At 45.5% G+C, this 70124-nt stretch overlaps 3 protein-coding genes across 3 annotated transcripts in view; 1 reads left to right on the top strand and 2 right to left on the bottom strand.

The window, feature by feature from the left end:
* Nucleotides 1-2909: 2909 nt before the first annotated feature.
* FGF22 (fibroblast growth factor 22) lies at nt 2910-13362 on the bottom strand. Its single transcript, XM_003760865.2, has 3 exons — nt 12537-13362; nt 6525-6628; nt 2910-6233 (listed from the first exon to the last, which is right to left on the bottom strand). The coding sequence occupies exons 1-3, from the start codon at nt 12784-12786 to the stop codon at nt 6039-6041; spliced, it is 549 nt and encodes a 182-aa protein (XP_003760913.1). The 5' UTR covers nt 12787-13362; the 3' UTR covers nt 2910-6038.
* A 3573-nt stretch (nt 13363-16935) lies between these two features.
* POLRMT (RNA polymerase mitochondrial) lies at nt 16936-63667 on the top strand. The gene is made up of 21 exons (XM_031948272.1): nt 16936-17146; nt 18079-18168; nt 28105-28763; nt 28966-29096; nt 32066-32252; nt 32708-32851; nt 48353-48511; nt 52617-52787; nt 53460-53699; nt 54236-55024; nt 55184-55306; nt 57130-57252; nt 57346-57525; nt 59579-59665; nt 60568-60681; nt 60779-60831; nt 61169-61267; nt 61458-61530; nt 61996-62087; nt 62642-62709; nt 63150-63667. The coding sequence occupies exons 1-21, from the start codon at nt 17044-17046 to the stop codon at nt 63197-63199; spliced, it is 3735 nt and encodes a 1244-aa protein (XP_031804132.1). The 5' UTR covers nt 16936-17043; the 3' UTR covers nt 63200-63667.
* Nucleotides 63668-65742: 2075 nt separating this feature from the next.
* The window catches only part of HCN2 (hyperpolarization activated cyclic nucleotide gated potassium and sodium channel 2), a 23338-nt gene continuing 18956 nt past the window's right edge, over nt 65743-70124 (bottom strand). Inside the window, exons 7-8 of the mRNA XM_031948271.1 lie at nt 69986-70124; nt 65743-68430 (exon numbers count right to left, since the gene is read on the bottom strand). The exon at nt 69986-70124 is cut by the window's right edge and continues 26 nt beyond it. Coding sequence (XP_031804131.1) covers nt 67637-68430; nt 69986-70124 — 933 coding nt within the window. The 3' untranslated portion in view covers nt 65743-67636. The remainder of the gene's footprint in view (nt 68431-69985) is intronic.

Here is a 70124-nt window from a genome sequence, read left to right as displayed (position 1 = left end):
CATCTAGGCTAAATAATCTGAATACATTGCAGGCAGCTGGGTACCTTCCTGGGCTCTAAGAAGGATGAGGATGAATTAATTTATTTTGGGGCTGTTCTCGAAAGGTTATTTTTGCCAAAGGAAAAAAGAAGTGAGAGTGTCCATCACCCAATGGCATTATCCAATTCACCCTGAGGAGCTGTTCTTTGATTTAGGACCACTAAAAAGGCATTTTCCTCTTAGCATTTCTTATCTGCTTTAGCTAATTCCAAGCTTTTTCATTCCTGCTGCTATTCTTTTGAAAATTGTACCACAACCTGTCCTTGTTTCCACCTTTTACATAGGTCTTTAAACAATCTATTTTAGTCATTAGTGACCTATTTCCTCAATGGATTCTTCTGTTGGCATCTTCCTTAAGCAACCTTGTAGTTGCTCCTACACCTCCTCCCTCTCACCATATAAATGCCAAACTTATTTCGGATACTGCCGTTTAGAAGTTCCCAGTTCTAGGGATTTGCCAGCCCTTACCTTAGTGGTAGCTTGGATCATGCCTGATTTATTGGAATTTTATTCTCTTGAGAGCTTCTCATATCTCCTGGTCTCCACTAGAATTTCATACTTGGGATCCTTTCTTGACTTTCTCTGGGCCTTTTAAAATCTAAAAATTAGGGTACGTGTCAGCATACCTATCCTTGGTCATGAATTCTTACATGAGACAATCATTCCTTGCCCTTCTAAGATTCCCAGTCTCAACTTTTGCTAGCTCAAAGGATATGGATGGAGAATTTACTACTTTGGGGAGAGGATCCAGGTTCCCTTTTCTGAAGAACTTGGAAATCCAGGAGGTGATGACCAGGTCAAGATAAAGTACTGAACATAGAGTCAGCACAACTGTGTCTGACATTTAAAAAAAAAAAAAAAAAAAAAAAGCAAGTCAATTATTTCAGCTTCAGCTTCCTCATCTATAAAATGGGGATAATAATAGCACCTAAATGAGATGATATATGCAAACCTTTTAAAGGACTATGTATGTTGGATGCTATTATGCCAAACATTAATGGATTAAAGGAAGGCAGGGGATGTGCAGTCCTGGGAGGATTTTTTTCCTCTTCTCTTTCTCTGAAGAGATTAAATTTGTTAGATTTTAATTAAATTTGTTAAATTTTAAATTAAATTTCTTCTGTTTGATCTTAAAGGGCAGAGGGTGACAACTGCAAAGACAATTAGGAAAGGGACTCTAAAGTTGGCTTTAGGTGGATGCTATTCCCTTAACAAGATAGCTCTTCCTTAGGATAGATGACTAACATTTTTATGACCTGATTTAGCACTTTGATCTAGAAGGAGTTTCATGATCTATACTCTATCTATCATCTACCTATGTTACGTATCCAGGCTTGTGAAAGTTCCAGTCCAGGACAAAAAGAGCAAGAAACGAGAATCCAAAGTCTGGCTTTGTGGCCCTTTCTCTCTGACCCTCAGTTTCCCTCTATCTACAAGGAGGGAATTGTATTTAATAGTCTCTGAGATCCTTCCCAGCTCTGCCATTGTCCTTCTCATATCCAGTTCTATATCCTCTTGTTTAAAAAAGCAATTTATAGTGCATTTATATAGCATCTATTATGTGTCAGGCCTGGGCTAACCTTTTCATTAGCTCTAGATATATAATACAGTTGCTCCCAGCAAACCTTTAAGTTTTCCAAGGTAGGAACTTTTTCCCCTCAATTTTTCTGGGCTGATTGAATGACCTCATTTGTTTTTTTCATATCAGGACCTGTTTTTTCCCCCTCAGGATAATTTTGGTTAGTTCCCTACATTTTTTGATTTTTCACAGATCTTTCATTTTGTACTGTGAAAGATAAAGCCATCTATTTTAAAAGGCTAGGACAGATTGATATAGCAGAATACTAGGACTTTATATAGCACTTTATATAAGCCTTACATACCTTATCTCATTGAGTCTTATGACAACTCTGTTGACTGACAATGCTGTTATTATTCCCCATTATACAGATGAGGAAACTGAGGCTGAGAGGCCTAAAGTCCCTCAGCTAAGTAAGTGAAGCAGAATTAAATTTTATGTTTCCTTGTCTCTTAATTCCTGTGTTCTTGCCATGCTTTTGCCTCTAATTATGATAGATATTATCCCCATTTTGAGAAAAGGGGAGAACTAGGAAGTAAGCAAAGTGAGATTTGTACCCAGGACTTCTTAATACCCAAGTCCAGCACTCTATCTGCTATATGCACCTATCCCCTTTTTATAAAAGAGGAAACTGAGGCAGGGAGATGAGGAGGGACTTGTTCAAAGTGATGCAGCTCATTCATGGCAGCTCCAATTGGAACTCTGTACCACTGACAGTTCCCTTGACACTGTCACCCTCTTGCCTCCCATAATAATAGGCCAGGACTATATTTTTATTATTTGAAGTAGAAATAATAAAAACAGCAAAGGGATGTTCCAGGATGGGGATGAGCCCCATGAAAGATTAGCTTGAGGATGTCAGCCTTCTTCAGTGTCCAAGGGGTCCTTCCGCCTGAGATCAATTCCCTCCCCTCTGCCTCGACTTACAATGGAATCATTGGGCCTACAGAGTTGAGGTCCATCAGGTCAAATTGCCTCCATGCCTGGTATTTGTCGAATTAACTTAATTAATGAGACCTTTTATGTCTTCATTCTCTACAGCAAAGTGTAAGTGCCCCTAGGAGTTCAGCCTTTAAAGGACCTATGACTGAGGGAGGATGAGAACCTTCCAGTAGTCAGTATCAGAGGAAGTTTTCTGATTTTTGAGATCACTTATACATGATTCTGGGTACTCAGATTCATTCCATTTCCCAATCTGGTCTCCATAGCTAATACCCCATCTGCAGCTAGAATTGGAAATTAATCAATTAATCAATAAACATTTATTAAGCATCTTGCTGAGTGCTGAAGATGCTGGGGGAAAAAAAAGGCAAAAGACAGTTCCTGCTCTCAAGGAGCTTACAGTCTAATAGAAATGAGTTTTTGTGCGCTTGAGTAGCAAATGCCAGATCTGCTGCTTCAAGAATGGTTCTTCCTGGGCTCTTGCCACATTCTGCCATTCTCTCACTGGGAAGGGCCTTGGCTTCTTGGTGATTCAGGCCCCAGGTACCCAAGTATGTGCCCTAGTCTTAATATAGGGTGTTTCCTTTTGGACATAGGAGAGAAAAAATTCCCTTGGCCTCTCCCTTGAACAGAGGAGGACAGAGTTTGAATTCAGAATTGAGGTAATATGTGACTCAAGATCCTCCCTTCCTAGTAGGAGACTGATAAAATAGGATCGTGAGCCTGGGTAGAGGTAGCTGAAAGGTGGTAAGGAGGGAGAGATGGTGGAGTAGGGACTCCCCTCAAACCATGTTCATTATCATTCCTGTTTAAAAAAAAACGCTGAAAAATATAGGGATAAATGGACCTTTCCTTAATATAAGTTATCTATCTGAAACCAAGAGGCAGTATTTCATGTAATGGGGATAAACTGGAAGCCTTTCCAATAAGTTTAGGGATAAAGCAAGGATGTCCATTATCTTTTACATTTTGATATAGTGCCAGAAATGCTTACTATAATAAGAAATTAAGGGACTAAAAAAGAAATTAAAGAGGAAGGAAGGTAAAGAAGAAACAAAGTTATCTCTTCGGTCTTCTGCTCTCTAACTCTCTTCATTTTGGACAAGCAAGAATTTGCAAAGGATTCTAAGTTCTTTGAGAAAAGGTTGTATTTTGGCTTTTGCTTTGTATCCTCTGTACTGAATCTCTATTTCATAAATTTAATTGAATAAAACCCTTGTTCTGACATTCTTTTTCCTATCTGTCCCTCCCAAGTTTCAGTAGCAACATGGTGTAGAATATTAGGAAAAAACATGAATTTATAGTAACCACCTATGTTTCTTTCATGAACACTTTAGAAAGCTCACAATGTGAGGCTTATTGTGCTAGTATTTCACATACTTATTGCTTGGTGGAAGGAGAAATTTGGGCATGGAAAAGAGAAAATGACATGCTGAAGGTTATAAAAAGTGATGGGACCTAATTCTAACTCTTGAATTGTCTCTAAGAAATAAGACTCCTTAGTTACTAACTCTATCTTGTCATATAATTCCTTGGATAAGTCCCTTTCCTGCTCCGAGTCCTCAGCTTACTTATCTGTAAAACAACAGTAATAATTCATGTCTGGTCTTCTGCATTAGGGTGATGCAAGCATATGAGAATGGAAGGGAAGCCACTTTGTTAAGCTCACAAATAGAAGGTCATTCTTACTCATCTAAGGACCTAACAGTGGCAAACTCCCTTTGAGAAGATGCTTTTTAGGGAGGAATACTTCTCGTGTTTGAAAGGTACCAGCCTACAAGGTGAAGAAGGACCTTTCTTGCTCTGACATTCTTTTTCCTATCTGTCCCTTCCAAGTTTCAGTAACATCATGATAGAGAAATGGAGGAAATTCAGAGAAAAAAACCATAAACATTTACCCCAGGGATGGATATACACTCATTATGTTTCTAGCCTTAGGATCAACCTAGCTTCTCACCTGGGCCCAGCCTTCTCCTGCAGCCTTTCATGGTGGAGAGGATGCTAGGAGACACCCAGTTCTCAAAGGCACTTTGAGTCATGTCCAGCCAGAAACAGGTTAAAGCTAATTCTAATCAGCTCTCAAGACCTAATTGTTAAATTTTTATTGTATTTACACTGTAGAAATTGGCAACTGCTACAGATAGGCACTTGATTTATTGTTTTGTTGAGTGTCCAGACTTAAGGAAGTGATGGAAACCATGTTAATAATGAAGACTAAACTTAAAAGTATGTCCTGCATACCTTTTTTTCCCTCCAAAAATCTGGCTGTTAAACATTTATCAGTATACCATTGCCCTATTCCAGGTCTAACCTGGGCCATGGCCATCTAAGAAAGAGCTTGGGCTTATTTTTTGGCAGAACCCTAGTAAAGTAGAGAGAAAAATGAAATTCTGTAAATTAAGTAGTATTTTAAAGTCCCTAATGGACTTCCCTCTTCCAAAAATCTTTTTTATAAAGCTTTATATTCTGATTTTCTTATGAATCTGGATTTTCATGTAATGGGTTTGCCCTTATTGCCATATTTTCCTTAGAAGATATAAAACATCAGAGCTGGAGCAGACTTAGAACTTCGGTCAGAGATGGAGTTTACACATACCTGAGACATTCATAGAAGGCCCAAATCAGAAGGGGTCAGAGAATAAAAGATATAGAATATCTGAAGTAGAAGGCTAGTAGATATAAAAGGTCAGAATTGGAAGGTCTTTTAGAACAGAGAATATAGAGTTTTAAGCACTAGAATGGCCCATCAAACAAAGAATGTTAAAAACCACTGAGTCCAACATCTTTCGCCATATAGATGGGAAGATGGGCCCACAATGGGGAAGGTCACGGTTCCATTTGTGAGTTAAAGAGCTGGGCCCTCTGCCCAGGGATGCTATGACCACCCTGCCTACTTTGAAGTCCAGAGCCACTTCGAAGAATAGCAGATAAGATTCTGAACCTCATCCCCACTTCTCCTAAGGAAAATGAAGACCCAATGCCGCTGGGTTACAACATAGTGAAGTTTGAAGTCAAGAGATTGGGGTTTGCTTAAGTACTGATTCAGCCCATTTATTACCTGTGTGAACCTAGGCAATTCACTTCCTTTTTCTGGCCTCAGTTTTATCCTCTGTAAAATAGAAATAATTTTATTTGAGCTCTCTCTTTCATAGGTCTGTTGTGAGGAAAACATTTTGTAAGCCTTAAGGCACTCAGAAATGCCAGTTAATACAGCTGCACTGATCCTTGATTTTTGTGTTCCAAGTATTTGTATAATAAATACACAGTCTAGCAGTGGCTACCCCTTCTCTGGGGGGCCGAGAATCCCAGAATCTTCAGGGCCTCTACATTCTCCAGTTATTGGCTTGGGAACTCCCCAGGCTTTTTTTTTTTTACAAGGTCTTCAAAAAGAGATATCTTCCTTTCCCCTGTTTGTCTTTTTAAAAATAATAAATAGAGAAAAAATATATATCTATACACAAGGACCCTTTCTTCAGGCTTAGGAGACCAAGATAGGCAGGAAATGAGTGGAGAGGTGCTGCCGGCGGGTCCGGCCACCTTGGCGAGGGGCACCCCGTCCATCCAGGGCTAGAAACATCTGTCGGCCTTCGTGTCTCCAGCGAAGGGAAGCATAGGTATTATAGCCATTCTCCTCAATTCGTTCCATGAACTTGCAGTTGGGGCTGTATTCCCTCTGCAAAAGAGAAAGACAAGATGGGGGCAAAAAGCCAAAAAGGGCTCCTTGGAATTCCAGAGGGGAGGACCCCATGAGAATAAAGGGCTCGGAAAGGGCCATGATGGGGTCCCACAGGAACCGGGGATGGCACTAGGACTTGTGCCAAGTCTCCATCTCCCCAAAGGCCTCCAAGTGGGGGAGGTTCCACAGCCAGGAATGAGGAGAGTGCCCAGTCCAGCAAGATTTCTTCCAGATTTGTTCTGGACTGGGCAGCCCCCCACTCCCTGCCGCCCCCAGGGGAATACTCACCGTTCCATAAAGCTTCCCCCTGCGGTTCATGGCCAAGTAGAAGCCTGTGTAGACTGCTTTTATAGCCACTACGCCCACTCGGACCGAGCGGATCTCCACGATGCCTGAGGAGAAAAGACATTGGGGTGGACAAGGGCAGCCAAGTCAGCAACTGAGAGACAGGGGCTGAGCCTAGGATTCTGCTCTGCCAGTGGTACCTCTCTCTGGTATCCCGGGGAAAGCTTTCCCTCTCTCTGAAAGTGGGTATAATTAATACACGGCTTCCACTCTTCCCAGGGCTGTTGTATAAACTGCGAAGTACCCACCATACAAGTGGGAGCTGCTGGTCCTTGTAAACATTAAAATGTTCCATCAATGTAGCTTAAGAGCCTTGGAGCTGAAGCAAGGAAACTGAATCCCCAGCTCAGCCATCTCTGAAATGGAGATAATTCTCTGCCTCCCTTATGGAGCTATTAGGAGAAAAGCTCTTTGTAAATCTTTAAAAAGTGATTGAAATAGAAATGGCTTTTATTTAGTTATAGAAAAGGGGAATGAGCCTTTCCTGGATGGGATGCACGGGCCAGGGAGCTGTCTCCTCAGTCTAACGGGGGCCCTTCACAGTGGAGGAGAGGCGGAGAAGGATCGTGGGTACCACAAGCCCCCGGCCATCTTTTCCCAGTGACTTTTTCATCTTTCTTGTTCCATAGCCAGGTTCCTGAAGGGAGGAGGCCGGGGCTAGCAGCCCATTGGGCAGGTTCTGGGAGAGCCCAGCTCCCACAGGAATGTGGGCAGGCGAGCAGGGCCGGACAGCCGGACCCAGGGCGTGGGAGCAAGCTGGAATGTGGAGGGAGCAACACAGCAGCCAGCTTGGGGGTGGGGGAACTGGCAGAGTCTCTGACATGGGGAAGGGGCAGCTGGGAGGAAGGAGGGATGGAAGGGGCCAGGGGAGTGACCTCCTACCTGACCTCACTTCCTACTGCTCAGCTCCTCTACTTGGCAGCCTTCCAATCAGATGTGTAGGAACTTGATTGAACCGTCCTGAGGTTTTTTTATCCAGATAGGAAAGTCATTTAAATTGGGCAGGAACAGCCTGGGCCTGGGGCTTAAGAGACCTAATCTTGGCTCCAGTTCATTCTGTGATCTGGAGAAAGTTCCTCTCCCTCTATCAGGTAAAGGGTTCTGTTAAGTTCCACTGAAGCAGAATGTGGATTGAGTGCTCTGAGTTCAAATTCAGCCTCAGACACTTGTATCATCTTGGACAAATCACTCAAAGTCTCTTTGCCTTAGTTTCCCAAACCAAGATGGGGATCATCATAGCAGCCACCTCCAAGGGCTGTGGTGAGATCAAAGGAAACAGTTGTAAAGCACTTAGTGTAATGCCTGGTACTTGGTAAGTGATACAGAAATGACATTATGTGTATTACTTTTACTACTACTATTATAATTACAATCTCTAAAATCCCTTTTAGCTCTAATATTTCATATTTTAAGATCCTTCCCAGTTCTGCCATTTAGTATCTTAAGATCCCTCCCAGCTCTGACCTCCTGGGCTCTAAGGGCCCTCCCAGCCTTGACCTTTTAGGTTTTAAGGGCCCTGCCAGCCCTGACATCCTGGGTTCTAAGGGCCCTTTCAGCCCTGACATCCTGGTTCTAAGGGCCCTCCCAGCTTTGACCTCCTGGGTTCTAAGGGCCCTCCCAGCTCTATGTTCTAAGGGTTCTTCAAGTGATGACATTTTCTAGTCTATCTTTTAAAGTCCTTCTTAGATAACATTTACTGTTTTGTGATTCCCTAGCTCTTCTCCATTCAAACACTGGTTCCCCGTTCCCAACTTGTCTGACAGGCAGTCAAGGTCTCCCTACTTCTAACCTTATTTCCCACCTCCCTGGCATTCTCCAAGGCTCAGCAGTGTGGTCAGGCTGGTAGAGTGGGGTCAATCCTAAGTTTCCACAAACTGGTGTCTCCCCATCATCAGCTTTATGGCTGGCTTTTGACTTCCAAAGCCACCAGTGAAGGCCTCTCATTAAGCCAGGCAAAATCTAATAGCATCATCGATTTAGAGCTAAAAGGGATGTGTAAGTGCATGTGTATGTGTATGTGTGTAGGGGCCTTGAGTCCCACCCCCTCATTTTATGGATGAGGAAACTGATCTCCAAAGCTTAAATAACTTGCCAGTTCTCCCAGCTATAATAGGAGTCTTCCCAGGTCTTCCTGACTCCAAATCCTGTTCTCTATTGGCTAATCCCATTACCTCTTCAGCTGCCTATCTCAGGTCCAGAGAATCTGTCTTCCATCTCAGCAGAGAGAGATGGCCCTAAGGGACAAAGGGAAAATGGAGTAGATACCCTGGGTGGGTAGAGACAAGGGGAGTTTGGTAGCCCGTCCATTCTTCCTTGGGAAAGCAGCTGATCTGTAAGGAGTCTTAGAGACTATTATGTCCAACCTCTTCATGTTGGAGATGGGGTAACTGAGGCAGGTAGAACAAGAGCCAGGACTGAATCTTGCATCCTCCAGCTCTTTTAGCATGACCCAAATCTGTCCCTTTCCCCTCTGAACCAGAAAATAGTGGCCAAGATCAGCAGTAGGAATGGGCCACTTGGAGCCATCCACATTCAATTATCTGGTTGCCCACAAGGGTAATGGCAGACATTTAGACGAAGAGACAAATCTCTAATAGAAAAAAAATTTAAAATCCCTTGAATCCTATTTCAGACCCAAGTCCCTTTTGCCTGGATCTTTAGTTTCTCTAACTTCACTCTCTTATCATTGAATCTTTTTGGTACCATACACCAGAATTATCTCTAAAGCTCTTTTTAGATTTTTTTTTTTTTGGCAAAGCAGTTGGGGTTAAGTGACTTGCCAGGATCATACAGCTAATAAGAAGCTAGATTTGAACTCAGTCCTCCCAACTCCACGGTCACTTTCCTCTGAGCCACCTAGCTGTCCCCCTCTTGGGCATCTTTCAAGAGTCTCCACATCTCACTGGAAAAAGTCCAAACTTGGCGTGATGGATCCCTAATCCATCTCCCCCATCTCCTGCCCTGTTCTCCTCCCCTGCAGATTTTTATAGAGAGACCCTTTGCTTCAGGCACATGGATCTCACTTCATGGTCTCCTGATATACCCTGCATTTTTCTGTGAAGTTAATTTGCCCAAAGTCACCCAATAAATGGTGGAATCAGGATTCTGAGTCTGTGAGATGAGAGGCAAGGTCTGGGTTCTATGGAAGGACCCTTCCCACTCTGATGTTGGAAGGGAGGACCGTCATGGAAAAAGGCCCTGGTTTTCATGTTAGGAGACGTGGTTCATCCACTCACTGGCTAGATGAACTTGGGAAGGAAATCATTTCCCTTCTTTAGGCCTCGGTTTTCCCCATCTGTAAAATGAGATTAGACTAGATGATGTTGCTAAACTCCTTTCTAGCTTTAAAACCATGATTAGAACATTTCCATTACTTTAAAATCCTGCATTTAGTGGGGGAAGAGGGATTTCCTGTGAGGACCCTCCCTCCACTCCTGGCCTGTGACCTCTCTCCATCTCTGTCTCATAAGGGGAAGAAGGCTTTCTCTAAGGGCCCTCCCTCTACTCCTGACCAGTGTCTCTCCATCTCTGTCTCATAAGGGAGAAGACAGCTTTCCTGTGAGGACCCTCCCTCCACTCCTGGCCTGTGATCTCTCTCCATCTCTGCCTCATACACACCCAACCCCACCCTGCGGTATCTCTTCTGAAAGACACCTGTGACCTTGATTCTCCGTTCTGCTGGCACCAAAGCACCTCCTTGCCCTCTCTCCCTTCCCAAGATGAAGAGATAGAGCCTGCTATCAGGAGAAGTTTATAGAACTTCACAGATTATCAGAAATGACAAGGCCCATAGAGAATATTAGGACTAACTGCTCACCTTAAACAGGTAAAATGAAGGGACAAGAGGAAACAAACAGCACAGGTGTGCCGGGGGCAGGACTAGAACAAGATTTGCCAGCCTCTGGCTTGTCCTGCTACCCGGCGCTGGCTTTCCTTACTGGTCTCTTGTGGCCACAGTCCCAGGGCTATCTTGAGACTTGGAGGCAGGACAGAGCTTTGGTTCCTAGGGCCTCGATGGAGGGCCCCTGCTGAGGAAGCAGAAGGCACAGTCCAACACTGGCAGCCTGTGGCCTTCTTCTTCTGTTTCCCAAAAGGTCCAGAGTACTGTCAAGCCTGAACCCATCCCTTCCACCAGAACTTCTCACCTTTCTATACTCATGTATTTTATTGTGTCTTGGGAGAAAGGGGGTGGGGTAGTAGCTGAGGCTGGACAGAGCAGCCTCTGAGGCTTGAGCTGGGGCTGGAGCTTCCTGACTAGCTTCCACCCTCTCCCACAGCCCAGTCAGGAAGACTCATAGAACCTCAGGGCCAAGTGGAAGCTCAGAGAGCATCATGTCCATCTGACACCTGCATAGAAATTCCCTCTCTGACCAGTGGCCATTGAGCCTCCAGCCGAAGACCTCCTTTATTAGAGAATTCCCCTTTGGGACAACTCTGATTATTAGAGACTTAAACTGAAGTTGGCCCATCAGTGAGTCCCTCCCTAACATACAATGGCCTCTAGGGGCCAAGCAGGACAAGGTTTAACCGTTTCCTCATGACCTGTGATCCCCAGCTTGAAGAGAGCCACCAATGATGACTTCCCCTGTCCCCCCATCTTTTCTTTGGATAGAAATTCTCAGTTCCTTCTATCTTCCTACAGCCCCTTCTCTGGTTGCTTTCCTTTGGGTCTCAGAACTGGACAGAGTGCCCTATGAGCAATGTCCATCCTTATCTCTCACTGTGGACCTTTTGCTTCTGTTGATGCTATGTGGGCAGAGATGATTAAAGGGGCAAAGATCCTGAGGCAGAGGGGTAGACTTTGTGGTCCAGTGAGCTTCCCCTCCAGTCAGGACTGATCAGTAGTAACTGTGTCAGAGGCTAGTTATGGGGAAATCTAACTACCGTCCAAATAGAAGTGTCCTGGGGTCCATGGAGCCAGAGATGGGCCACCTTGGGTCAGGTTTGAGTCTAAAAGCTTCCCTGCCCAGATGTTCAAGGCACCGATGCTAGATATATCCTAGGGAAACCCAACAGTGCATGGAAGGGTTCAGGACTCCTGGGTCTCTTTGTAGCTCCTCTCAGAATACTGACTGTGAAAGGAACTTTTCTCTCTTCCATCCAAGGGAAGCCAGATGCTTGGGTGCTAGCTACTGAGCCCACCACTGAGTCATCTGCTGAGCAAATTGCCCCTGTCCTCTGTCCTCACCCAGGTAGGCATATGGGCTAATGAGTGCTTTGAGATCCCCAGATGAAAGGGGCCCCGGGAAGGGCAGAGGGTTATTATCCTCCTTAATTACGGTGCTTACTCACTGGGTTCTCATTAAACACAGCAGCAGGTGATTAGCCTGGAGTCCAGTGTTGGGGGTACTCAGATCCCCCAATCCAGGACTGCTGGCTCTGGGTGTTGCCCCAACCCTCCAGCCATCCCAAAGACAGTTGGGACCCTAAGGGCCTCCTTTCTCTCTCCAGTTCACACTTTAGGCACTAGTCCTTCTGCTGCCTGAGGTCTACATAGAAGTCCAATATGGCAGCAAAGTTACCATCCCTGGGAGAACAAGGACCCTTGCCCCCTTGGCCCCTCGGGAGCAGGGAAAGCCTGAGATCCGGGAAAGCAGAGTTCTAGCCCACCATTGTCACTTTAACCTTGGACAAAGTCTTTCTCCTCCCAGTTTCAGTTTCTTCCTCCATAAAAAGGTCTTTTTCTAGATTGGGCAGTCTAAAAATATATGATGGTGGAAGGGTACCTACTCACTCATGACAGAAAAAAAGTGTCTTCCTCCTTGAACTTGGGCTGCCTTCTGTGGTCCATTTCTGCTCCTGGGGACCCCCACCCTCCCCTCAGGCCAAACACTTATATTTCCTTGGGCTCCCTCTGGGTTCCTATTATTCATCCTGTTCTGTCCCTCTGCTCCCCCCTGTAATTTGGGGCTTCCCCATCCGGGTCTGGCCTCCTCCTCAGGCCGCCCTACTCACTGTTGGGGCAGTGGGGCTGCCGCGTGCCTTCGACCCTGCCACTGGGCCCAATGTGCAAGAAGAAGTGGGTGGAGGAGTAGAGCCTTCTCCAGCGGATGTCACCTTCCAGGTGATGGTAGCTGCGAGCGTGGCGCGCACTGCCCGGGTCGCTGGGCCTCCGGGGCTGGGCCCTGCTGGGCCGGGGGTTCCAGGAGCTCTGGGCCCGGGCTGCGAGGAGCAAGGCCAAGCAAAGCCAGGGCCCCGGGGGCATGGTAGAGGGCTGGCTGGCTCACTCCTGCTCGCTGACCAGGCCAGGGGACCTGGCTGGCCTTCGCCGATGCTCCATGTCCCAGGCGGCGGGGAGGGCAGGTTGGAGGGACGGTTCTGGGGACCCTGGTTCAGCCTCTCAGCCTCCTCCCAGATCCCTGAGCTTGTGTTCTACCCACGACTCCCTCCGTAACTAGCTCTGGGTCTCAGTTTTCTCCTCTGTAAAATGGGCGGGTTGGACACTCTGGGAGGGACCTGCTGGCTTAGAAGTCTAGCTTGATGTTTCCTGGAAGGTCCCACCAGAGTCCCCTATCCCGGCAGCCGCAAGGAAAGGAAAGCGAGAAGGGTGTGTTTGGTTCCCCGGCTTTTGCTGTCAGCTCGGACGCATGGCTCTTGCTTCGGGTTCCCCGGGCTTCTACCCGAACCTCGTAATCTCAGAGTCTTGATTCAAACCAGTCCCTCCCTCTAGGGCGGGGCTTCCCTCACTGAACCAATGGAGGGCAAGTGGGCGGGCCGTGCCCGGCGGGAGTGGGGGGGGGGGAAGCTCATTCACAAAATTCTTTGGGCTTTACTGGCCCGTGTTTCTGCCCTGAGGGTCCTAGTGAAGGTGTGTGTGTGGGGTTGGTGTAGAGGAAGGAAAAGGGGAGCGTGGATGGGGGTGCGTGAGAGTGAGAGAGCCAAAGACAGAATGAGAGAAAGAGAGAGAAAAGAAATAGAGGAGAGACGGAGAATGAGAGAAAGAGAGGAGAGGAGACAGAATGAGAGAAAGAGAGAGAGAATGAGAGAAAGAAAGAGAAAAGAAATAGAGAGGAGAGACAGAGAAAGAGAGAGAGAATGAGAGAAAGAAAGAGGGGAGAGAGAGAGAGAGAGAGAGAGAGAGAGAGAGAGAGAGAGAGAGAGAAGAGAAAGAATGAGAAGGAGACAGAGAAAGAGAGGGGGAAAAGACAGAAACAGAGAGGGGAGAAAAAGGGGGTGAGAAAGACAGAGATAGAGGAGAAAAAGAGTGAGAAAGAGAAAGACAGACAGAAAGAAGAGACAGAGACAGAGACAGAGACAGAGACAGAAAGGAGACAGAAAAAGAGATGGGCAGAGAGAGCCATGCATGGGGGTGGGGAGTCAGGAAGCGGGAGGGATGCAGGAGAGTTGGCTTCTATTAGCGTGGGTGTCTCTGACTGTGCTGTTTGTGTGTTTTTGTGTGGGGGTGTGTGTTTGTGTGCGTGTGCCCAGCAGCAGATGTGGCAGCTCAGCGGTTATGGAGGTGTGATGTGATCCTGTGTCGGGGGTGGGGGTGTGTTTGTCTGTCTGTGTCTGCTGGCCGTGTGCATCAGGACCAAAAGTCAGGAAGTTAAGTCATACTGTATCAGGGGAGTGTGTGTGGTACACCGGTGAGGAGGAGGGATTCCCATCTACTTGTCCACTTGGGCTGGAGTCAGGAAGGTCCTCACACAACCTGAGTGCTGAGACTTCTTTCCTCAGTTTGCAGAGGAGGGAAACTGAGGCCTGAAAGAGGAGGGGTCTTGGCCAGGGTCACCTAAGTGAGGCAGTGGCAAAGGGAGAGCCAGAGCCAGAGCCCAACTCTCCAGGGCTTTTCCACTAGGACCCACCGACCTTGTTATCTCACTGATGAGGCAATGGACTCCTAGCTCAGTGGCTTTCTCTTCTCAGGGCCTCCGTTTCCTCATCTATAAAGTTGACTGGGTGCTATTTGGAATGTGGTCTTAAGTCTAGATCCTCTGAAGTCTGGGAGAGAATGGCAATAGGAATCACTCAAGATCACCCAAAAGGGGGCTACTTGGGAGTCTATCAGCTGGGGCTATGGTACTTTGGCCCAATTCCTTCTCTCTTTGTCTCATTTTAAAAAATTCTTTAACAAGAATTTTTAGATTCTTTAGGTTAAAAGATAAAATTATGGAAAGAGCCCCAGATTTGGAGCAGACATCAGGTTTGAATCCCAGTTCTGCATCTTCTTTTATGGCCAGGGACTCAGTCTATTTCCTCCTTGTAAAATCTAAGCCACAGTACTACTACACACCTCTCAGATTGATTAAGATGACAGGAAATGATAATGACAAATGTTTGAGAGGATGTGGGAAAAGTGGGACACTGATACATTGTTGGTGGAGTTGGGAACTGTTCCAACCATTCTGGAGAGTAGTTAGGAACTATGCCCCAAATTCTATCACACTGTGCAAACCCTTTGATCCAGCAGTGTTTCTACTGGGTCTGTATCCCAAAGAGATCCTAAATGGGGAAAAGGGACCCACGTGTGCAAGAATGTTTGTGGCAGGTCTCTTTGTACTGGCCAGAAATTGGAAGCTGAGTGAATGCCCATCAATTGGAGAATGGCTGAATAAACTATGGAATATGAATGTTATGGATTATTATTATTCAATAAGAAATGACCAACAGGAAGATTTCAGTGAGGCCTGGAGAGCTTATATGAACTGATGCTGAGTGAAATAAGTAGAACCAGGAGAATATTGTACATAACAACCACAAAATTATGTGATGATCAATTGCTCTTTTCAACAATAAGATGATTGATGCCAGTTCCAATGATCTTGTGATGAAGAGAGCCATCTACACGCAGAGAGAGGTCTCTGGGAACTGAGTGTGGACCACAACAAAGCATTTTCACTTTTTTGGTTGTTTGCTTGCATTTTGTTTTCTTTCTAATTTCCCCCCTTTTTGATCTTTCTCTTGTGCAGCATGACAATTGTATAAATATGTGTGCATATATTGGATTTAACATATATATTTTTTAACATGTTTAACATTTATTGGATTACTTGCCATAGGGGAGGAAGGGAGAGAAAAATTTGGAACAATCCAAAGGATCATTGTTGAAAAAAAACACATGCATATGTTTTGAAACTAAAAAGCTCTTATTTAAAAATAAATAAATCTGAGCCTCAGACTGGACGGTCTCTAACTTCCCCGATTGCAGACATCAATTACCTATAAGTAGGTGATTCAAGAGGAGACGTGGGGTGGGGCGAGTGACCAGGGAAGGGTGAAAGGTCTTGAGCCGCCCCTCCCCCCTCCGTGGGGGAGGCTCTTTAAATAGCAAAGCGGTGAAGGCATGGGTGGCACCCTGGCGGGAGCTTTGGCGACACCCAGAGTGCCCCAACCGGCAGAGTGGGGCGGCGGGGGCGCGTCTCCCCGCACCCGGGCAGAGCGGGACGGCGGGGGCGCGTGCCTCGGCGGCTCCCCGCACCCGGGCAGAGCGGGACGGCGGGGGCGCGTGTCTCGGCGGCTCCCCGCACTCAGGAAGGGTCCTCTGCTTGCGTGCCCCCGGCTCGGACGCGCAGACGGACTCGGGAGGGGCCTGGCTGGGGCGAGAGGCGAAGCCCAAGACTAAAAGCCCGGGGGCTTGGGGGCGGGCTCTCGCGCCTCTCTGGGTCCGTTTCCCCCGGTAAACCGGGGCGGAAGCCGCCCGACTGTCCACGTTCTCCGGGACAGGAAAGAAGGGGGGAGGGGCGTTGACATAAGTCTACCTGGGACAGACCTCGGGCTCCCGCTGGATTTCGGAGTCCGGAGTGGGAGCCAATCATTCCCTCAGGGCGTTGCCCGTCCCCCTTCCTGCCAGGGGCTAGCATGAGGAGTCCCTCTCTCTCTACTCACCAAAAGCACCTGGCTTACGCAGCCCGCTCACTCCCTAAACCTGCACTTAGTAAGCCCCTACTGTGTACCAGGAAGGGCATTTCAGTCTAATAAACGCGAACGTCAGCTCGGTGAAAGACAGGGTTCGCGCGGCGTGGGGTTAGGGCCCAGAGAACCCTCCTCGCTCGCATTTATGTAAACTTCAAGCACTTTATTCATCCGGTCTTCAGAACAACTTCGGGAGACCTAAGGGGGGGGGGGGGTATATCTGACCACGGGGAGACCGGGATATCCCGGAAGCAGGAAGAACTAGCACAAAAGCCACAGCGCGGCAAGCCGGCCTTCCCTAAATAGACTTTTTCCTCCTTCAGCCGTTCTCCTAGAGCGCGACGGGTAAGTAGCGCAGCCAATCAGAAGTCGTATTATCGCTAAACCCCGCCTCGTCCCGCCCTCCGCATGGCTCCACGGGATTTGAAGTACGAGCGATCCACCCTGGCGCGCCCAGGGTAGCGCTTCTCCGGGGGAGCCGAGACTACGACTCCCAGCGGTCAGCGCGGAGGGCGGCGCCTGCGCGTTAGAGGACACTCCGGTCCGGGGCTCGAAGGGAGGGCGGTCTGGGTGAGCCTCGTGTGGCCCCGGGGCCCCCAGGGCCGCCGGCATGTCGGTGCTTCGGCTGAGGGCTTCGCTGCTGAGCCGGGGGGCGTCGGGGCTCGGCCGAGCCCTGCGGCCCGAGGGCTGCTCCTGCCCTGGTCCGGAGAAAGGTAAATGGGAGCCCCTCGAATTCCTGTCCGCACTTTAGATTGGTGACATTTGACCCTGAGGCAGTCTCTCTGTTCTCTCCCAACTCCCGTTTGATTCCTCACTTATCCCCGGCCGTGCGAGTCAGCAGTCTCGTAATCCCACTTTCTTCTCCCTAAAGTTCAAGAACTAACCTTTCATGCCAGCCGCAAGCTCAAGGAACCCCGATGTTTGACTCGGCTAAAGTGACCCGACCTATGAACCCGCACTCACTGACTTTCTTACCCTTTGACCTCTGACTTTTCTTTTTCTTCATATTCGAATGCCCCCCCCCCCCTCCGGTTTCTTCACTATCTGCACCGTCCATGACCTTTGACCCCCTGGGCCATAAGGATGGAGTTAACAGCAAGACCCCAGTTCAAATCCTGCGTCATAGATTAGTTCATTAATAGTTATTCTCCTGCCTCAGTTTCCCCAGCTGCAAAATGGAGATGATGGTAACAGTAGCCCCTACCTCTCAGAGTGGCGGCAGGGATCAGATGAGATCCCGTTTGCAAAGCCCTCAGCTTTGGGCACATCCCAGTCCTGGAGGAGCTGGCCCATAGGAGGGGCTTCATAAGGAAAGGAGACCAGCATCCAAAAAGCTTCCCCTGCAAGCAGCATCTCATTCCGTCCCCGTGAGCACCCTGGGAGGGAGCCTCCGAGAACGTCCCAGCTGAGGGAAGGGTCTCCTGAGCTCCCACCTTGGGAACTGGGCATGATTCACAAGCAGGCAGAGACGGGGTGTGGATGCAGCTTTGCCCTTGCCCATCGATACCCCTGGCCCTGGCATCCTGACCCCGGAGGGGAGGGGAGGGAGCAAGCACTCATGCAGTGCCTGTTATATGCCAGGCAAGGAATAAACGCGAAGGGGCCTGGGGCCTGGCTCCAGAGCTAATCGTCTCTTTTCCTACAGGGGTCCCGTGGACACGGGGCAGAAGATACTCCGTCAATGCTCCAGAACAGGACAGGAGGAGGGACGCGGGGCAGGTGGAACTGCTGGAAGGTAAGTGTGGCCCCATGGCAGGTTTGTGGTGGGGAGAGGCTTGTGAAGAAACACGTCCCCGTTCGTTGATGGCTGGTCCCAGAGTGCAGGTGTGGGAGCCTTAAAGCCTCCCATCAGTCTTAGGACAAGGTACAGTCTGGCCTCTGCCAGTTTCCAAGCTGACTCCCCGTGATTCCCCTCACACATGCTAGATGTCGGCCAGAGTGGTCTGCTTGCTGTCCGAGGCAGCGTTTCCTTTCCTGATCTGTGAGTTTTTCCATGTTTGAAGACTGTCCCTCCTGACTCCTACCTCAGAGAACGTTTGCTTCCTTCATGGCAAGAAGGAGCTCCACTTCCTCCAGAAATCTTTTTTCCATTCCCCTGCTTGGGCCGGCACCACCCAAACTCCTTCCCTGAGAAGGAGTAATAATGATAGCTGGCATTTATAGTGCTCTTTTATAGACATCTTATTTGATCCCCACAGCCCTGAGAGGCAGGTGCTGTTATCCCCTTTCTTACAAATGAGGAGACTGAGGCAAACGCATTAACCCAGGCTCACCCAGCTAGTGTCTGGGGCTGAGTTTGAACTGTCTTGAAGAGTCTTCCTGACTCTCTCCTTGCTATGTTAATTAATGGTCGGATCTCCCAAAGGAAAGGGAAGCTTTTTGAGAGTAATGTCTCAGTTCTCTGTTTGTATTCTAGCAAATAATAGACACTTAATAACCATCAGTTTCATTTGTTCTTTCACTTCAGATATTTAAGTGCTTCTGAGTATAGAAAGGTGATATACAAAGCTTCTCCAGCAGGTTTTGGCTTCATTAAGGGAATTAACCCCACCTTCCCCAGCCCCCTGCAAAGAACTACAGAAAAAAGTGAAACAGGAAGGAGGGGAGAGTTCAAGAAGCTTGAATATAGGGAGGTCATTGCAGAGGCTCGTGGGGAAGCTGCCTCCTAGCCCAGGCAAAGATTATAGGTTCGTGGCCTCAGAACTGGGAACTGCATCCTGAGCAGATGCTATCTTGTAGCTCCAGGCCTCCTTCTTCTTGGACAAAGCTGGGAGAGAGTAGGGTTAGTGCTGGGTGGTCTTTTTGCCTCTAGGAGATAAGCACAAAACAGATTTCTTTCATAGTGATGGGTCTGGAGAGTGTTCCCATCACTTAGGAAGGGTGTCAATTGACTTTGCCATCCATCTTTTGAAGTCATGATTGTTCATTAGTTGGAGTTTCAAGTTTTTAAGTTGCCTTGGTCATTGCGTATATATTTTTCCTGGTTCAGTTTGCTTTACTCTGCATCTGTTCATGTAAGCATTTCCAAGTTTTTCTGAATCTTTGTTTATTTCTTTCAGCACAATAATATTCAAATACTCCAACTTGTCAATCATTTCTCAGTCTCTGGTTCAGTTTCCTTCTGGTTTCTTACTTCCAAAAACTGCTACTATGAATATTTTTATGCATATAGGTCATTTACTTCTCTTTGATCTACTTAGGATCTATGCCTTTTACTAATATGACTAGTTCAAAGGATATATTTGGGCTAATGATTTTTTTAGTACCAAAAGTGTTTTCTAGAATAGTCATATCAATTTAAAACCAATTCATGATTCTACTAGTGATATATATTATTGACCTAGATGGCTCTGGAAGAGAAAGTAAAGTTGATGACTTTGCACAGCTCTCCCTCACCTGATCCAATTCACTTGCATGTTATAGCTTCTCATCTATCATATCATGATCTTCTTTGAGAATGAACAATAGTTACTGAGTCTCTCTTTTCCCCTCAACATTTACTGTTTTAGGTTTTTGTTAATTTGACAAATACGAAGTGAAACATTCAATATTCAGTAAACATTTATTAAGCAACTATGTGCTTAATATATGCATATATTTCATAAAAACATCACAATTTCATTTTGCATTTTATTATTAATAACTTGGAGCATTTTTCCATATGATTATTGACAACTTTTAATATTCCTCTTGAAAACTGCCTATTTGTGCCCCTTGACCTTCCTCCTCAGAACAAGATCATGATATCAGGTAAGTGATTTTATTACATGCAAGTGAATTGGATTGAAATGAGGGAGGCCTGGACAAAGTCACTAGCTTCACTTTCTCCTCCAGAGCCGTCAGGGTCCAGATTCAAGGTATAGATCAGGACGACAAGCAATGCTCTGGATGCCGTGGGAAACCTTGACTTTTTTAAGCTAAGGTCTTTAAAAGGTTTAAAGAAAAATCCCTCTGAGAGGGGAAGACCTTTAGGGTTTCTAACCAGAAGAAACAATTACTATTTATGTTCACTCTGAAGCAATTAGGATCCAAACGTAGATCAAGCAGGGCTTGTCCTGACTTTTGTTGGCCAATCTGTGAGAGTCTTGAATGATTTGGGTTTAAGGCATGATGCTCAGGAAAGAAATAATAGGCTAAGAATCCCAAGATTATCAATTGTTTCTGTTCTGACCAGAAAGTGGGAGGGTCTTACCCTCCTAGATTGATTTTTTTTTTTAACTAAGTAAAATAGTCCATTTTTTGTCTCATTTCTTTCTTACCCATTCTTAATCACTGAATAGGTAGTCTCCTCAGTCAAGTTGAGACCTGTTAGAAAGGCTTAAAAAAGGCCCAGGTCTCCCACTGTATCTAGAGCCATCCTCAATCCTTATGTAGCCACTGGCTCTGCAGGAGAAAGTGTGACTGGTGACTTTGCACAGCCCACCTTCACTAAAATCCAATTCACTTGCATTACTTCTTTAATGTCATGGTCCGCTGGAAGGCCCAAAAGAACTGGGAATGGCTTTTGTTCTTATATATTTGTATCGGTTTCAAGGGCATTTTGAATGTCGGATCTTTAACACATAGTCAGTCCTCAATTTTTGTGGGAGTAATGTTCCTAGAAAACAGCATAAAAGTAAAAAATGTGGATGTTGATACTTCACACTGTGGAAAATAGGAAGTTAGCTTCTCATAACTATCAAAAACTGTAGTCTTTCACTAGAGATTGCTAAAAATACACTTTTCTGCCTACAGTTCTTTATAATGAAACACTGATTCTGATTACATGCATTTTTCCTAAGACAGTAACCATGAAATAAAATACAGAGGAGAGGCAACACCAAATAGATTAGAAAGGGAGCAGCAAAATACCAGAACCTTGAGGTGTATTTAAAAAAAAAAAAAAAAAAAAGACAAGGGACAAGTTACAACCTGCCATTTCTGTTCTCCCTTTTGGCCCTGTGGTTGACCTGTTCCAGAATGAAAAACATATGCTAAGGCAAGAAGCTGGCACTTTTGGTGAGAGGCTGCTTTAGGCTTCTCATTTTTTTGTCTGCTGCACATAGCCATGAATGTGCAGACTTGCTAATGTAAAAGTGAAAATGAGGTTACTAATAAAATTATATGGCTGCTTGAAGTCAAGAAAGTTAAACGTGTGAATGTTGAGGTTCAACTGCAATATGTTTACTGCAAAGATTTTTATTCCCCATTGAATTACTTCTCTTCTAATTCTAGCTTCATTGATTTTATTTTTTTTTAAACTTGTCAGTTTTGTTGAAAGCAATCAAAACTGTCTTGTATCTTCTAGGAACGCCTCTATCCTTTGTTAGGAATTCTCTGGGGTATAGTTAAATAAAGGTACCTTTTTCTATTTTCTGTGCAGGTGTCTGTATTTTAAACATATATATATATATATATATATATATAGAGAGAGAGAGAGAGAGAGAGAGAGAGAGAGAGAGAGCGCGCACGCGCGCTTATTGGGGTATGTGGCATAAAATAATTATTCTAGGGGGCAGCTAGGTGGCGCAGTGGATAGAGCACCAGCCCTGAAGTCAGGAGGACCTGAGTTCAAATGTGACCTCAGACACTTAATACTTCCTAGCTGTGTGACCCTGGGCAAGTCACTTAATTCCAATTACCTCAGCAAAAAAAAGGAAAGAAAGAAAAAGAAAATTATATTCTAAATATAAATTTTTGCCTTTTTTCCAGTTTCTAGAATTTTTTGTTAAAATGTCTTTACCCTAGTAGTTGGGATCCTTGGGTTAATCAAACATTACTCTTCACTGTAAATGCTGTACATGGCATTGAAAGGGATTAGAAAATTGTGGAATTCTTTCAGGAGATTTCATTTTGGAGAGATTTCACACACATAACATACATTAAGATTACTAAAGAAAAAAAAAAATATCCCACTGGCCATGCATAATTAATGGCAAATGAAGGTGACCTTTCTGCTCCTGGGCTCTTTCCATTTCATGCATCTTCTGTAATGCTGCCAAATTGATATTCCTAATGCTTAGGTCTGACCCTGCCATTCCAGTGGCTCCTAGTCCCTGCCTCTAGGTTAGTCTTTGGGCTGGCACTGGCCGGGCCTTCCTTCACACAGCCTGGTATTCTGAACTGATCCAGGTCATTCCCCTCTTGGTGTCTCAGGAGCTGTGTCCCATGCTCTCGGGGCACTCGCCCTTAATCAGATTTTATGTTCCCTGGCTCCTTCAAGGCTCAGCTTCTTGATCCCCTCTCAGTTGCTAGTGTTTCTCTTGTTCCTATTTTCTTGAAAATTATTTTGAGTTTACTTTATAAATGACATGTGTTTCTAATTTTTTCCCACATGAGAATGTTAATTCCTGATGAGCAGGGATGATTTCCTTTTTTCTTTGAATCACAGAGCCTTACACATAAGCACTTATTTAACACCTGCTGAATACATGAAAGAAGAAAGGAAGGAATAAGCTGGAGGTGGTCAGGGATGCCTCCTGTCTTCTTTCCAGAGCTTTTTCTTACTGCTCAGAGCAATCTTTCCCTTCTTCTGATCTCTGTAGCCCCTGTCATCCTTACCACACAATCTCATGCTTGCTTCTTGCTCTCTGCTCAGAGACAGAATGTGGGGCCTTACTCTGACCCCCAGGAACAGGGAATCCCTCAGTTTCTTTGAGTTCTTTATCTGTAAAGTGGAGATCATTCCCTGTACTCTCTCCATCTCAATGCTATGAGACAAGTACTTTACAAAATTTTAACTACTATGTAAAGAGGATAAAAATGTTTCTTGCCCATTTTAACTTTAATAAAGAGCTTGACTGATTGGTCTTTAGGGTGCAAAGCCTCCCCTCCTTCTCCCAGGTAGGCCAGAAGAGCCTTGCAAGTTGAAAAGGTTTCCCTCAGGGATCAGGATCCAAAGTGATGAACTCTGTCTGTTGTTCAAGGACCTGCCCAGCTAAGTTTGGAGAGGTGTCGGCCAGAGCCAAAGGATATTTCTCAGAGACCTTATCCAAGTGGCCTTAGGAATCAGTGGAGGGAAGAGGACTTGTAACAAGAAAATGATGGCTCCTTAGAGTATTATTGAACTATCTTCTCTCCACTGTGCAGTAGTTAAACAAGCTTATATTGATTGATTGCTTTCTGTGTGCCAGGCCTTGACCTAAGCCCTGTCTTCAAGGAGTTGGTATTTTCTTGGGACATATAGCATCAAGAGAAGAGGAAACACAGTTAATTTGAGAGGGAGAGAGGAAACTCTGGAGCTGAGCCTTAAAGGAAGCTAGGAATTCTAAGAGGTGGGACTGAAGAGATGGGATATGCAAAGAGATGAAAGGGCGAGAGGAGACGTTGAATTGAAGGAACAATAAGTGGGACGGTTTGGCCTCTGCATGGAGTATGTGAAGGGGAAAATGTGAACTATCTGGTAAGAAAGGCAGGATTGCTCCAGATTGTCAGGGGTCCTTGATGCCAAAGCAAGAATCCACATACTTTTCTCAGTGGCAGTAGGAGTTGATGGAGAGTTTGTAAGAGGGGAGTGACGTGGTCAGTCAGCGATTTTGGAAACCTGTTGTGACCCAGGATAGAAGACAGGTTGGAAACAGGAGGCCCAGTTAGGAAGCTGTTGTCAGAGAAGAGGTGATGAGGGCCTAGGGTAGTGAGTGATGCTGTGAGTGAAAAGCATGGGGTTGACAGTCAAGGCTGGATCCCATGGACATCGATCTAACACGATCCTGATTGGAGGGGGAGGATGGAGGATGACTCCTTACAAACCTGAGTCACTGAAAGGAGGGTGAAAAAGAACCAGGGGAAGAGTATGAGTTCTGTTTTGGACACGTTGAAAGATGTAGAGGTTTAGGTTCTCAGTGGCCGTTAGCAATATAAGATTGTAGGTCAGGAAGGAGGCTTAGACTGGATAAATAGGTCTGGCGATCATCTGTATAAATAGATTACTGGATTCATGGCAGCAGCTGGAATCCCAGAGAGAGAACAAGGCCCAGGACAGAGCTCTGGGTGATATTTGTGGTTATGGGGCAGGAAATGGGTGACAGTTCAGCAAAGAAAACGGAGAAGAAATGATCAGACTGGCAGGAGGAGAACCAGAAGGGAGTAGTGTCATTGCAGAAGTTAAGGGAGGAGGGAGAATATGAGCAGGATCCCAAGCTGCAGAGGCCAGGGAGGTGAAGGATAGACTATAATTAGATCAGATGTGCCATCAAGCATGGGGACTGTGCCTTTTCCTCTTTTGTATTCCCCTTGAAGTGTCTTCTACAGTGCTAGGCAAGGGGGCAGTCACTAGCTGGTTCGTGAAGGGAATCGGATGACTAAAATGCAAGGAGGTCAAAGACTTTGAACCTCTTTCATGTTGCCTCCAGGACTAGATTGGGTTTAGTTCAGTTTGGGGCAGGAACAGAGGGCTGGGCTGGAGCCCTGGCAGATTCAGCCCAGTTGAGGTGCCTCAGGCTGTCAGATCAGGGCCATCTAGAATAGAATTGAACCTGGACAAAGGTTTCAGCCTGAGTCCTACCAAACTCCTTTTATGACACAGACATGGATACCTAAAGCAGACTGATACCTAAAGCAGGTAGGCTGAAAACAGAGAAAGAAAATTGTAGACCAATCTCCCTAATGAATATTGATGCTAAAATCTTAAATAAAATATTAGCAAAAAGATTACAGAAAATCACCAGGATAATAAACTATGACCAAGTAGGATTTATACCAGGAATGCAGGGCTGGTTCAATATTAGGAAAACTATTAGCATAATCGACTTATATCAATAAGCAAACTAACAAAAACCATATGATCATCTCAATAGATGCAGAAAAAGCATTTGATAAAATCCAACATCCATTCCTAATAAAAACACTTGAGAGTATAGGAATAAATGGACTTTCTCTTTAAATAGTCAGGGAGATATATTTAAAACCATCAGTAAGACATATGCAATGGGAAAACTGGAACCTTCCCAGTAAGATCTAGAATGAAGGGTTGCCCACTATCAATTATTATTTCAAATTGTTATTAGAAACACGTAGCAATAAGAGTTGAGAAAGAGATTAAAGGAATTAGAGTAGGGAAGAGGAAACAAACTATCACTTTTTGCAGATGATAGATGGTATACTTAGAGAACCCAGAGATTTTTTTTTTTTTTTTTTTTTTTTTTTATTTAATAGCCTTTATTTAAGGATATATACGGGTAACTTTACAGGATTAAAATTGCCAAACCTCTTGTTCCAATTTTTCACCTCTTACCCCCTCCCCTTGGGATGGGGATGACTGGATGTTAAATATATTAAATATAACTTAGATACAATAAGTATACATGACAAAAATTATTTTGTGTACAAAAAGAATCAATCTGAATTATTGTACAATTAGCTTGTGAAGGAAATCAAAAATGCATGTGGATAAATATAGGGATTGGGAATTTGTAATGGTTTTTAGTCATCTCCCCGATTCTTTTTCTGGGCATAGCTGTTCAGTTCATTACTGCTCCATTAGAAATGATTTGGTTGATCTCGTGTTGAGGATCCTGATCCATCAGAACTGGTCATCATCTAGTATTGTTTTTGAAGATATAATGATCTCCTGGTCCGTATTTCACCCAGCATCAGTTCGTAAGTCTTCCAGGCCTTTCTGAAATCATCCTTTGGTCATTTCACAGAACAAAACCATAATTTTCATATACACAATTTATTCAGCCATTCTCCAACTATACATCCATTCAGTTTCCAGTTTCTAGCCACTACAAAAGGGTGCCCAAACATTCGGGCACATACAGGTCCCTTTCCCTTTTTGTAATTCTTTGGGATATAATCCCAGTAGTAAACTGTGGATCAAAGGGAGACAGTTTGAAACTTTTGAGATAGTTCCAAATCTTTCCAAAATGGTTGGACTGCTCACAAACCCACCAACAATGCATCAATGTCCCGTTTTCCCCACATCCCTCCAACAATCATATTATTTTTTTCCTGTCATCTTAGCCAATCTGACAGGTGTGTAGTGGTATTTTGAGTTGTCTTTAATTTCTTTTTGATTAATAATGACTTGGAGCATTTTTCATAGACTAGAAATAGTTTCAATTTTCATCTGAGAATTGTCTGTTCATATCCTTTGACCATTTTTCAATTGAGAATGGTTGATTTTTATAAATTAGAGTTAATTTTTATATATTTTGAAATGAGGCCTTTATCAGAACCTTTGACTGTAAAAATATTTTCCCAGTTTATTGCTTCCTTCTAATCTTGTCGATTAGTTTTGTTTGGCAAAAACTTTTCAGTTTGGTATAATCGAAATTTTCATTTTGTGATCAGTAAAGACTGTTCTGCTTTTCATAAAATTTTCCAAGGTCTGAGAGGTAATTCCTATGTTCCTCTTTTTAAAAATTTTCATTCTTATGCCTAGGCAGAATCCATTTTGATTTATCTTGGGTAGGAGTTTATGGATCAATGCCAGTTTCTTATTGTTTCCAAATTTTTCCCAGCAATTTTATCAAACAGTGTTCTTATCCCAAAAGTGGGATCTTTGGGTTTTCAAAGACTGGTTGCTAATTTGTTGACTGTTTTATCCCTTGAATTTTTTCCCATGATCAACTAATCTATTCCTGCCAATACCAAATAGTTTTGGTAACTGCTGTCTATAATTTAATTTTAGATCAAAGTAAGCCAATCATTTGATTTTTTTTTTTATTAATTCCCTTGAAATTTTGACCTTTTTTTCCATATGAACTTTGTTGTTATTTTTTCTAGGGACCCCAGAGATTTACTAAAAGTATTGAAAAATTCATAACTATAGCAAAGTTGCAGGATATAAAAATAAACCCATAAATCCTGATTTTTATACATCACCAACAAAATCCAACAGCAAGAGATACAAAGAGAAATTCCATTCAGAATAACTGTAATATAAAATATTTAGAATTCATTTTCCAAAGGAAACAGAATTATAGAGCTAAATTAAAAAAAAACTTTCCACAAAATAAAGTCAGATTTAAATAATTGAAAATATTAAGTGTTTGGATAGGCCAATCTAATATAATAAAGATGACAATATTCCTAAATAATCTATTTATTTAGTGCTATACCAATCAGACCCAAGAAAATATTTTTAAGATCTAGAAAAAATAACAACAAAATTCATATGGAATAATAAAATCAGAATTTAAGGGAATTAATGAAAAAAATAAATGAAGGTGGTTTACTGTACCGATCAACCATTTGGTATTGGCTAAAAACAGATTAATTGATCAGTGGAACAGGTTAGGTTACAAGACAGAATAGTCAATTTATAGCAATCTAGTGTTTGAAAACCCAAAGATCCTAACTTTGGATAAGAATTCATCATTTGACAAAACTGTTGGGATAACTGGAAATTAGAAGGCAGAAATTAGGATGGACCCCACTTAAAACGATACCAAGATAAGATCAAAATGGGTCCTTGATTTAGACATAAAGAACGAGATTATAAATAAGTTAGAGGAACATAGGATAGTTTATCTCTCAGACCTGTGGAGGAGGAAGAAATTTGTGACCAAAGATGAACTAGAGACCATTATTGATCACAAAATAGAAAATTTTGATTACATCAGGTTTCAGCCTGAGATCTGGGGAACAGCTTAAAAGACATTTCCTGTGGGTGAAGGATTAGCTGTGGGCAAGGCAAAGCTTCAGATGCACCGTTGTGACTGCTCCTTCTCTTCTCTCCCTGACTCAGTGCTAGAGGCCCGAGTAAGACAACTCCAGACTGAGTATGTATCCGAAGTCACAGTTAATCGAGTGGAAGTGGCCCCAGTGAGAATGGGCAACCAGAAGGACTTGCAGGCCCTTGGACTGGTGGAGGACAGAGCCAAGGGAGATTCTGGCAGTGCAGCCCAGCCGGTGGGTAAGGCCCCAAGCCGGTGGGTGGAAAAGCTCTCTCAAGAAAAGAGTGATTTGCACAAGAGACAGCAGGACCTGGAAGTCAGGCTCAAGAACCAGACCTTTTACGAATCCATGATAAAGAAAAGAGAGAAAGCGATTCTTTCCAGAAAATCAAAAGTAAAATTTATCAAACAGATACCCAGTACTGAGAAAGAGAAAGCCACAAAAAGGAGGCCACAAAACAATTTGAGCCAGGAGTCTTTTATAAATAAGGAGGAACTTCTGACACAAAGTAAAACTGATTTTGATGACTTGAACCCCTTCATGCCTGAGATGTCTAAACATTCCAGAAAGCAAGTTTTCCTTCTGGCTTGTCTGGAGTGCTTGCTCTCCATGAATCGTCTGACGGAGGCAAATCAACTGTTTTTTTCCTACTCTAATCACAAAAAAGGACGAGGAAAGCTGCTGACTCTGCCCATGTACAATTGCCTCTTGAAAGCTTGGGCTAAGCAGGTAAGACTGTATCTGCTAGGGCTGTTTTTTTGAGAGGCTGGCATTAGGGAAGGGAATTCTTGGTTAGGGAGGGAGGAGGAAGACAGTACAGGGTTCACTTGGTTGAGGCCCACGGAGGCCTCCAAGGGAGGAGCTGTGGGAAAGGGCCTGGGCAAAGCTCCTGGGAGCAGGAGCTCAGCACTTTTCTCTATTTCCCTTTCAGGGTTTCTTGGATCAAATAAGCACCTTGTTTTACATGATGAACGAGTCAGGGCTGACTCCTGACCTGGTTTCCTATGCTTCAGCCCTGGAGTGTATGGGTCGAGTAAATGCAGACCTGGTGATCATCAAAAGGTAAAGTTGCTCCTGGACCTAGTTAAGCATCGTGAAGGGGGCACCTGGGCCAAGCCAAAGGCCAGGCCACACGTTAGATGAAAATAAGCATCAGCAAAGGGGAGTGACTTAGCACAGCTCATATAAGGAGAAAGTCAACATTTGGGCCCCAGTGCTCTGATTCCAAATCCAGTGGTATTTCACAATGTCTTTGGAATTGGACTGAGGGCCTGCTCCTCCAGAGCCTCTCTGCTCATGCTGGTGGTATAGGAAATAGAGCACTAGCCCTAGTGGCAGGAGGATCTAGTTTAAATCTAGCTTCAGATACATGACACTTAAAAGCTGAGTGACCCTTGGCAAGTCACTTAACCCTTATTTCCTTGCCCAAAAAAAGCTCTTGCTATTCAAGAGCACATCCAAGATAGAGCAGGTAGTAGGAAGTCTTCTGGTTGACTTGACTTAGGTGCTTTCTCACCTGCTTGTCCTCCTTTCTGCCAATGGAAGTCTTTGCCAGATTCCTTCTCTATCCTGTCCTACCCTGCCCCTTCTCAGAAGCAATAGGTCTTCCTCACTTCCCTATCCCAGCATTTGACATTTTTGCAAAGTGCTTATGAGGTAGGTACTGCAAATATTACCCCCATTTTTCAGGGAAGGATGCTGAGATCGAGAAAGGTAAAATAACTTGTTTATGATCATTTAGCTAATTGTCACTAGAAGGGAGTTGAAACTAGGGTTCTTAATTTATTGTCTAGTATTCTGTCTACTAGGCTACCCTGGAAAGTGCCTTTTTAAAAAAATATCTTTCTTTTCTTTTAAAAAAATTAAATTTGGGAGTTAAAATTCTTTTCTTCCCCCATCTATTGAGAAAATAAAACTCATTATAAATATGCATAGTTGTACAAAATCTGGTTCTGTATTAGTCATGTTCCCCTACCCTTCGCTCTCCTCCCCCCCAAAAAAAAGCAAAAAAAAAAAATGCTGTTTGCTTTATGAATCCATCAGCTCTTTTTCTGAAGGTGTTTAGCATGAATCATCATGAATTCTTTGAAATTATGATGTATTGTTGTGTTGATCAGTTACTAAGTTGCCCAAAGTTTATTTTTATATTTTTATTACTTACAACAGTAACATTTTACAAGATTACTATTATGCTATAAATAGTTCCCCTGGTTTTGTTCACTTCACTTTGCATCAATTTCTACAAGTCTTCTCAGGTATTTCTTGGGAATAAAGAGTGGGGGCGGTCAGTTGGTGGGTGGGGAGGGGAGGTAGCTAGTAGGTAGTCTTAACAAATTCTTTTTGTGATGAATATAGTTTTCATCCCTAAACCAGGGAGAATAAAAAAAGAGAAAGAAAACAATAAACTAATGAATTCCTTATGAATATTGTTGCAAAAATGTTAAATACAACATTTTAAGAAGACTACAGAACAAATCACAAATATCATGTACTATGTAGATTGCAAGGCTGGTTTACATATTAGGAAAACTACAAACAAAATCGACCATGTCAATAACAAGATAACAAGAACAACAAAGTCCAGACAGTTAAGTAAATAAAAACAAAAAAACTCTTGACAAGCTACATTTCTCTTAAAGACATTAGAAAGTACAGAAATAAGGGAATCTTTCCTTTCCATTAATATGTTAAATGCTATCCATCTTAAATCAAGAGTCAACATTATCTGTAATCTGAATAAACAGGAGATTTTCTAGTGAAATCTTGGGTAAAGCAAGGATGTCTTCTATAGCCATTACTATTCATTAGAGTGTTAAGAATACTAGCTATAGCAGTAAGACAAGAAAAAGAAATTGAGGAAAGAAGTATGGACAAAAAAGGAAAGAAATTATTGTTTTTTGCAAACAATGTGATGGTTTACTTAGAAAACCCTAGTGAGAAACTAATCAAAACAAATTAATCTTTTCAGCAAAGTTTCCCAGTATAAAAGATAGAAGCTAGCAACTGTTCTGGGTATTATCAACAAAATCTAGCAGGAAAGACAAATTCCATTTAAAATAATTATTTTATAAAAGAAAGTATAAAATTCTTGGGAGTCTATCTGCCAAGACACATAGGAACTATATGAATACAATTATGAAACACTTTATACAAATAAAGACATATTTCAATAATTGGGAAAATATTTCTTGCTTATGGATAGGCCAATGAGGCAATATAATAAAAATGTCATTATCACCTTAATTTACTTACCTAGGACCATATTAATCAAAATTACTAGTGCCACATTAATCAAATCACTATCAAAGTACCAGTAACCAAAATTTAAAAGCTAGAAAAGAATAATACAATTCATTTGGATGAATATAAAGTAAAGAAATTCATGGAAGGTAATGAAAAGAAGTAGGAAAAGAAGTGGTTTAGCAGTACCAGATCTCAAAATGGTAATCATATCCAGTTTGGTACTAGTGAGGAAATAGGTTGATGCAGGGAATAGATTAGAGAAATGGGAAACAAACAAGCACAATAGCCTAGTGTTTGATAAACCCCCAAATCTAGCTGTTGGGACAAGAGCTCACTTTTTGACAAAAACTATTAGAAAAACTGGAAAACTAGTGTAGACTAGCAGCTCACACTATAGCAAGAAAAATTCCAGATGTGCCCATCACTGGCATGAAAAGTGATGTCATAAGTGTCCTGTCAGATCTGTGATCAGAGGAGCTCATTCTAAATGAGGGCTCACATGGGGCAAAGTCCAAAATCTTCACAACTGGCTCTGCCTCTCCCTCTCCACCTTGCCCCTGCCAGCCTCCCTGGGGGCTCAGCCACTTGACGCCTTGCCTCATCTCTGGCCGTGGTGCTCATTCTCCTTGGTGCAGGGGGTGCCCAAGACTTTTCCAGGTCTCTGTGGACCCATGAGGGTGATTTCGGGTTGGGCTCCTCTTTTGCAGCAGGCCTTTCCTCACTGTCTGCTGAGTTGAATTCTCCGAAGGAGCCCTGCCCAGCTCACATGTGTCTGCCTTTCCTCCCAGCTGTCTGAATCAGATGGCGCAGCAGGGCCTGAGCCCAGAGAGCCTTTTCCAAGGGCTGGTGCTCCCCAGACAGGAGCGGATGATGGTGTTGAAAGCCGTCCAGAAAGTGGAGCCCAGCTTCTCGCCCTCCCTGGCCTGCTCCTCCAGGAACACCATTTCTCCCCTGCTTAAAGACTTCTACTCCAAGGTGAGCTTGTATCTGCTCGTGATTCCCTTCACTTGGCTCATTTGACAGTGAATTCCTTCAGGGAAGCTGCAGGGCTCTGGCCCCAGGCTGGGAGTTAGAGAGTAGGCCTTGAGTCCTGCCTCTGCCAGTCGAGCAGGACATTGTGAACCAGGCCATTCCTCTGAGCTCCAGTTTCCTCCCCTTTAAGACCAAGGGGCTGGACCTTATCTCTGCTTGTGGATAAAGAGTGGAAGCTCTTGGGAGGTCATTTTAGTACCACAGGGATCAGAGAGGGTTAGGATAAAGAGTATAGGGCTAGAATTGCAAACGGTCAGCAGAAGAGAAGTCTGGCCTGTTGGAGGGGCACCCCCGAAGCCCTCAAGTACCTCAGCCGTTGTGCCCCTGGATGCTTATTGTCAGGGGGGGCTCCTTCCTGGGGGAGAGGAATAACTGGCATTCCTGTCTTGGGTTTTTAGAAGCCTGTGTCCTACCCGAAGCTGCCGCTGTCGCTGTCGGAGCTACAGAACTGCTTCCAGCAGCAACTCCAGCTGGAGTCTGCCATGACAATCTCCATTGACTCGGTGGATAATAAACCACTGACGAGCCAGAATCACCTCGCGGTGAGTGCTTGGTCCTGCCCTCACCTCTGAGCGCAGAGCCCGGGGCTCCTCTGGGGTCCTTGTCCACACTCTGGTTCCTTGAACTCTCAGGGAAGGGGAATGGCCTGGGTATAATTGAGCCACAGGCTTGGTGAGTGACCAGGAGGGGAAGGAGCCCAGAGGCAAGAGCAGAAGATGCAGGCATCTTTGACTCCAGAGAAAAGAAAGGGAAGAGAAGATAGGGTTCTTATGAATTGGATAGGAACTCTTCTGCTCAGGACTCCTTGGAAGTCTGTCTTGTGGCTAACAAATGGCTGTCCAGTCTCTGCTTGAACGGGGAACCTACTGCCTCCCAGGGCAATCTGTTCTCTTTGGAGGACTTTCAGTGATAGGAAATTTTTCCTACATTAAATTGAAATCTGCTTCTCTGGACCTTCTATCCTTTGCTCCCACTTCTTCCCTTTGCAAACAAGCAGAAAATATTAGTTTACCAAGATGACCCCTAAAATATTCTAAGGATGCTATCTAGTCTTCCATCAAGTTTTCCCTTTATCTAGCTACACAACTTAATTTTCTTCAGTCAGTCATCACAGCATAGTTTCCATGCTACTCACCATCCTAGTCTCCCTTCTTTGGATTTACTTCTATTAATCAGGATTCTTTCTAAAATGAGCTACCCAGAATTGAGCTCAGTTAACCACACTGTGGCACAGTGTATTGGAACTTAACATCTAATTCTAGATGCTAAGCCTTAATCTTGCAGTACCTTGGTGGGGGGAGCTGCCATATCCCATTGGTGACTCATAGTGCTTGCTGCTGTTAGTCAATTTTTTCACATCCAACTCTTTGTGACCCTTTTGGGATTTTCTTGGCAAAGATACTGGAGTGATTTGCCATTTCCTTCCCCCCTCATTTTATTTTGTTTTTAAAGTTTTGGTTCTTTTTCTTTTTTTTTAATTATATAATAAATACTACACTTAGTTTTCAAAGCCACTTAGCTTTTCTCTTTTTCCTTCTAAGTTTTCTTTTGTTCTCTGCTCTGCACTTTTTTTTTTCCTTCCTCCCTCCCTACTTCACCCTAGAGAAAACTACAATTAAATGTGTCTCTACATATATATAGACCCATATACTCATATAAAACCATATTACACATACTTCTATTAGTTTTTTCTCTGGAGAAGGCTAGCATCTTTCTTCATTGTCTTGTTATTGGCTTAAGTGTATTTGATATTCAAGATGAATTAGTTACCCAAATAGGATAGTGTTTCTATTATTATGTATGTTGTCCTCTTGGTCCTGCTCATTTCACCTTTCATTTTTTCCATGTAAGTCTTTCCATGTTTTTCTAAACTCAATCAGCTCATCATTTTCTATAATGTAATACTGAAAAGTAGAGTAATTACTTAACCCTGGGCAGTCACTTCATTTGCAAATGCCCTAGCAGTATCCTGTACTCTTCATTGCTAGTCTCTCCTAATTCCCAGGGTGTCAGAGAATCTTCTGGCCACTGACCTTTGCAGTGTCAACTAACCCAACTTGCCTCCTCTGAGGCTTTCAGAGGTCTCTGGCCACGATTTCTTGAATTGTAGTTTAATAACTGATAGCACGCTCAAGAATAGCCATGTGCAAACTTAAAGTCTTTATTATACTTGCTCATATAATGCCCTGACCTGTTAATTCCCAAGTGAATACCAGGTCTACGAGAGACCCTCGTGTTCACTATCAAGCTCCTTACCTCTCTTGGCTATCCATCCACTTGGTTCAGCTACCCTATGATAAAGAGATAACCTCCGGCTACAGTGAGCTTATAAAGGGTCTGTGAGGTCTCACACACACAGCCAATCAGAGAGGGAGCTGTCTCCCATTTTGAAGTTATCTCAATATGACCAAGATCCCGCCCATAGGGCAGTCCCTAGCCACAGAGATTACTTCTGAGCCGCTCAAGCCTCCTGTTTGCAGTGGGCTTGACTCATTTGTAAAAAGATCCTAACAATACTATTACATAACAATCATATAACACAACTTATTTAGCCATTTCCCAATGGAAAGGCATCTTTTAGTCAATCTGATTGGTGAAAGATCATCTAAGTTGTTTTAATTTGCAGTTTTCTAATCAGTAATGATTTAGAGCATTTTTTTTCATATAGTTATAATTTTAGTTTCCTCATCAAAAACTGTCTGTTCAAATCCTGACAATTTATCAGTTATGGAAGTGACTTGTATACTTGTACATTGGCTCCAGAGCAAAGAGAGAGAAGGGACCTAGAAGATTTCAGGAAAGCTTTTCAAGATGTTATCCCATTTACAGAATGCAGCTTATCCAGGAAGAGGAGAGACCTGGCTGTAGCCCAGAAAAAAGGGAAGAAGAGATATGAGTCTTGTGAACCAGATAGGAAGAGTTCTTTATATATTTGAGAACTGAGACCTTTATTTGAAAGATTTGTCTTGAAAGTTTCCCTCCAATTTTCCGCTTTCCTTCTAATTTTAACTACGTTAGTTTTATTTGTACAAAATTTTTAAAAATTTAATATGATAGAAATTATCCATTTTATACCTCATAATGTTCTCTATCTCTCATTTATGAATTGTTCTTTTATCCATGAGTCTGATTAGTAATGTGTCCCATGTTCTTCTGTTTTTCATATATCTCTCTTTTATCCAAGTCACGAATCTGTTTTGATCTTACTTGTTACATGGTTTAAGATATTGGTCTATGCTGAATTTCTGATTACTAGTCATTGACTATTGTGTTATGTGAACCTAACCTGTTTCATCGATCGACTATTCTATTTCTTAGCCAGTAACAAATGGTTTTGATAACTGCTGCTTTATAACATAGCTGGTATACTTCCATTAATTTCCTTGAAATTCTTGACCTCTTGTTCTTCCAGATGAATTTTGTTGTTATTTTTTCTAGCTCTGAAAAATACTTTCTTGGGAGTTTGATTGCTATGGCACTGAATAAGTTAATTAATTTAGGTAGAATTTTCATTTTTATTATATTAGATCGGCCTAACCATGAGCACTTGATATTCTTCCAGTTGATTAGATCTGACTTTATTTGTGTGGAAAGTGTTCTGTAATTGTGTTCATATAGTTCCTGACTTGTCTTGGCAGGTAGACGCTCAAATATTTTATATTATCTACAGTTATTTTAAATGGAATTTCTCTTTGTATATCTTGCTGCTGGATTTTGTTGGTAACATTCTATATGAATTTAGAAGATATTTATATACCCTTTTAGATGTATATGTTGTTTCCTTTTTTACCAAGTTCCAGTGAGAGTAAGGTTCCAGTATTACCAGCCTTCTACTCTAGCTTGGTTCTTCCTGATCAGTTTTTCTATTCATGCCTCATTTGTATGAGATGATTGCTTCTTTTTACCTGGCTCTACCCAATTTTATTTTTTAGAAACAACCAATCATACTTGGTTTAGCTCACATTTTTCTTTCAAACTTAACTAATGAAGAAAAGCTTAAGAGTACTGATAATATTTTCTCATAGAAATAAATTGTTTGACCATATTGAGTCCCTTATAATTGAGCTTTCATGTATGTCTTTGTTTCTCCTGAATCTTATATGTTGAATTTTTTATTCAATTCTGGTCTTTTTATGACAGATATCTAAAAGTCTTTTACTTCATTGAACTTTTTTTTATTGTTTTTTAATCATTCAAGATTACACTCAAATTTGCTGGTTAAGTTACTTTTGTTCACAAGCTCACCTCTTTTGCTCTTAAAAGATTATATTCTAGGAACTATGTTTTTTTTTTTAATGTAGAAGCTGCCAGGTCTGTAGGTATATAAATTGTTTTTTCCTTGTTGCTTACAGTCTTTTCTCCATAACCTGGGAACTTTGAAATTTGGCTATGATATTCCTATATATTTTTTACTGTAGGACCTTTTCCAGGTTGTGATCAATGGATTTTTTTTTTTCCTATTTTTACTTTACCCTCTCATTCTAAAGCTTCAGGGTAATTTTCCTTAATAATTTCTTTAAAAATTGTATCAAGATTCTTTGTTGTTGTTGTTGTTGTTATTGTTGTAACTTTCAGGTAGTCCAACAATTCTTAAATTGTCTCTCTTCAATCTTTTTTTTTCAGATCAGTTCTTTTTCTAATAAGTTGTTTCATATTCTCTTCTATTTTTTCAATCTTTTGACTTTGGTTTATTATTTCTTGGTATCATATAATACCATTAATTTCTCCTTTTCTAATTCTAATTTTCAAAGAGCTGTTTTCTTCCCTTTTAGGTTTTTGGATCTCTTTCCAATTGGATGACTTTTTTTCATAATTTTCTTGATTTCCTTGGATTGCTTTTATTTTTTTCTCTTATTTTTTCCCTCAGACTCTTTCTTTTACTTGATTTTTGAAGTCCTTTTTCAGTTCTTCCAAGAACTCTTTTTTGGGTTTTCACTTTTTGAATTAGGAGTGGCTTTTTAAATTTTACTATTTGAATATAAATTATTCCCATAGTAGTTGTCTATGATTGGGTTCTTTCTCCTTTGCTTACTCAAAGCTTTTGTTTTTGTTTCATTTTATATTTAGTATAATAATAGTATTATTGTAATTGACTCTAGTTCTGAGGTGTGGGGAAAGGTGCCCTAGACCTCAAGTCTTTGATATTTTTTGAGCTCTCTCTGGGGCCCAACCTCTAAGCCATAGTTAGGGCCCAGTCACCTTGTGCTAGAAAAATTCTCTTGCTCCCCACAGCTCCTCCAGCCATTTTAAACTTTGGCTCTTTCCTCTGTTCTTGTGCAGGTGTCCACCACCAGTAAGGTCCCCACTAAGCAAATCATGTCTAGTCATACACACTTGTGCCTGGCATCCCATGGCAGCTGAGAGTCCTTTGGTCCTCCCCCACTCAGCTATCTGAACCCTCCCAAGCCCACCTGTCCCCAGGGCTTCTTGTTTGCTGATTCAGTGGAGTTCCTCTGGAGGTGGTTCTACAGGCTAGACTTGTGCCTCTGGAGATCGTGTCTTTCCTGAAGTCCACTCAAGTTGTCTTAGGAGGACAGCTACTTTACCCTGATTTGTATTTATTTCTTATGCTCTACATTTACTTCGAAATGTTTTCTCTTGTTCATGGAGGAAATATGGATAGTCTGGAATTTTTTAACTTTTTCTGTCACCTTCCCAGAATCTTTCCCCTCCAGCTCATTTTATAGCTGAGGAAACTGAGGCAGAGGCAAGCAGGATGAAGTGACTTGCCCATGGTTACACAGCTAGTAAGTATCTGAGGCCGGATTTGAACCCAGGAAGATGAATCTTCTTGATCCAGGCCCAGCGCTCTAACCATTGTGCCACCTAGCTGCCCACTAAAAGTTCCAAATCTTTTTCATATGAATTCTTTGCCTAATCACACCTTATCTACAGCACATTTTTCTTTTAAGTTGTTTTTTTTTTCTTTTTTTTTCTTTTTAATTATTATTATTATAGTAACTTTTTCTTGAAGAATAATGAGGTATTTTTACAACATTATCCCTTGCCTCACTTCTGTTCCCATTTTCCTCCCCACCCCACCCTCCCTGATGGCAAGAGCCTATATATGTTGAATATGTCCTAGTATATCCTAGATAAAATGTGTGTGCAGATCCAAACAGTTTTCTTGGCACAGGGAGTTTGATTCAGAAGGTAGAAATTGGGAAGAAAACAAAATGCAAACAGTTTAATTCATTTCCCAGTGTTTTTCTTTTGTAGCTGCTTCTGTCCATCATTGACAAGAAACTAATTAGGTCTTTTGTCAAAAGAAACCCTTCCATCAGATTACATCTTCATACAGTATCATTGTTGCGATATAATGATCTCTTGGTTCTCTATTTCATTAGACCGTTCATGTAATTCTCCCAAGCTTCTCTGTATTCATCTTGCTGGTCATTTCTTAAGAACAATAATTTCCATAACATTCATAACCACAATTTCCCAACCATTCTCCAAATTGGGCATCCACCATTTCCAGCTTCTAGCCACTACAAACAGGGCTACAAACATTTTGGCACATATTGGTCCCTTTCCTTCCTAGTATCTCCGGGGTATAAGCCCAGTAGAAACACGTGGATCAAAGGGATGGTTTGAAACTTTTTAATTAGATTGTTCCAGAATGGTTGGATTGTCACAGCCCACCAACAATGTATCAGTGTCCCAGTTTTCCCATCCCTCCAACACTCATCATTTTTTTCCTGTCATTAGCCAATCTAAGGGTGTAGTGGTATCTCAAGTTGTCTTAATTTGCATTTCTCTAATTAATAATGATTTGGGAAACACTTTCATAGGGTGGTAATGTTTCAATTTCATCATCTGAAAATTTTGTTCACCTTTGACCATTTATCAATTGGAGAATGGTTGGTTTCTTATAAATTAGAGCCTCATATTTTTGGAAAAGGGTTTTAGGGAACCTTTAACTGTGAAGATGTTTTCCCAGTTTGTTGCTTCCTTTAATTTTGTTTACATTAGTTTTGTTTTGTGAAGCTTTTTAATTTGATGAATCAAAATTTTTCTATTTTTGATAAAAATGGTCTTGTTGCCTTTGTCAAAATTTTTCCCTTTCCACAAGTCAGGATAAACCTTCCCATGTTCCTCCAATTTGTTCTAATCTGTTTTTATGTCTAAACAGGTTTTTATCTTATCTTGGTATCTGTGTTAAGGGGGTCCATGCCCACTGATACAATTTCCAGTTATCCCGCGTTTTTGTAAAAAGAATTCTTATCCCAAAAGTTAGGATCTTTGGGTTTGTCAAACACTATTTCAAGGACTATTCTTCCCTTGTAAACCAACCTGTTCATATCAATAATTATTTTAGAATAAAAATGGTTTTGGGGACGCTTTTTATAATATAGTTTTAGATATTTTAGGCCCACCTTATTTGATTTTTTTTTTCATTAATTTTTTGAATTTTGACTTTTTATTCCATATGAATTTTGTTTTATTTTTTTTCTAGACATTAAAATTTTTCTTGGAACTCTATTGGTATAGCACTAAATAAATAGATTAGTTTGGGGTATTGTCATTTTATTATTTAACCTATCCAGGATCATTGATATTTTTTTCCAATTTTTAAGTCTGACTTTTTTGTGTGGAAAATTTTTGTAATTTAGCCATATAATTCTGACTTTCCTTTGGAGATAGATTCAAAATTTTATGCTGTTTAAAGTTTTTTCTGAATGAATTTCTTTGTTCTCTTGCTGTTGGATTTTGTTAGTGATGTATAAAATGCTGAGGATTTTGGGTTTTTTTAAATTAACTTTGTAAAGAGGATTATTTCAATAACTTTTTAAATCTCTAGGGTTTCTGGGTTTACCATCATACCATCTGCAAAGGTGATGTTTGGTTTCCTACCCCCATTTATTCCAACTTTTTACTCTTATTGCCGGGCTGTGTTTCTTACAATTTGAATAATAATGGGACAGTGGGCAACCTTGCTTCCTCCAGATCTTACAAAAGACCTTTTTCCCCATTGCATATGATCTTATTTTTTAAATTTGCCCTATTTTTAAAGAGAAAGTCCATTTATTCCTATACCTCAAGTGTTTTTATTGAATGGATGTTGGATTTTATAAATGTTTTTCTGCATCTTTAGATGATCATATGGTTTTTGTTGTTTGTTTTTATTAGCGTTATGCTTGTTTTCCAAATTGAGCCATTTCTGGTATAAACTACTTATCATTTAAATTATCCTGGGATGATTTTCTGTAATCTTTTAATATTTTATTTAAGATTTTACTATTTCATTAGAATTCAAATTTTCTTTTGTTTTCAGCCACCTGGTTTAGGTATCAGTACCATGTCGGGTCAAAAGGTGTTTGGTGGGACTCCTTCAGTCCTTTTTTTCAAATATTTATATAGCATTGGGGTTAATTGTTCTTTAAATGTTTGATAGAATTCAAGTAAATCCATCTGGTCCTGGGGATTTTTTCTTGGGAGTTGGTTAATAGCTTTTTATTTCTTTCTAAGATGGGACGTTTGGGATATTTACTTCTTCCTTTTAATCTGGGCAAGCTATAGTTTTGAACGATTCTTCAATTTATTTTTGTGAATTTATTCAAAGTTAAAGTAATTTAATTATTCCTAATTTCCTTTCATTTTTTAAGACTAACAATTTGATTTTCCTCTTTCCTTTTTTAATCAGATTTACTAAGATTTTCTTTTGTTGGTTTTTCATAGAACCAACTTAGTTTTTTAATTAACAGTAGTTTTTTTACTTTCAATTTTATTGATCTCCTTTTTTTAGAATTTAAGTTTGTTTTGCTGGGGGTTTTTTAATTTGTTCCTTTCTAGCATATTTAGTTGGCCCAATTTGTTGACCTTTTTTCTTACTTTATGCAAGTGTCAGAATTAAATTTCCCCTTATTACCCTTTGGCTGCATCCACAATTTTGATATGATGTCCATTATTGTCATTTTCTTGGGTGAAGAAATTTTCTATGATTTGCTGTTTCACCCAATCATTCTTTATAAGTTATTTAGTTTAATTATTTTTGGTCACTTTCCCGGCTTTTTGTTGAGTGTAATTTTATTGCATCGTGGTCTGAAAAGGATGCATTCACTATTTCGCCTATGATTTTTTTGAGGTTTTTTGTCCAAAATATGGTTTTTTTGTATAGGTTCCATGAACTGCTGAAAAAAGTGCCCCTTTCTGTCTCCATTTCGTTTCCAGGGTTCTTATCTAACTTTCAGATTTTATTTACCCCTTTATTCTTTCATTTTTTTGTGATCTGATTTATCTAATTCTTGGTGCAAGGTTGAGATCTCCCACCATTATAGTTTCTTCATTTCTTCTTGCAGCTCTCAATTTCTCTTTTAAAATTTAGATCTACACCACTTGGTGCATTATGTTTTATTGATATTGTTATTATTTATGCTACCCTTTAGAAGATATAGTGCCCCTTATCTCTTTAATTAGATCAATTTTGGTTTTTGACTGGACGGATGGTTTCCCTGTTTTGATTCCCTGAAGATAGTAGATTTGCTCCACCTTTTTACCTTTATTCTGCATGTATCTCCCTGCTTCAGGTGTGTTTCCTGTAAACAGCATTTGGTTCGGCTTTTAATCCATTCTGCTAATGCTTTCCTCTTTATGGGAGTTTAATTTCCAATTTATGGTTAAAATTACCTTTTCTGTATTACTTATCTTGTTAACCCTATTTATCCTTTTCTCCCTTCTTTCCCTTACCCCCCCTTCCCAATTAAACTTGGGCACCCGTTTCACAGCCCTCCTTTTTTCCTCCTCCCCACCTTGGTTCCCCCACTTACCCTTTTCTCAAGTTTCTGACCTTGTTTATTCCTTCCTTTTCACTTTCCCTTCTCACTTTTCAAGGATGGGAAGTTTCACCATATATTGAATATGTCTAACATTTTTTTCTTAAAGTCAATTCTTGAGTAAAATACCCACTATATTCATCCCCTCCATTCTTTCTCCAGAATAATAGGTTTCCTTTGCCCCCTTTTGTGGATTAAGTATCCCATTTAACCCCTGATAAATGTCCTTCCAATCTAATTTCTAGAAAAGGTATAATTATTTTTTTTAACATCTTTACAGGGAAATATATCCAAGACTTTTATCTTTTAGGTTTTTCTTGAGTTCTATATTTGGATCAAACTTTGTTGTTCTGGTTTTTTCACAAAAATAGGTGAAATTCACTTATTCGTTGAATGACCATCTTCTTCCCCTGGAAAAAAGATGTTATTCTGGCTGGGGTTATTTTTGGTTGCATCCCATTCCTTTAGCTTTTGAATATCATATTTCCAGGCCCTTATCTTTTAATGTGGATGCTGCTAGATCTTGGGGATCCTTATTGTGGCCCTCATTGTGAATTGGGTTTTTTTGCGGAGTATTTTTTTCCTTTGTTTGAGGGTTCGATTTGGCCCTATATTTTTGGTGTTTGATTTTGGGACCCTTTCAGTGGGGTTGATCATGAACCTTTCAATGTCTATTTTACCCTCTGTTTTATGATTCTGGCGTTCTTTATAATTTCCTGAAAATAGTCCAGGCTCTTTTTTCATTGTATTTTTCGGGAGTCCAAGTTCTAGTTGTCTCTCCTAGTCCTTTATCCAGGTCTGTTGTTTTCCCAGAAGGTATTTACATTTTTCCATTGTTTGGTTTTTTTTTGTTTTGACGTTCTTCTTGTCTCGAATCAATTCCATTTGTTCTATTCTTTTTTCAGTAAGTTTTTTTCCTCACTTTTTCTAATTGTCCAATTTGTTCTTGAATGTTTTTCCATTTTTCCCATTTTATTCTTTGGTGGCTGTTTTCTGTTTCCAGTTCACTAACCCTTTTTTCGGATTTGTTTTCTTTTATACTCTGTCGAGAGTGAGATGATTTCTCCACACTCTCTTGCGCCTCCCTCCTTTCCCCTTTTTTAGCCTTTTGGAGCCTTTTTCTTCTTAGTTCACGTTGAGGAACAGATGATCTCCTTGGGGATTATCTGAGAAATCTTTTTAGTTCCTCAGGGTTTAGAGTCCGCTCTGTCCGTATAAAAGCTGTCAATCTTAAAGTCCTTTTAAATTTTTTGCCATTTTGTCAGAGAAGAATCAGAGACAAACTAGCAAAGAAAAAAAGGAAAAAACCCCAAATGGAATCTTCTTTTTTGGGGAGGGGCTGGGTGGTGTTCCGGCCTCCAGATCGGGGCAGCCGAGGCACTAGGGGGACGTGCTGGCCTGTGCCTTAGACTCTTGAGGCGTGCTGAACCGCTTGGGGAGGGGTCCTCAAGGAACTCCAGCTATTTGGGGTTGTATTCTTCACCCCGGTGTTTTTAGCTTTCTGCTGGGCATGACTTGTGCCGGGGCAAAGATCCAATTGGTGGCTCTCCCCACAGAGACGGCTGAGATCACACCCCAACCCCTCTGGTCTGCTCGGCTGTGGCCCACCAAAGCCTTCCTCTGCTGCCCCTGCCCTCAGGTCCCACTAAAAACCCCCGCCCCGGCAAAAACGACCTTTCCTGGGAGTCTCAAGGATGTCTTCTTGGTTGTTTGTGGGTTTTTTTTTCAGTCAGGCATTAATTCAGAGGCTTGTAATGAGATGGATTCTGAGAGAAAATGCGGAGCTTACACAGCTGTGTGCCTGCTCTCCGCCATCTTGGCCGGAAGTCCAAGTTGTTTTTTTAAACTTAATTTTATAACTACATTTCTTTGGGAGCAGCTAGGTGGCACAGTGGATAGAGCTCCATCCTTAAAGTCAGGAGGACCTGAGTTCAAATTTGACTTTGGATACTTAACCTGGCTGTGTGACCCTGGGCAAGTCACTTAATCTTCAGCCAAAAAAGGAAAAAAGAAATAAATATATAAACATGTTCCCATTCACAATATAGGTTTTTCTAAAATTATTAGGTTCATATGTGCCGGGGCCGTCACCAAAACACACCATCAAAGAATCCTTAAGTAACTTTGCTAAGAATTGAAATTAGGCTTACAGACCTAGAGTTTTGAGGCTAAACCCACTTTCACTTTTTGAAAATTGAAAATTCAGGACTACTAAAGACCACGGAGCGTGGCCTCGCTGTACAAATCTAAAACTATTATAAAGCAGCAGTCATCAAAACTATCTGGTACTGGCTAAGAAATAGAGTAGTTGGATCAGTGGAATAAGTTAGGTTCACAAGACACAATAGTCATTGACTACAGTAATCTAGTGTTTGACAAACCCAAAGACCCCAGCTTCTGGGATAAGAATTCACTATATGACAAAAACTGCTGGGAAAATTGGAAATCATTATGGTAGAAACTAGGGATTGACCCACACCTAACACCATATACCAAGATAAGGTTGTAATGGGTTCATGATCTACACATAAAGAATGATATCATAAACAAATTAGAAGAACATAGGATAGTTTACCTCTCAAATCTGTAGAGAAGGAAAGAATTTGGTTTTTTTTTTCTTTTTATTAAAGCTTTTTATTTTCAAAACATGCATAGATAATTTTTCAACATTGACCCTTGCAAAACCTTGTGTTCCAGATTTTCCCCCCATTCCCTCCCCCAGAAGGCAAGTAATCCAATACATGTTATACATGTTAAAAATATATGTTAAATTCAATATATGTATAAATATTTATACAATTATCTTGCTGCACAAGAAAAATCAAATCAAAAAGGGAAAAAATGAGAAAACAAAATGCAAACAAACAACAGAAAGAATGAAAATGCTATTTTGTGATCCACACTCAGTTCCCACAGTCCTTACTCTGGATGTAATGGTTCTTTTCATCACAAGATCATTGGGACTGGCCTCAAGAGCTATGTCTATCAGAATTGATAGTATAATCTTATTGCCATGTATAATGATCTCCTGGTTCTGTTCATTTCACTCAGCATCAGTTCATGTAAGTTGCTGCAGGCCTCTCTGTAATCATCCTGCTGGTCATTTCTTACAGAACAATAATATTGCATCACATTCAGATACCATAACTTATTCAGCCATTCTCCAACTGATGGGCATCCACTCAGTTTCCAGTTTCTAGCCACTACGAAAAGGGCTGCCACAAACATTTTTGCACATGTGGGTCCCTTTCTTTCCTTTATGATCTCTTTGGGATACTAGCCCAGTGGAAGCACTGCTGCATCAAAGGGGATATACAATTTGATAGCCCTTTGGGGATAGTTCCAAATTGTTCTCCAGAATGATTGGATCACTTCACAACTCCACCAACAATGTATTAAAAGGAAGGAATTTGTGACCAAAGAAGAACTGGAGTACATTTTAGAATGCAAGATGTATGATTTTGATTATATTAAGTTAAAAAGTTTTTGAACAAACAAAACCAATGCAGATAAGATTAGAAAGGAAGCAGTAAATTGTGAAAAATATGAAAAAATGCTTTAAATTACTATTGGTCAGAGAAATGCAAATTAAGACAACTGAGCTACTACTGCACATCTCTCAGATTGGCTAAAATGACAGGAAAGATAATGATGAATGTTGGAGGGTATATAGGAAAACTGGGACACTAATACATTGTTGATGGAGTTGTAACTGATCCAACCATTTTGGAGAGCAATCTGGAACTATGCCCAAAAGGCCATAATCCTGTGTATACCCTTTGACTCAGTAGTATTTCTACTGGGTCTGTACCCCTAAGAGATCATAAAAAACCAAAGGGGACCCACATGTGCAAAAATATTTGTAGCAGCCCTTTTTGTAGTGGCAAGGAACTGGAAACTAAACAGATGCTCATCAATTAGAGAATGGCTGAATAAATTATGGTATACGGATGTTACGGAATATTATTGTTCTGTAAGAAATTATCATCAAGATGATTTCAGAGAGGCCTGAGAGACTTACCTGAACTGATGCTCAGTAAAATGAGCAGAACCAGGAGATCATTGTACACAGCAACAAGAAGATGCAATGATCGACTGTGATGGTCATGGGTCTTTTCAATGATGAAGTGATTCAGGCCATTTCTAATAGATTTGTGATGGAGAGCGCCATCTACACCTGGAGAGAGGATTGTAGAGACTGAATATGGATTACAACCTATTATTTTCACTTTTTTTGTTGTTGTTGCTTGCATTTTCTTTCTCATTTTTTTCCTCTTTTTGATCTGATTTTTCTTGTGCATCCTGATAAATGTGGAAATGTATATAGAAGAATTGCCTTGTTTAACACATATTGGATTACTTGCCTTTTTGGGTAGGAGGTATAAAGAAGGGAGGGAGAAAATTTGAAATATAAAAGTTTTGCAGAGGTGAATGTTGGAACATATGCACATGTTTTGAAAATAAAAAGCTTTAAAATTTTAATGATTTAAAAAAAAAAAAGACCATCAAGGACCCCTCAGTAACCATATAGAAGCATAAATATGTAGCTGGAAGGGAATTGAAAGGTCTTTGAGTGTAGTCTCCTCTTGAGATAAGTGAGGTTCAAAGAAATACAATTATTTGATAGGCAGGGAAAAGCCCAAACTTTGGATTCCAAGTCCAGGATTCTTTACCCTGGATAATTCTGCCCTGTCTCTTACATGATTTATACAGTTCATTTGTCTCCCATTGTATGCTTTCATTTACAAGACAGTCACACATTTTATCTTATTTCTGTTGGTCTGGCTCCTCAGATGCCCTTCTTGCACTCTCTGCAAGATTCATACGTTTCACATCATCCTTCAGATCACCCCCAGCGTGATTTTTCTTTTGTAATTGCATAGTACAGTCTTATCCTTCCTAGATTTTTCCATCTTATTTCCTTAATGACTTGGATGGTTTTTTTCTTTTCTTTTCTTTTCTTTTTCCAAGTCAGATTAGCAAATCTTTATTTATTTATTTTAATTATAGCTTTTTATTTACAAGATATATGCATAGGTAATTTTTCAGCATTGACAGTTGCAAATCCTTTTGTTCCAACTTTTTCCCTCCTTCCCCCAGATGGCAGGTTGACCAATACATGTTAAATATGTTAAAGTATAAGTTAAATACATATACATATATATATATATATATATATATATATATATATATATATATATATATATATATACACATTTGGACTTTTTTTTCTTACAGTTTTGTAAGTCTCCTTAGATTTAAATGTTGAGAGACCCTTAGTGATTAGTTGGGCTATCCTAGTGATTTTACAGGCAGGGAAACTGAAACCAGGTTCCTTTACTCTATTGAAATAATGATGTGAATTTTATTAAGGTCCAGTTTATATTCTCTTGCCATCTCTTTGCTTGGATTTCATTTATGTATTAAATTAACTCTTTTTGTTTTATTCTTCATAGTCTTTTTGATAGAGGAAAAGAAGCAAAGCAAGGTCTGTATTGAGTTGCTTTCTGTCATCATCACTCCTCTGTACCCATTGATGATATTCTTTCTTGCCTTTGACCTACACTGCACCCATCATTCAGTGGTCATCTCTCTCGTCCATCCCTGCCAAGAAGAAAGTCCAAACTCCTCAACCTGGCATTCCAGGTCCTTACCAGTCTGTCTCAAGTCTGTCTTTCCTGCCTTATCTCATACCATATCATGACATGTTTGTACCCTTCACATCTAGCGTAGGCTACTTGCCTGTGGCTTGTAGTTGCCATGGGTATTCCTTTATGTACCCAGTACAAAGCCTTGGACTTTATGGCTGTTCAATAAATACTTGTGGGATAGTTCTTGCCTTTATTCTTCCTGTTCGCACTGTATGGAGCACCTCCCTCTTGGCCCAAGTCCCCTTAGACTTCCTGACTTCTTGAAGACTCAGTTTGAGCCTCATTTCTTTGGGCCATCATTGCTTTGATGGAACCTTCTTTCACTGATCTCATGGATCATCCTCTCTGGTCTGTGACTGGGTCAATCACCTGAATGGACCAGCTTCAGGAAACTGAGTCAGAGCAGCAAAAGGTTCCTCTAGTTGGATGCTGAGGAAAAGACTCCAGCTTAGAGAGGTGTTATCCCCATTCTAACTAAACAAGTCCATTTTTCTTCTCAGCTTAGTAAAATTGGAAACCTCTTAAGGACAAGACTTGTGTTCCCAGCTGGCATAGGAGCCTGCTCAGCAGACCCTTAAGCAGTGTGAATCACAATGATGGACTAATTCTTTCTTTGCAGAGAGATCATCTCAAGGACCTTAAATCCCAGTGGGAGGAGGCCTTGATGAAAACATTCAAGGAGACCAAAATCCACATGAGTAAACAGAAACAGCAGGCCAGCCTCTTCCCCTTCCTGTGCCTGCTGAAGAACAAGGATTATGTGGACCTCATGTTGCAGGTAAGCCAGGTGACTCCCCTTCATGCCCCAGGACTGTGCTTCAGTGAGAGTGGGCAGTGCTGATGCCTGTGTGATGGCTTGTGCCTGGGGGATCCCTGAGGGCCCCTTCCCAGTCTAGACTATCCAGGAACAGTCAAGGGCAAGGCTCTTCCATTTTGAGCAATTTGGCTTGGCCAGGCCTGAAGCCTTTGCTGAAAAGAACAGGGTGTGTGTCAGTAGAAGCTGCTCACCTAAATCTGTTTATGATGGGGGCAGGGTCAGGGACTGGAGCATTTGGAACAATCATGTCAAGGCCAGAAGGATTTTCCTTAAAAGACTTCCTCAGCCTCACACTCTGTAAGTCCCCCTCAAACAGCCAGCCCCAGGCAGAATTCCCCACTCATTCCCCATGGTTTCCTGGGTGCCTGGAGGGCCTTAAACTCTGTTACAGGCCCTCTGGGAGCCCAGTACTCCTGGTCCAGAAGACAAAGGAAAAACCTTCCTTCCCTTTACCTCAGAGAGAAATAGAGGAATGACAAAGAGAGCAAAAGACTTAAAAGCAAAACTTTCTTTTCTTTTTTTTTTTTTTTTTAAAGAGTGATTGACTTTATTTATTTAATTATAGCTTTTTATTTACAAGATATATGCATGGGTAATTTTTCAGCATTGATAATTGCAAGACCTTTTGTTCCAGTTTTTCCCCTCCCTCAGATGGCAGGTTGACCAATATGTGTTAAATATGTTAAAGTATATGTTAAATACAATGTGTGTGTGTGTGTGTGTGTGTGTGTGTGTGTGTGTGTATATATATCTCCATACAGTTATTTTGCTGCACAAGAAGAATCAGACTTTGAAATAATGTACAATTAGCCTGTGAAGGAAATAAAAAATGCAGGCGGACAAAAATAGAGGGATTGGGAATTCTGTGTAGTGGTTCATAGTCATCTCCCAGAGTTCTTTCACTGGGTGTAGCTGGTTCAGTTCATTACAAAGCAAAACTTTCTTAAAGAAATTGAAGGAGAAAAGTCATTCAATTGAGCCAACATTTATTTAGTGCCTGCTGCATGTCAAGCTGTGGGTTACTTGTTGGGGATACAGAGCCAGAAATGAAACAGATCCTGCCCTCCAGGGGCTTACTTTCTCACCCAGGGGAAGGGAGGTGATGACCCCATTTACACAGATAAGTAAATATGTGCTGCAAAGAAAGCTTTGCTCATATTTGTCAAGATCCAAAGTTGTTTTTTCCTTGGGCCCGTTGTACAGAGCTAGCCAGGACCCTTCCCCCACACCCTTCCCTTTTAACCCCTCAAGCCTGAGAGGCCTGGAATATCACTGTATTTTCCCATCAGACCCTGGGAGCTGCAGATCATTAAGATGCTGTTAGGCTAAGAAAGCCTCTTAAAGTCTCCCTGTGGACACATTACACGTCAGATGGTTCAGCAAGAAGTGATGGGAAAGAAGTCAGGAAGGAGGACAGCATCCTGAGAGCAAAGCCTGGTCTCTAGAGAAGGCTGGACACGTTCAGGGTCTCAGGGCCCTTCAGTAACTGCTTTGTTGGGGGGTGGATTACAATAAATTCCCTATAACAAAGTCATGGATACAAATCCATTATTTGATCCCTACCTGTGAAGAGTCACTTTTTGGGAAGAATTTGGGGTATTTTTTTTTTTTTTTCAGATTTTAAATGGAGGGAAAGAACAGCTATAATTGAAATCTGTCACACAGTAATTCAAAAACATTTTCAATTACCAAAGTCTTTAATTCCTGTCTCTTTTTTCAACTCAAAATGCCAATCTACAGAAAGTACTATTACAGTATATTGGAGGAGAAAAGAAGGTAGAAGGTGTTGTATGACATGGGCAGGTTACTTGCCCTTCTTGGTCCCAGCTTTCCTCATCTGCAACCTTTTCAAAGGGGAATCAAAAAAGGGGGTGGAGCTAGCTGGTCTCTGCAGCCCAACTCTAACATCCTGGGCTAGAATGCCAGAGGAGTTGCCTGACAACCAAAGCTGAAGTCGGAGCATAAGCCAGAAAGCCAAAAGGTGGAGAGAGCTTTAGAAAAGTCTGGAAAGATTTGCATGAATTGACTCAGAATGAAATGATCAGAAGCTAGAGAAATGTTTATACAACGGCAATATTATAAAGATAATCAACTTTGAAAAACTTAACTCTGATCAGAATAATGACTCACTGTAATGATGAGGACTTAGGCTGAAATATAGTGCTCACCGCCACATGGAGAGCTGATGGACTCAGAGAGCAGATGGCTGCATCTTTCTGTCTTCTCTCCCTCTCTCTCCTTTTTCCTTTCTTTCTTCCTTTCTTCCTTTTTTTTTGAAATGGCTAATGCTGGAATTTATTTTGCAAGACTATACATATTTGTAATGTGTTTTGTTTTTCTTGCTTTTTTAGTGATTATGGAACATGAGAGAAGGGAAAGAATTCGGAACTGAAAATAGAATAGAATTTTTTTTTTGAAGCCAAAGGATGAGGTTGCTCTGAGGTGACAGCTGACAAGAGTTCTCTGTCAGGCTGGCCAGTGACAGCTCTAGGAGCCCATGTAGACAGCCTTATCTCTGCAGGCTGTCATCATAGTGCACTGTTGGCTCCTTAACCAAGCCCATCAGATAAGGAAAATAGAAGGGGGTTGGAAAGCATGCTCTCGGGACTTTTATTGGGAACTTCTCATGGGAGAAATTGATTACTCCAAGGTTTAGAGGTATAGGTTTCTTATGAGGGAGGGCTAAATGGACAGCCCCTGAGTTCCAGGTGCTAGTTCACCAAGATCATTATACCATAAATATTATATGTCATATACTACTAGGTGTCTAATATATATTGTATACTACTGGATGTCTAGAAGAGGCTTTAGATCATTGGAGAAAGATTGGAAGATTGGCAATTATTAGACTGCAAGAGTCTAGAAAATGTAGAATAATAAAGCAAGAAGGAACCCCAGAATCTAGAATGGTAGAATTAGAAAAGTCCTGAGAAGACGAAATAGATGAATCGGTGGGGAGGAGGGAATTGAGTTCTCTGAGGACACGGGAATCATTTCCGAAAGGAACTCTGAAGACCCTTGGCCACTTATTCTAATTTTTTTTTTTTTAAACAAAATAGTGAGAGCAGGAAACAGATAAAAAAAAGACCCCAGGACGGCTAAGCAGGGCTTAGACTAGAGAGGCACAGACCAGCTCAGGGAAGAGCCTGAAGATACTTGAGAAAGGGAAAGACTGGGGTTGTGGATAGAAGGAGAAATGATGAAAGATATTGAGTGGGCCAAGCTAGGGCCAGAGCCTAGTGTCTGCTGTGCCTCTGATTTCCCAGGTACTAAAGGGTCCCACCTGACACCAAATTCCAGGTTCCTGAGAAGAGGAGCAAAGATGTTTTGTGGGATCCAGAAAAGACACAAGGTCTTTGGTACAGCATCTCTTGCACCTAAACTTGGTTCTGGCACATAGTAGGTGCTTAGCATTGTAATTATTTGGTGACTGAAATTGGTTTGCTCCAAAATCTTGACCCGTGGTCCATAGGACAGTGAAGGTGGTGTTCCTCAGTCATTAAAAAGGATTCCTCTCAGATTCGTCCATTGTGTTGATTACTTCCACTTGGAACTGATAGGCTGTATCTGCTAATACATGGAGAGCCAGTGCCCTTGTTGGTTTATGCTTCAATTACATTTTTTTTTTCCAGCTAACTCAAATCTGTCTTCTCTCCCTCCCATGCCTATAGCCTTCTTTCTCCATCTTCATCTCTTTGGTTTCCTTCAAGTTCCACTTAAAATCTCACCTTCTACAGGAAACTTTTCCTGGTCCCCTTAATTTCTCAGCTTTCTTTCTCTTGATTATTGCCAATTTATCTTGTTTGTTTTAATTTTTTTTATATTATTTATATTTATATTGTATCTCCTGAACTGAGAATTAGTTTACATATCTGTGCATTGGAGTCCCATCACCCTTAGCTTAGGTATCAGCGTACTTGCTTCTTTACGCCTTTTTGCCCTCGTTGGGAACAGGGTATGGAAATTCTGGCTTCTAACCCTCTGATGGTCTCCTCCTCAAAGCCTGAGTCATCCCTGTCTTTGTCTTTGTCCCCCCCTCCCCCCCCCCCCCCCCATTTTTGTCCAGGCTCTCTTCAACTTGCCTCCACATGGAGATTCCTTAATCCACTTAGTTATGGATCTTGGGATGAAGGTTTACAATAAGAATTTAATCCAGATGAAGATGAAACCCTTTGTATTAGATGAATTAAAGAGAAAGTATATGAATTATTTGCATCTTTTGGCCAAGGACACTCAGGTAAGAGAGATTTGCGTGACCTTCCTTCCTCCCCTCCAGCTTGAACTCAGGACAGAGAGGAACTAGCAAGGGCCCTTATTCAAATCCAGTCTTATATTGGATATGCTTAACAAGTTCTCCAGTGATTCTGTGAAGAAGTTTTCTGTGGTCCTCTGCAGTAAGGTGGGTAGAGGTGGGTACAGTGATCTACTATGCAGGGACTTATCTTTCATTATGGAATATAAAATCTTGGAACATACAGAGTGGCAAATGTGGAAACAGTCTTAAAATAAAGAAAATATGAAACTAGAAGGGACCCTAGAACAGAGAACGTCAGTGCTAGGAGGATTCTTAGAACCTGGAATGTCAGAGCTGGGGGGACCCTTAGAAAACAGAGTATTGGAAATAGGAGAACATGACTTAAAACATATCAGGGAAGGTCCTTAGAACAAAGGCTGTCAGAGCTGGGAGGACCTCTAAGACACAGAATGTCAGGGGTGGGAGGAACCTTAGAAACAAACCCTTAGAGAACCCTTGAGCTAGAACGTATCTAAGAAATTTGTTCAGTCTGCAGTTTACAAAAGAAGAAATGGAATCCCAGAATGGAGGGGGAGGGGAAGAGATTGCCTGATGAGCATAGGAGTCGCTGTTTGGAACTACTTTCTCCCTAGTAATTCGCTCTGGGCCTTGCAGCTGGACTCCTACTTGCCCCGGGAACACTGGGAAGCCTTGGAGTCCGAAACCACCATTTGCTCCGATTTCTTCATCCAAGAGAAAGTCTGGCCAGATGTGGTATTGGTGCAGCTGGGAACACAACTTGTTGAGATCATGGTGCAGTCTATCCATATGCCCACCAACTTGTTCTCCTCCCAGGCGGAGAAGAAACTTATCCCTGTGCTGTATCACGTTTACTCCTTCCTCTCTGTAAAGCAGGTAAGGATGCCTTGGGCCTACTGGTCTTCTTGGTGGCAGGATGCTTTTGGATTCTTCCATTCCCCCCCCCAGATCTAATCACTTCAGATCCCACTGATTTCGTGCTGTCATGAAGCAGACCCTTTACCTCTGTGGCTAGAATCCCTGAGTTTGAGTCTGGACTTGTGACCAAGGGAGCCACTAACTTCCGTACTTTTGTGGTTCATTTGACGAGACTTCCCGTCAGCCCTTCGGCTTTGTCTCACTTCTCTCAAGTGCCCAAGCATTGGTTTATTAAGCGCCTTCTAAGTGCTGGCACAGGTCCCCACAGGTGTCTACTGAATGTCACGTCCAGGCTTCTGCCAGGAGAAAAAAGGAGGATCCCTGGGCTTGGCCATGTGTCTGGTTCCTTGTAGCTTTGATTTTATCCTTTTCTGCGTTCTTTATTAAATAAATGAGTTGAGTGGGCAGCCTGGGGTTTGGAATTCTGGATGGGAGCCTTTTTTCCCCTGGTGAATTTGATTCTGAAGATCTTATTTTGATTCTTGGTTTTCCAGATTGGTTTCATTAAGCCCCACCCATCCTTCAGTCAGCTGGTGGCCGACGCTGCTTGCACCAAGCTGACCTTTGACTCTTCTGTCATGCCCATGCTGTGCCCTCCCATGCCCTGGATCTCGCCTCACTTTGGGGCCTACATCCTCCACCCCACCAAGCTGATGCGCTGCCTGGACGGGACCGTGCAGCATCAGCAGCTCCTGGAGAGCTGCCCTAAGCAGAACTTGCACGCGGTGCTCGATGCCCTCAATCAGCTGGGTAGCTGTGCCTGGAAGGTGAACCAGCCTGTGCTGGACCTCATCATCTCCATTTTCAATTCTAAGGGCAGCAAGAAGCTGGATGTGCCCCCGCCCCTCTCGGAGGCCCCTGTCCCCCCTTCCTACCAGCTTTCCAAAGACGCCAGCTCTTCAGAAAAGGCGAAGCTGCGGCGGGAGATTGCCCAGTGCCACAAGACCGCTCGGGAGATGTACAGCCTGCGCACAGACGCCCTGTACAAGCTGTCCATCGCCCACCACCTGCGGGACCAGATCTTCTGGTTCCCCCACAACATGGACTTCCGGGGCCGCACCTACCCTTGTCCACCGCACTTCAACCACCTGGGCAGTGACATGACCCGGGCTATCTTGCTGTTTGCAGAAGGCAAGCCCTTGGGGCCCAATGGCTTGGATTGGTTAAAGATTCACCTCATCAACTTGACGGGGCTTAAGAAGAAAGAGTCTCTGCAGGCCCGGCTGGCCTATGCCAATGAGATCTTGGAGGACATCCTGGACTCGGCAGACAATCCACTGACCGTAGGTGAAAGTGGCCACAGGGAGTTGTAGTGGGAGCGGCGAGGCAGGCTTGGGCAAGGGGAGTGGGCAGGGCCTCCCCCACAGAGAATCAGTGAATGAGGAAATCACCCTGTGGGCCTGTGCCCACCAGAGCTAATCAGCTGCCTTTCTTCTCCTCAGGGAAGGAAGTGGTGGATGGATGTTGATGAGCCCTGGCAGGCCCTGGCCTGCTGTATGGAAATCGCCAGGGCCGTTCGGTCACCAGATCCTGAAGCATACATCTCCCATTTCCCCATCCACCAGGTAACCGACAGTGGAGGTGAATGAATGGCTCTGTCCGCGGTGGAGGTGGAAGTCCTGCTTAGAGGAAGGATAGAGGGAAATTGCTGGGAAACTCACAGATTGCCCCCAGATTGGAGCTGTTCCTTAGAACAGCAAGGTGTCTCAGAAAGAAGAGCGTTTCCTGTCCCTGGATGATCACCCATGGAGACACTGTGTGTTTAAAGAATCTTAGATTACATGGGACCTTTGAGGTCAATTAGCTTTGATATATAGGAGACATTTCTGTTCAGGTTGAAGTAGGATTCAGAGGTTCTTTCTGGCTCTAAAATGCTGTGGGCAGTTACTGAAACCAGAAAGATTCCCCCCTGAGCTTCACGTAGAAGAGGAAGGAAGAAAACAAGCATTAATAAGTGCCTACTTGGTCCCAGACACTAAGCTCTTTTATAGATATTAACAACAACCCCAGAGGTAGGTGCTATTATAATTCTTGGTTTATAGTGGAGGAAACTGAGGCATTCAGGTTAGGTAATTTGCCCAGGATCAGCTAGGAAATGTTTGGATTTGAATTCAGGTCTTTGTGATTTCAGGTCCAGGGCTCTAGCCACTAGCCACTTAGTTTTTATGGCCTTACATACCCTCTTCTGTGACAAGAAGATTGGACAGAACAGTGGGGATGAGCAGAAGGCTTGGAACTGACTGTTCAACCAGTAGTTCTAAGGGCCTCTGTGTGCCAGACCCTGGGGATAAGGATGGAATGAAATGGTCCTCACCCTAATTCCTAGGGAGAAATAACAGATAAGTAAACATAAGACATTGGTAAACATTAAGACAAAATAATTTTGAGGGCAGCAGAGAAGGCACTAATGACTAGGGAGCCTGGGCCCAGGCCTTTTCTCCATGAAGATGCCCAAACTGAGGCTTAAAGGGAGCTGGAGATTTCAAGGGCTGTGTGAGCTAAGTCCTGAGGGACAGAGGCGAGGATGGCATGTGGACAGGGTTTGCCAGCCAGGCTGGTTTTGTGGAAGCGCAGAGCCCACCCATCTAGGAAGAGAGATTGGAGCCAGGTTTTAAAGGTCTGGGAATGTCTGCAGTTTGTACTTTATCCCAGAAGTAATAGGGAACCCCTGAACCTTTTTGAGCCGGGGAGGGGGCTTCAGGATTATCAGCTTTGCAGCTGTGTAGATTGGAGAAGGGCCCGTCTTCCAGAAAGTTCCTTCAGAAGTCCAGGTGAGAGGTGAGAAGGGACTTAGCCAGGGTACTCACAAGGTAGGTAGAGGGAGGCGTTTGAGCCAAAGGAGGAAAGCTCTTTACCAGGCAAGAATTAAGACTGAACCTATGAAAAGGCATTGGGCAAAAACTGAACCCCCTCGGCCCCAGCTCATCCTCCCCTCTAGGCAGGGGGCCAGGTCTTCATATTTATTATAAGAGATTTGCCTGATCCCATAATGGGATCAAAAAGGCTCAGACGGGCTTGCTGCCCACAGAGATGGAAGATCTTCCACCCTCCTCCTCATAGCTGTGATATTCTGGCACAGGCCAGCAGCACATTCTACTTCCCTCCCCCTACTCTACCCCAAGCTTTCCCCTTTTGTATTCAACATTAGTTTTTGTGGTTAGCTGCTTTCTCCCTCCTTTCCATGGAGTCTTCATGACCCTCCATGCACCCACTGTCATTTTCTTCTGGATTTAAAGCTAGTACCCCTTACTGTCCTTCTCCATCCATGTGGTGGGGCCAGACCAACCCCAGGTAGTCCATGTATTCCTTTCATATTCGTCCTGGCCTGCCTGCTAGGTCTGCCTCTTGAGAGCTGGGTAAGATCCCCCCACGTGGCTTTTCTCTGCAGGATGGTTCCTGTAATGGGCTTCAGCATTATGCGGCTTTGGGCCGAGATGTCATCGGAGCAACCTCTGTGAACCTGATGCCTTGTGATGTTCCCCAGGATGTCTACAGTGTGGTGGCCCAGATGGTAAGGGACCTGCTCCTCGTGCTGCTGGGGCAGAGGCTGGAGGCGGGGAGGAGAGGTCTTGATCCGGGTCCTTGCTCCTTTCCCCCTGTGTAGGTGGAAGAGCTGCGCAAAAGAGATGCTGCTGCAGGGAGATCGATAGCCCAAGTCCTGGAGGGCTTCATTAGCCGCAAGCTGGTCAAGCAGACGGTGATGACGGTGGTCTACGGGGTGACGTACTATGGTGGCAGGCTGCAGATTGAGAAGCGCTTGAAGGAGCTGGACATGTTCCCCAAGGTTGGTCCTCCCAGGCAAAGGAGAATGTACCTCCCCTTCCGGGTGAGGACCACAGGCTGTGTCCCAGACAAGCCCCCTTTCCTTAGGAGCCTTCTGGGATGGGCTGCTCACATCATTGGTTCTTGGCTCTCCCTGCTCATGATCTTAGCGTGACCCAGGATCACTTGGCTGGCTCCTCAGAGCTTTGCTAGGGCTTGTTTGTGGATATGGAGGTAATCGTAGCTGTGCAGTCCATGCAGACATGCTAAATCCCTGCCCCAGCCTCGGGGTAAGGCTTTGTGGCTGGCCAGAGCTGGCCATGGGATGTACTTCTTAGTGCCTCCTGACAGATGTCTGGGTGCATCGACTCCCTTTTCCCTTCCCAGCCACTGCCAAGTTCTGTCTTCATCCTTTCCCTCTCTGTCCCTGTGGCCCGCATCTTCACCTGGTTCTTTTTACACTCACCTGGGCTTTTGTAACAGGCTTTTTCCTAGCTGATCTTTCTTCTTCAGGTGTCCTTGTGTCCAGGCCTATCTTCCAGACCACAGCCAGAATAAACTGGCCAGCTTTCAAGCCCTTGGGAGGCTCCCCAACAGGAGACCCTATAGAAGATGGGCCAATTCAGCTTCTTATCCTCAGTGCTGACAGTAGCATACTGGGCTTGGTACACGCCCTCAGACGTAGGCTGCAGGCCACAGCTTTCAGAGCTGGAAAGGACCTTGGAGAGCACCAAATCATTCTCCTCCGTGCTTTATTTTAAACATTTTTTCTACATTTTAAACTTAGATACAAAATGTAGAAAAAAGGAACATCTCCATGTACACAGCAGAACATAAGAGAGAATTCAGAATAGAACAATATATTTCCAATTCACAAAAATCTAGATAATAAATCCTGAAATTGTTTTCAAAACAAACCATCTTTCTTGTGCTTCCTTCTAGTGTTTCTTTTTTTCTTTGGTGTATACTTTTTATTTTATTTTCTCTCTCCTTCCTTTCTCCCCTTTCTTCCTTCTCCCCACCCTACAGAATGCTACAATTAAGCATGAATATGTGTAAATATAATATGTATGTACATATACATAAATATACATACATATCCATAAAACATACATATATATGTAAGATCTTACTATATATGCATATTTCTTTTTGTCAGTTCTTTCTCTGGAGGTGGATAGCATCTTTAATTTGCATGTCTCTGTTCAAGAATGTTTTTTCTTAGATAATTTGATTTATTCTTTGAAAAATTCTGTTCATATCCTTTGACTCTTCATCAATTGGATATAATTTGTATTAAATTTGGCAATGTTTTCTATATATTTGAGAAATAAGATCCCTACCTGAGAGATTGTCTCTGATAGTTTTTTCCTCATATTCTAAATGAGCACACTTGCCTGTCATTTTGCAGTTGCCCTCTTGTGGTCAAACTGGGTCCAGTCTTGGGATAATAGGGTTTGTGGAGACAGGGGGAGAGATCCCAAGCATGTTTAATTGCAGTCTGGTACTGTAGCAAGAACCTTAGGCTGGCATTGACTTGAGTGCCTAACTATCCCACGTGATCTTGGGTAAGTTGACCACAAGTCACAATCATTCTCTTTGTAACCCAGCAAGGCCGCTCCCTCATCCTTGATTTTTCTCTGAACTCCCTTGAGCCTTGTTCCTGTTTTCCTTCTGCTTCATTTCTGAAGCATGAGAGTTGACAGCTTCCCTGGCTGCTGGACTCTGGAGAGCTTTCCTGATAGGTTTAGATTTCTTCCAGGCTTCCTGGCGCCCCTTGGCTCCTAGAATTTGATGGGTCTCTCCAGGTCACCTTCTTTAGGCCCAGTGTTTTGTAGACTGTAGTTCCATTCCTGTACCGGCTTTTCTGGTCAGCGAAGCTTTGTTGTTCAGATCCTTCTCCATTCCTTCACTTGGGTCATTCAACAAACATGAAACACTTGCTGTGTGCAGATAACGCTCTCGGGCTGATACTGCTGAGGACACGCACTGGATGAGCACTCTCATGGCCTGCTAGCCGCCCCGGGCTGGGCAGCCAGCAGCACCCACTGACTGCCTCTCTTTCTCCTTACCAGGAGTCTGTGTGGGAAGCCTCCTTTTACATCTCCCAGCTGGTCTTCAGTAGCCTCAGTGAGATGTTCTCGGGAACCAGAGAAATCCAGGTACCTCCTTCCCTCCCCTTCCCCAAGACTTCACGCAGGGGCTCACAAAGGACCCTCAGATTGTGGGAGGATTCGAGCTGCCTGGCAGGGACAGCATTAGTCTGGGCAGGAACTCAGGGACAGGGATTAGAAGACCTGGGTTCTCTCCAGCACTGGCTCTGTGACCGTGAAGAAGCAACTCCCTCCCATCTGTGAGAGGGCAGTGAGAACCCCTAGGTCTGCCTCCAGAAAGTGGTGAGCCAAGCTCTCAGTGTTGTAAAGTGGGCGCACAGGCCAACCCCCGCCTCATTCTGTGGTGGACCCAGCTCCCCAAGGGGCACATTCAGCATCTTCAGTGCTGGTGTCCATTCCCCCCCCCCCTTTTTCCAGTGGGCTTTGGAGACAAGATTCAAACTTGATTGATTTGCAAGGTTCCCCCCAACATATAGGGCTGGGTCCGTTCCCAGCAGGGGAGGAGCATTTCTTTCCAGAAGGAAACGAGGGTCAGCTGGTTAGTTAAGCAGGAGGTCCCAGGACCGTCTCTTCCCCTTCCCCGGCAGGACGCCTCCCATTTGTGTCTGTGATGTTCTTCTGATCTTGGCTAATCACTGTGACAACCCCGGGGGAGGGAGTGCTAATTCTGAGCGCCCAAGGAAGGCCGGGGAGGTGAACATCACAGTGCCCTAGGAAACCCAAGTTCAAATCTTGGTGCTCATGAAGAGCTCATTACCAGGCAATTGAGCTCAGGGTCAGCAGATGCTCATGTACCTAAGGAGAGTGAGGCCAAGAAAGGAAGCCCTTGGCCAAAGACCTGTCGAGGGGCTGAGATTCAGGCCTGTGGCCTCCAGTGAGGCTGCTCGGAGCCTCCTCTCCCAGCCTTGGCTGCACACTCACCCTCTGTCCCCGGTGCCGGCTCTCTCTAGGACTGGCTCACAAAAAGCGCGCACTTCATCTCCAAGTCAGGCTCCACCGTGCAGTGGGTCACACCTCTGGGCCTCCCCATCATTCAGCCATATCACAAGAGCCAGAAAATCGTTGTAAGTGCTCCATGCCCGCTGCCTAAAGGGGGGTGTGTGTCTGAGAGAGTGTGTCCGTCTGTCCCTCCCCAGAGTGACCTCCTGCTTCTCTCCTCAGATCCCCGGGAGCCTGCAGTCCCTCTGCCTCATGAGTTGCTCTGATGTCAGTCAGTAAGTGACTCCTCATACAGTCCCCAGGTCACAGGGAGCAAGGGCCTGCCTTCATTTAAGACCCTGGCAGCTAGCTGTCCCTCATGGCCACCTCAGAAACTTCTTCCTCACCAGCCTGGTGCCGGGGGCTGAGGGCGCTGGTTTCTCCCCAGGGCCCTCTCAGCGCCCGGGGTCTGTCCCTGCTTCAGAGTTGCGACTGAGGCTTTGCATTCTGGGAGTTGCTGGGGAAAAGGAGAGGAGGAGGAGGAGGAGGAAGAGGTGGGGGGGAGGGGGAACAGAAGAGGGAGGAGGAGGTCTTTGTAAGACGGACAGGCAGCTCCCACCCTTGTCCTCACAGGAAACCCAACACCTTGAAGCAGAAGAATGCTTTCCCCCCCAACTTCATCCACTCACTGGACTCCACCCACATGATGCTGACGGCCTTGCACTGTCACAAGTGAGTGGGCGCCGCTCCTCTCCCTGCCCTCAGAAAGGTTCCGGGGGTGCGGGTGGGGGGAGGGGGAGACGTGGCAGGCCTGGGCAACAGCCGCGCTCTTGGGGCCTCGTGGAAGTCAGAGTCCCTGGGGGCGAATTGTTCTGTCCCCCTCAGCCCCGCTCCCTGCCTCTAACCTCTCCCTGCCTCCCAGGCAGGGACTGACCTTCGTCTCTGTGCACGACTGCTTCTGGACACATGCGTGCACCGTGGACTGCATGAACAAGGTGAGCGAGCCGAGCAAGCCAGGCTCACGAGTGGAGGCCAGGCCCTTCAGGAGGCCTGTGGGGCCCTCACCGAGGGCAGTGGTCAGCCTCACTGTGGGAGGCCCAAAGGGAGTTCTCCCAAAGGGGAAGGGGCCGGAGAAGTCCTGAGTCTCGGTTTGAGAGTCTGGGAATTTCCTCTTCCCCACCCCTCACCTCTGTACTCCCTGCAGGCGTCAGTAACCAGGGCAGAGCCTCCGGGGCCGGAGCCAGCTCCAAGGCAGCCGGTGCCCCGGGAGTCCAGGGCCCGGACTAGGGCTGTGATGGGGCCCCTTAGCACCGTAGCTCTGAGGCTGAGCAAAGCTGGGCCACAGTCGGGGTGATCTCTGCTGGGGGGGGGGGCTCAACTGGAAGCTCCATTTCTCTCCCCAACCAAACGGGGCAGGAGGGGGGGGGGGATGGGGGCCTCAGTTTTCTCCTGCTTTCCAGATCTGCCGGGAACAGTTTGTGAATCTGCACAGTCAGCCCATCCTGAATGAATTATCCAAGTACCTGGTACAGAAGTACTGCTCTGGGTTCTTGTGAGTAACCTCTCCCCCTCCCTTCTCCTTCCTGGGGGCCGGCGGCCTCCACTCCCAGCACAGGGAGAAGGCTGGTTCAGTCTCCTCAGCTTTGGCCTTCTCCAGGGGGCTCAGAGAATAGCTAGATCAGAAGGCTTGATCTTGGGACCCACTTCTGAAACTACCGGACAAAGCCCGAGTCCCTGAGGAGGCCGAGCTGCTCGCTGGACGGATGGTGGAACTTCAGGGCCCAGTGGGGAAGGGATTTGTCAAGTCAAGGCAGAGCTTGGCATAGAACCCGGCTCTCCATGGGGCCTTCCAGTTCAACCCAGCTGCTGTTCAGCAGCATTCCCCTGGAAAAGCAAAGGCAGCCCATGGTGATTTAAGTCCCAAACCACTCTGGGCTCTCTCCCTGTGCAGTGATTGTTTCCTCATCTGTACTCCATGCCCTCTCTCTGGCCCTCAAGGGCTCCTGTCAGCGTCCCCTGCCCACCCTGCCCTAGGAGGCTGAGCCTCTGCTGCCAGTCGGTCATGGTCTGGCTGCTGACTTTTTCCCCTTTGGACATTGATCTTAGGTCTCGTGATTCCTTGTCCAGCAGCGAGAAGTTGATGCTAAAGACTCTGTCTCATGTGCCTGAAAGAGGTGAGGGAGCAAGGCCAGACAGCCCCTGGTGTGGGCCGGGCACAGGGGGCCTCCCGGGCATCTGGGCCCTCGCCCCGGCAGCCGTAGGGATAAGCTGAGTCCCTCGGGATGCCCCCACTCTCTGAGCCCCAGGGATGAGGAACAGGCTTTGTGTGGGTGGCATCTGGGAGTCTCCACCCCAGTCCCAGGACCGTCCTCTGCCACTTAGAATCTCTTATTGATTCATCTCCCTCTAGCTCTCTCCTGCTCCCAGGCCCTCCCCCTGCAGGGAGCTTTGGGCTGCAGCCTGGTAGCCTCTGCCCCAGTCCTACACAGGGCCTTTGTGCATGCTGGGAGCCGGGGCTCGGGGCCGGCAGCCTCCCTCGCTGTCCCCCGGCTTTCCCAGCTCCTCTCTGATGAGTGGCTCCACTGACTCATTCTTTTCTCCATCCCTCCCTTAGGAGACTTTGATCTACAGAATGTGAAGCAATCCACCTACTTCTTCAGCTAAAGATGGCTCTGAGCATGTCAGACACCCCCGAGCCTGGGAGGGCCCATTCTGGAGGCTGGGGTTCAGAGGTCCCTTGGCAGGAGTGTACCTGTATCAGGAGGTTCGGGGCTGTGAGCCCTCCAGGAGTCCATCCTGGCCAGGGGCTGGCTGAGCTGGCCGGGAGCAGCCGCATCCCTTCCCATGGTTCAGAGAGGAGGGGGCTTGTTCCTCCAGCGCATGGGCTGGTGGGGGGGCTGGGCAAGGGGCTTGCCAGCTCTGGCTGACCTCCCCAGCCCCGTCCCTTACCAACTTCCTGGCCCTGCAGCTGCCCCCGTGCTCCAGGCCTGCTGAGGAGTTAGGACTAGACAGGAAGCCCCTTCTTTCAGGAGGACTGTAGGATTTTCCATACTTTGACCCGTTTGTCCATCCTGAGCATCCAGAATCCTCTGGCCCGTGTACAGTAGTGTAAATAAAAATCTGTTCACCTCAGCGAGTGCATGCTGTCCATCCTTGCTGTCTTGGGGACCCACAGAGGGGCAGGGGAGGAAGCTCCCAGCCCCAGAGGCCTCAGCTGTGGGGGGGGATGGGAGAAAGCACCCCTGAAGAGCCCAGTCTGCCCAGCTGCTGTGGGAATGGAGATTTCCCAATGGGATTAGGGCAAGAGCGGGACAGAAGCGAGTGCCAGAGCCCAGCTTTTCTAGGCCTCCTTGTGTATGCTCATGGGCTCAAAGCCAGTTACAGTGTCCTCTGCCCGCATCTGTCTTCTCAATTAAAAACCCATAGGGCCCCCCTCCATTTAACACTAAGCAGTGTGTGGTGGTTTGGGGTTTTCAGGAGGCGCTGAGGGTGACGGAGGCTTCCGGGGCAGGGAGGTTGCCTCTGCAGTTGGGGCTGGTTGGATCGGAGGCCCACGGGCTTCCCTGTTGCCCCTCAGAGGGACTGGGATAGTAGGGGAGAATGTCAGGCTGGTCTGTGCTGAAATCTGAGCCTCAGATCATGGGGGATGGGATAGGGCAAGCCGCAGCCCCCTCTTCCCCTCCTGCTGTCATGTGGTTAAGGAGACTGCTGGATGGCAGAAAAGGTGACCCGTCTCCTGCTCGGATCGGAGACCCATCCTGCCTTTGAACAGTCCTGGCTTTGAAGCCTTCCCTGCCCTGGAAGAAGCGAAAATGGCCCGGCCTCTTGTTCCCATGCCCTTCTGGGAATGGGGGAGCAGTCTGGGACTGAGAGCAAGCCCTGGCTTCCACTGCAGCCAAATGGATGTGTCCCTGCTCCCGATGTGGGGGAAGAAGTTAGAAACAGAAATAGCCTCTGAGGACTCGGCCAGATTTGGCCGAGATCCCCAGTGGGCTCTCGGGGACACAGCTCGAGCCAGCCTGCAGGGACAGATGTTGGAGGGCAGCCTTGTCTGCCCTTGTCCCACAGGCCCGCAGCCCGGCGCTAGGGGCATCACCCACAGGAGGGCACAGTCCTGCTTCCAGGACTCGGCGCTGCTGCCCGCAGAGGTTGGCGGTGGATTGGAAAAAGACCCCACGTGAGCAGAAATGAGCTGCCCCCGCCCCCCAGGAGAAAGCTCCCTGCCCTTAACACACCCAGGAAGAGGCATCGGGCAGTGCAGCCCGCAGCCAAGCAGGAGGAGCCCAAGGCTGGGCCGGGAGAAAAGCATGGGGCTTGTTGCAACCCAAAGGGCTCCAACTCTAGTCTGGAGGCCTCTGTGCACTTAAAGAAAAAGAAGTCTGAGGCAACTGGGGTTAAGTGACTTGCCCAGGGTCACAGCCAGGAAGTGTTAAGTATCTGAGACCAGATATGAACTCGGGTCCCCCTGACTTCAGGGCCGGTGCTCTATCCACGTGCCATCCAGCTGCCCCTGAGGTCATTTTTCATAGCAAGTAAGACTTGGTTTCCTTCTCTAATCCTGGGTATTCTATGTCTTTGTAAACATTCCGAGGGCCACAGGCCTCCTCAGGCTGCCGGGGAAGGTCCGGGATTTAGAGAAAGGTTCTTACCTTTCTATTCAACCCCCATATTTTACAGAGAAAGTAAACCAAGAGGCGGGAGGAAGTCTGCCCCAGATACTAGCAGCAGTAATGTGGAGATCGGAGGAGGCCCTCGGGCCAAACCCTCCTGGACACGGAGTTGTCCGGGCACTTTCAGAGCCTTGCCCCGGGGGAAGGCATTGGTCCCAGCCCGAGGAAGGAAGGCTCTTGGGTCTGGAGCCGGAAGGGCCTTCGCAGCTCCTAGAGCTGGTTATCACACGGCGGGGCCCCGCCGCCCTCCGGACACGGCCTGAACCAGCTCAGACGCGGCTGGGAAATCCTGGAGAAAGCAAAGGGCAGTAAGCGCACACCGGGCTTTCCGAGTCCCGCGGGCCCCCTGGAGCGCCCCCACTTCTGCTCGGCTCTGATACCCCCGAGCCAGCTTAAGCCCCTTTATTTGACCCACGGGAAAAACTGGCCACCGGAGCTTTCTCCCCAAGGAAGCTGTCAGAGGTGAGGGCTGGGGGCGCTTGGCCCCTGGGGAAGGAGGCCGGGCGGGGTGGCAGGAACCAGACGGAGGCACAGGAGGCCAATGCACTCATGTTTATTGCACAGGATGGGGGTGGAGTCGGGGTCTCCCGCAGGGGCCCCGCCATGTTAGTTGGAGACAAGACTCGAGAGTTGCCACCTTTTTGTCCCGTTATCAGTTATACATTCAACAGAATGGCAGCAGCCGGATGGGTGAGGGAGTGGGAGGTGATACCCATCTGGGGAGGGAAAGCCTCGGGGAGGGAGACAGGCTGCCCGGTCAGGGGCACGGCTGAGGGACCTGATAAAAACTCAGTGTGGGGCGAGGACCCCGAGCCGAAGGCCCCCTCCCCCCAGACCCAGGGTCATTCTCCCCGCTTCGGGGAACGGGCGCGGAGGTGCGGACTCGGCGTGGGCAGGTCCTGGCTCCTCCCCTCGTCTCCCCCTCGCCGCGGGCCCCGAGGGGGGGTCTCTTTGGCTGGGAGCCCCCCACCCCGAGCGCTGCCGCTTTCTCCCGCCCCCCGCTGAGTCAGGCGGGAGCCGGGGAAGCCCGTTTTGCCGTGGAGGACCATGAGGGGAACGGGCTCGGCCGGCCCTCCCCGGCTTCCCAGGCCGAGCCCGAGCCCTCGGCCGCCTGCCCCGGCCCCTGAGCCGTCCTCCCTCGCCACGGCCCGGGAGCTCCGCGGTGGCAGGGCTGTGGATTCTGAATTCGAGACATGCAGACACACAGGCACGCGCCACACGCTGCCCGGAGGGCCATGGTGCCCTAGGCAGGACGACCTCCGCAACCTCAGTCCGAGGGTCACCAGGCAAAGGCAGGGGCAGTGGGAAGGCAGGGCAGCAGCTCGGTTGGGCTGGACACTACGCTTAACAAAAAAACCCAAACAAACGGGGGACGGGGACCGGGGAACACAACACCAGGGCAAGGGGGCCTCTGCAAAGCTGCCTGACCTTGAAGTCCCTGCAAGGGGGGGGGGGACAACCCTGGTCTTGTTTGGGGTTTCTGGGAAGAGATCCAAGGGACCAGTAGCCAGTGGACCACCACCCCTTTGAGGATCCCCAAGCACCTACCCTAGGAGAGGCAGGGTAGCATTCTCCCCCCATTTTACAGATGGGGAAACTGAGGCACAGAGGTGACATATAAGCCCCCCTAACCTTGATGCTGAGGGTGGCTCAGAGGAGAAAGGAAGGGAAGCGAGGGGCCAGAGTCCCCAGCCTCTTGGGAAGCAGGGATGAGGAGAGTAGGAGGCCCCCTTTCCATTTAAAAAAAAAAAATTACTTTTTTGTTTTTTTAATCTTTAGGGGATTATCAGCCTCGGTCTGGTAGGCAACGTAGCACAATGGAAAGAACCCCAGCCTCGGACTCAGTAAGCGAGGGCTCCGCCACGACTTCCCTTCCTTTCTGTGAACCTCAGTTTCCCCCCGTAAAAACCCGGGGGCTGGCCCTTCCCTAGGCCCTTCTCAGCCCGACAGCCTGCGCTCTGGGTCCCTTCCGGCTCTACCGCCTAGGTTCTACTTCCTACAGGTTCTCTACGTCCTCTAGTTCTCTAGGAGAGCGAGGCCTCGGGACCAGGCTGGGGAGGGGCGGGGCCGCAAGGGAGGGCTGGGGGAGGGTCGCATGAAGAAGTCAGCCATCGTCTTCCTCGGCCGCGCTCAGGCCCCCTCACTCACGCAGACACACACGGACGGACACACACGGATGTCTATGCTAAAGGTCTATGGCTTCTATGATGCAGAGAAGAGCAAAGGCTCCTTTGAAATGTCAGCAGGAATGAGACAGGGCTTTGGTCTTGGACGACAGGACCGAGCCGGGCTGAGCGGGGTGGGCCCAGGTCCTGGTCCCCTGGGAAGCTCCCCTCCGGGGCACCTCAGGCCTGGGGCGGCGAGGGAGAGAGGAGGCAGTGAGTACCTCTGCCCGCCCCGGCCACGAGCCCCGGGCTAGGCCCAGCGAGGGTCACAAGTTGGAAGAGAGCCGCGATCTGGCCGAGTCCACTTCGTGCGCGCCGGCCCCCGAGTCCTGGGCTGGGGCCGGGCCCGGGCCTGCGTACACGGCGCCGCTGGACAGCTGGTGGGGCAGGGCCAGGCGGGGTGGGCCGGGGCCCAGGCGCGGGGTGGAGCTGCTCGCCTCCCGGGAGGAGCCGGGCGGGGGGCCGGGGGCGGGGCCCGAGGGCTGCGGCAGGGAGGGCTGGGAGGCCGACAGAGGCCGGGACTCGTGGCTCAGGCAGGGCGTGTGCAGGGCTTGTGTGCTCTTGTGGGCGGCGGGCCGCTGGGGCGAGCCCGGGGCTCGGGACGGGCCTAGCGACAGCTGGGAGCCCGACTCCCCCTTGGCCCCGTACGGGAAGGTCCGGCTGGCCCGCGGGCTCTGCGACGGGGGACTGGCTGCGGCCGGGGGAGGGGGGGGCTGCGGCGGGGGAGGGGCCTGGAAGAGAATGGGCGAGACCGAGAAGGGGCTGGGCACGGCCTGCGCGTACATCATCCGCGGGGAGCTCAGCGCCAGGGGGCCCACCAGCGGGCTGGCCATCTGCGGGCAGAAGCTCATGGCCACCGCCTGCTGCAGGGTGGCGATGGCCGAGGTGACCTGGGGCTGCGCCGCCGGGTAGAGCCCCGGGTGCTGGCCCAGCTCCGCCTGCTGCACCATCTCCCGGTCGTACTTCACAATCTCCTGGATGATCTCGTTCTCCTGGTTGTTGAAGACGCCCGAGTGCAGGTCGTGCTGGACCTTGTGCAGCAGAATCGAGTTCTTCTTGCCTGGGAGGGGAGCACAGAGGTGGGCGGGAGGCCCGGAGGCCCCGGGACCGGTCCCCACTCTGCTGGGGGGGCAACCTCGCCTCCCCCCTCCCCGGCGCCCCAGAGGCAGGACGGCAGGAGACTCAGGGCCCATGGCACACGGTCGGGTCTGGGAGGATCCCTTTGCCTCCTAGGAACTAATCTCTCCTCCCTAAAATGATGATCTCTAAGGGCCCTCCCGGCCCTGACCTCCTGGGCTCTAAGGGCCCTCCCGGCCCTGACCTCCTGGGCTCTAAGGGCCCTCCCGGCTCTGACTCCTGGGTTCTAAAGGCCCTCCTGGCTCTGACCTCCCGGGTTCTAAGGGCCCTCCCAGCCCTGACCTCCCGGGTTCTAAGGGCCCTCCCAGCTCTGACCTCCCGGGTTCTAAGGGCCCTCCCAGCCCTGACCTCCCGGGTTCTAAGGGCCCTCCCGGCTCTGACCTCCCGGGTTCTAAGGGCCCTCCCGGCTCTGACCTCCCGGGTTCTAAGGGCCCTCCCGGCCCTGACCTCCCGGGTTCTAAGGGCCCTCCCGGCCCTGACCTCCCGGGTTCTAAGGGCCCTCCCGGCCCTGACCTCCCGGGTTCTAAGGGCCCTCCCGGCCCTGACCTCCCGGGTTCTAAGGGCCCTCCCGGCCCTGACCTCCCGGGTTCTAAGGCCCTCCGGCCTGACTCCCGGGTCTAAGGGCCCTCCCGGCCCTGACCTCCGGGTCTAAGGGCCCTCCCGCCTGACTCCCGGGTTCTAAGGGCCCTCCCGGCCCTGACCTCCCGGGTTCTAAGGGCCCTCCCGGCCCTGACCTCCCGGGTTCTAAGGGCCCTCCCGGCCCTGACTCCGGGTTCTAAGGCCCTCCCGCCTGACTCCCGGGTTCTAAGGGCCCTCCCGGCCCTGACCTCCCGGGTTCTAAGGGCCCTCCCGGCCCTGACCTCCCGGGTTCTAAGGGCCCTCCCGGCCCTGACTCCGGGTTTAGGGCCCTCCCGCCTGACTCCTGGGTTCTAAGGGCCCTCCCGGCCCTGACCTCCCGGGTTCTAAGGGCCCTCCCGGCCCTGACCTCCCGGGTTCTAAGGGCCCTCCCGGCCCTGACCTCCCGGGTTCTAAGGGCCCTCCCGGCCCTGACCTCCCGGGTTCTAAGGGCCCTCCCGGCTCTGACATCCCGGGTTCTAAGGGCCCTCCCGGCTCTGACATCCCGGGATCTAAGGGCCCTCCCGGCTCTGACCTCCCGGGTTCTAAGGGCCCTCCCGGCTCTGACCTCCCGGGTTCTAAGGGCCCTCCCAGCTCTGACATCCCGGGATCTAAGGGCCCTCCCGGCTCTGACCTCCTGGGTTCTAAGGGCCCTCCCAACACTGACATCCTGGGTTCTCCACCTTCCATCCAGCTTTGACATTCTGTGGGCTAAGAATCCTTCAACTTAGAGATGTTCTTTAGTGGTTCTCCTGGCTCTGACATCCATGACACTTTTGCATCCTTCTTGAGGCTCCTTATCCTCTGACCCCTTTATTGTTCCCTTCCTAGCCCTCCCTCCCTTATCTGTTTACTCTACTAACCAATGCGATCAAGTCGGTCAATGGCCACGGTCTCGAAGGCCCGCCTCATCATGGGATACTCCTCCAGCACTTCATTAAAGTTGTCCACACTCAAGGAGTAGAGGCGACAGTAGGTGTCAGCTCGGACGCTGGCTGTCCG

Source organism: Sarcophilus harrisii, chromosome 1 (genome assembly GCF_902635505.1).
Source record: "Sarcophilus harrisii chromosome 1, mSarHar1.11, whole genome shotgun sequence".
Classification (NCBI taxonomy): Eukaryota; Metazoa; Chordata; class Mammalia; order Dasyuromorphia; family Dasyuridae; genus Sarcophilus; species Sarcophilus harrisii.
This window is presented reverse-complemented; position numbering and strand designations above follow the sequence as displayed.

Bases quoted from the DNA above. Each gene is read 5' to 3' on its own strand.
- FGF22 (XM_003760865.2), bottom strand. From the start codon at position 12,786: ATGCCCCCGGGGCCCTGGCTTTGCTTGGCCTTGCTCCTCGCAGCCCGG. The intron at 6,629-12,536 runs GTGAGTAGGGCG...TTTTCTCCTCAG, and splicing joins GCAGCCCCACTGCCCCAACA to GCATCGTGGAGATCCGCTCG. The intron at 6,234-6,524 runs GTGAGTATTCCC...TCTCTTTTGCAG, and splicing joins GGGGGAAGCTTTATGGAACG to AGGGAATACAGCCCCAACTG.
- POLRMT (XM_031948272.1), top strand. From the start codon at position 17,044: ATGTCGGTGCTTCGGCTGAGGGCTTCGCTGCTGAGCCGGGGGGCGTCG. The intron at 52,788-53,459 runs GTAAGAGAGATT...TGGGCCTTGCAG, and splicing joins TTTTGGCCAAGGACACTCAG to CTGGACTCCTACTTGCCCCG. The intron at 61,268-61,457 runs GTGAGTGGGCGC...CCTGCCTCCCAG, and splicing joins ACGGCCTTGCACTGTCACAA to GCAGGGACTGACCTTCGTCT.